Source organism: Amblyomma maculatum, chromosome 5, assembly GCF_055883805.1.
Source record: "Amblyomma maculatum isolate TAMU_Amacu chromosome 5, ASM5588380v1, whole genome shotgun sequence".
Lineage (NCBI taxonomy): Eukaryota > Metazoa > Arthropoda > Arachnida > Ixodida > Ixodidae > Amblyomma > Amblyomma maculatum.
Genome location: NC_139348.1, coordinates 50,482,794 through 50,554,882, shown reverse-complemented (window position 1 = coordinate 50,554,882; position 72,089 = coordinate 50,482,794). Strand labels below are relative to the sequence as shown.

General features: G+C 44.0%; 1 protein-coding gene and 2 pseudogenes across 1 annotated transcript; all 3 read right to left on the bottom strand.

The window, feature by feature from the left end:
- Positions 1-26,223: 26,223 nt before the first annotated feature.
- On the bottom strand, positions 26,224-47,513 carry LOC146188280 (uncharacterized; annotated as a pseudogene).
- A 96-nt stretch (positions 47,514-47,609) lies between these two features.
- LOC146188279 (uncharacterized) lies at positions 47,610-49,381 on the bottom strand. The gene is made up of 3 exons (XM_084605018.1): positions 48,757-49,381; positions 48,041-48,156; positions 47,610-47,681 (listed from the first exon to the last, which is right to left on the bottom strand). The coding sequence occupies exons 1-3, from the start codon at positions 49,085-49,087 to the stop codon at positions 47,610-47,612; spliced, it is 519 nt and encodes a 172-aa protein (XP_084461144.1). The 5' UTR covers positions 49,088-49,381.
- A 2,002-nt stretch (positions 49,382-51,383) lies between these two features.
- On the bottom strand, positions 51,384-55,815 carry LOC146188278 (uncharacterized; annotated as a pseudogene).
- Between the last annotated feature and the right edge of the window lie 16,274 nt (positions 55,816-72,089).

Genomic DNA, 72,089 nt, shown 5'->3' with positions numbered 1-72,089 from the left:
AGAGGTTTTCCGGGCGTCAGAATGAATTTGATCGTGGCGTGCTTCCACGATGCCGGTCAGGTTCCTTCCCTCCAATGTTGGTGTAGTATGCTATGAGTTGCGAGAGTGACGTATCGTTGCGGTTTCGAAGGAGTTTATATGTAGTTATGTAATTTAGTCACTCCCGGGTGCGGTGCTACGAGTGATGTGGGTGAGGGTGGCCCGTACTTCTGCACTGGTTACGTCTTCATCCAGTCTCGGGTTAGTTGAGGGAGTTTCTTGTTGTGCCGTTCGATACAAAACTAGCCTTTGGACCACAGAATAATCAACTGAAGGCCCGTGCGCAAAAAGGAGCAAAGATGCAAATATCCTTACGATTTTGTCCCACAAGACATGGAGTGCCGATAGAGTATGTTTACTCCGACTATAGCGGTCGATAACCTTTAAAAGAACGGTTAATTACCTAGGGTTCGCGGCGCCGTTCAGGCGCTGGTCCCGCGAGGCCACTTGATGCCATGCATCCGGTTTTCCGTGGATTGGATAAAACACGACTGCTCTCGGCGAGCGAAAAAAGAAGACTCCCCCTGTTTATTCGTTCCTCTCGGGTACATGATACGAACAGTAAACACGCCTGAATCCTGCTGGCTGTGGCACGCAGCACACATAGAGGGGGTCCCAGCACAGAATTTATCTAATGTGTATAGTTAAGCCCGAAAATCCAGCTGTGGACCATGTATATCATTCTGGCTTAAGAATTGCTTTGGGCGCATGCAGAACATCGGTAATAGAGGGCGCATACGGGGAATGCTATGAACCATTTTTGAAATCACGAAAACGTTACTCAACATTGACATACGCATAAAAGGTATTTTCGCTCTCGGATCACTCATGGAAACCTATCTTTGAACACAAACGTATGATCACTCCCTTCCGGAACAAGGCAAACCGTATACCAACCATAAGAACTAGGCTAAACTAGATAGGAAGGTAACATGAAATTGATGTTCCTCTAAACGCGTGTTTTTTGTACGAAAAGGACGTTGCTGGATGGATGAAAACATCTCTTCAATGTAATTTTATACTTGCGAAATACAATAAGAGCTTCGCGTCGTCAACAATAATCCAAAGCGAATTAATGGAAGTGAAAAATAATACACTCATTTAGCAAATTTCTACGGAGACCACTCCAAAACACATCACCGCGGTAGAGCAGCTGCCGTACAGAAAGGTTCAGCGGGCTATGTCATCACCATTAAACAAAAGGAAGTGTGTACAAGGCCAAGCTGTACGGTATGTTAAAGACGCTACAAAAGATGAGTAATGAATACAATAAAAAAACCGTAGTTTATAAATTGTTGAAGTGCTATGACATCAATTAGATCGATGTCAAGAAACAAAACCCTTTCAGTGTATGTAATTCAAAAAATTCATCAGCTTGCGATGCGCGGTTCTACTGTGCACTTTTGCTGGGTTCCAAGTCCTGTAGGTATTGTAGGAAACGAGCTTGCTGCTCCACAACAGGAAACGCCGCCGTGAGCAACGTGCGCAAAACGAAAATTCTCTATCAAGACTAAACAATCAATTAAACTTCTGCTGACGTCTAAATTGCACCTCTAATCGAACCGCCAACGAGATAACAAACTGAATTTAGTCAGACACCAATAAAAGAACGGAATGATTGCCATCAAAACATCGTTTTATGAGTGATACACCCGTGACTACGAATTGGGAGCACACATCTTACGCACAAGTACTTGCTTTAAGAACACAGCCAGCGCAATGTGACAACTGTAGTTGCCTAATTTCAGTGCCCATGTTCAGCTTACGTGTCCATTTTATCAGTACATCGTCGCTGCCATTTTAGAAGCTTTTGCGAAAATCATGCAGCATTTCATCCTTCACTTTTAATACGAGATGTTCCCATTGTGCCATTCGACGGCGTCGTGTACTATTTGCATAACATCGGAATTTTAAAGAGTATATATTGTTTTCATCCTTCGATGTTACAATAATTTGCAACCTGGCACCGAGCGGGATCGCGTCGTAACCAAGCACGGTAGGAGGAAACTCCTCGCTTTCTTGCTCGTGCCAAATCAATGCTATTAGCTTCGATTCACATTTTACAATAAAACGAAGACAAGCTAGTTGGTACTTATGTACTAAAAGGAAGGTAATAGGAAGGGAACAGAGACTATCAACAGCTGGCTTCCTATTCTAAGGAGACGGCCGCTATCTACCGCCGCTTCTGAACGGCCATCGATCGTGAGCGACTGGCCGGTGACCGCTGCTGGCAGTGAGCCGGAAGGCAGGCGATGTAAAGGAAAACACACCTCTCCCCGTTTTCGTGCGCTTCTCTTTTTTGATTTCCTTCACCCCGTACGTGGCAGAGACACTCCTCGCTGTGATGCGGTTGCTGTGAGTGTTGCCGTACGTAATTGCTCGAGGTCAATAAAGTCAGCTACTAAACTTAGCTGAACTAAAGCCCGGTAGACAACGTTTAAGGCGGTTCGAACACACAAAGCCCGAGGCCGGGGGTAGTGCGACAATATTCATATTTTTGAGATAGGATGCAGATATAGAAAAACAGAAGTAGGAGTTGAGGCACTTTGACGAGCGTCCCTTCTGAAGCCCAGTTTGAGCGCGGTATCCTGCTGTATCTGCGGTAGCCAGGTATCTGGTACTCCTGCTGAATGCTACCCTGGTGTGCAATAGTTGTCGGTATTTCACTGAAGCTCGCTGGTAGCTACATATTTCCCTACTTAGTCACATGGTTAGCTGCTTTACATCGCGTCTACCGGCTGCTTTGTCAGCTCAGAAAAATGTGTTTACCCTTTCTGCTCTGTTTTTCTTCGGCGATTTATCTGCCACTCTGCCAGCAAGCTTATGACTCTTCGATTGGGCCCACAGTTTCAGCATGCTTCAGGTTGGTGGCATTGAAGTCAGTAAGTAACCATACAAATGATCTAACTCAAATTATACCTGGCAAGTGACGCAGTGGTTAGGGCGCTCGGCTACTGTGCCCAAGGATGTGGGATCGAATCCAGGCCTCGGCGGTCGTTTGTGCGATGTCAGCGCACGTTAAAGAGCCCCAGGTTGCCGCAATTTCTGGAGCTCTCCGTTAGGGCATCGCCATAGACTGACTCGCTTTTAAAAGTTGAGCCTCACAAGCAAAACCAATCATATTATTATATTAAAAAAGACTGCCACCAAAAATTGTCACCTATGCGACATCGCACGCAATGCCGCACCCGAAAGAGTATCTGGGTTGACGATGATAATTCCAAGGAACTCGGTTTTCCTCAAACTAGACGTAAACCAGTGGCTGCCTTAACAACAGGTTAACTAGTGACAGTTGAAGTCACTTGCTCCAGGCTGTATGCAATCATACAGGAAAACATTGTCTTCAAGCACGAAAAGTTTCACTGAGCACGGGCAATTTTATTTCACTGTTGCGTTCGCCGTCACTTTGAGTTAACGTAGGTATCTACCAGTGCTGTTTGAATTTATTTCAATTTTCTGGCTTTATGATGTTTGCACAGGAGAATGTCTGCTATGCAGTAGATTTCAATTCTTGCTCTCCTAGGCCTCTGAAGAGCAATATGCCGTGAAAAACATCCTTTCTACCTTTCCATATGAAGCAGGTAATGGACAAAAAGATTTCTGCGACCTGGCTTAGTACTGGCAATCTGCAGGCAAGTTTCGTCACAGATATGTCATTCTGAACTTCGCATGTGTGGTTCAGTTCAGTTCAGTTCAGGCGTTCAGTCGTGTCCGACTCTTCGTGACCCTATGAACCATGTCACGCCACGCTTTCCGGTCTCTCACTATCTTCTTAACATCACATAGCTTCATCTGCAATGCCTCGAGAATGCCATCTAACCATCGCGTTCGCTGCCTACCCCTTCTCCGGCGACCCTCAACCTTTCCCAACATCAAATCTTTCTCCAGCGACTCCTCTGTTCTCATCAGATGCCCAAAGTAGCTGAGCTTTAACTTTAGAATTTGACCCTCCAATGAGCAGTCAGGGTTTATGGTCGACAATATCGACTGATTTGATCTTCTGGCAGTCCAAGGAACTCTTAAGAGTCTTCGCCAGCACCACAATTCAAACGCGTCAATTCTTCGGCGGTCAGCCTTTTTCACAGTCCAACTCTCGCAACCATACATCACAACTGGAAAGACCATAGCACGGGTTATACGGATCTTGGTTGGCAGACTAATGTCTCTGCTTTTTACTAGGCGGTCAAGGCTAACCATTGCTCTCTTTCCGAGAAGCAGGCGTCTCCTAATTTCATGGCTGCAGTCTCCTTCCGAGGTAATCTTGGCGCCCAAGAACAGAAAATGTGTGGTGGTTCCCCTTTTTGCCGTCTTGTTGCAGGTTCCTGAAGATACCACTGGGTGTGTTCTGACGTGGTCATCTGCGCGCAAGAAAGCATAATTCGTTTACTAATGAAAAATGAACGCATCTAAAAACAATAACACACAGGTAGCGCGCCAGTATGAGTTAAGTTAGCGGGCTTCGCACAGCAGCGAGATTCCGAGGGGACGACCAAGGTCAAGGGGCAGTTTGACGCGGGCAGATTTATGACGGTCGCGCGGGCGACCGCTTCTCGAAAGTGAGCCCAGAACACATGGCAGCGGGCGACGCCGCCGGCTCTCTCCGATCCGTGCCGCGAGGGAGGCAGAACAGTGCAGTTAGAGCGCACAGCATAAGCGCGTGGTTATGGGTTCGGCGCTAACTGCGGTGTCTCCCGGTTCGAGTGGAGAGGGCGCGGAGGCCATAAATCCCGAAACGCGTCGTAACACGGGCCTGGAGAGCCGCTGTTGACATGTCTTCCCGGGAAGACGCCTGCGTGTCCCTGTGAATCCACCGCCCGCGCGCAACCGGCCAAGGGCAGGGATCGGAATGTGTTGGCCTGAGGTTTGCGCGTGTGTGTTTTTATGTATTTTCGGAAGTGTAACCGTCGACGCCGTTGAGTTTTGCGACTGCTTGGCGCCTCGTGCGTGGGAGGATTGTGGAGAGGAAAAAGTTGCAGATGTATGTGTTTGTGTGCGCAACCACTCGCCGCTTAGTGCGTGCTTTGTGTGTGTTTTATTTGACATGCGTAGGAGAGGGTATATGTGGCACAATGATTGGCCAGCCCATTTTAAAGGACTGCATGTTATTGGCCACAGAGTGGCGTACGTTGATTGGTCAACGGACAAAACTAGAATTTTGGGTAACGCTAAGAAAGCGAGTGTTGGACAGTTGGGTTTGGAGGAGAGTTGGGCTCGGACGTGAGTGGAGGGCAGACGGGTTGTTCGAGAGGGAGGCTAGGCTGACGGAGATCTCAAGGGACTCCGGCCTAAAGTGTAGCAGGAGGCCAAGGCCTGATCCTGCTAGCCTCTGACCTCAGATCGTTCACCAGTCGCAGTTAGCCCTCTACGTTTGATGTCGCATCCGACGACATTTGTGTAAATACGCCAATTGTAAAAAGTGTAAATAAACGTGTACAGTCCGAGAAGAGAAGTCGTCATCCCCGCACCGCAATGTGTCACTGAGCCTCGGACGCAGCGGTGGTCACCAACACCACTCGGTACGAGCGAAGGCAGCAGAAGAAACAGCAAGAACACCTGCTGTACAGGGAAGCCCATCAGTCCCCAAGCCTTCGCACCGTTGAGTTTAACTGGCGCAGTCGAGACAGGATCGGCCCAGCGACTTTCTGCGGAGTGGCGCGAGATCGACGACGCCTCGGACTGATGTACACGGAGGGTGGCACACTACATCGGTGAGCCAAGGCTGACCAAGAAGAAGTTTGAAGTCGAGGTGCCCCGTGAATCGACGCTACCGCCTAGAGAGGCAGCTACGGGGAGCGACTCCAGCGAGGCTGCGCAGATCCGGCGTAGCAGAAAGGGCACCGAGACTGACTTTTCGAGTGGCGATGACCGATGCTGAGCCTGATGTGCTGATGGTGTCCAGGCGTTCGACGGACCGAAAGCAGTGACCGCACGGCAACCCAGTGCGACGGACTGACACTAGCTGTATACAGGTGGGTCCTTGTCCTGTTTTCTCCGGGTTCACCATGGTCGTAACTCGATCAGAGAGCCAAAAGTCTACGGACAGCTCTGATGGCGTGGGGCAGAGCTCCGGCGCAACAGCTTCCGATGAGCGGGGGCAGACCTTGAGCAGTACCATTACTGGCGATCATGATCAAAGTTCTAGTAGTGCGTCGGTAACCGCGGATCTTGACAGAGGTCTAACGTCAGGAGGGAACAACGCAGCTGCCAGACTGCGAGAAAAGGAGCTGGAGATTGAAGCTCTGAGACTCCAGGTGGAGTTAGAGAGACTAAAGAATCAAGGCGGGCGAGGCGCTCGATCTGGATTGGGTCGATATGCAAAAGATTTACGCGCTATTCTCGCGCCAATGCCAGAGAAAGACGAGTTGGCCCCCGCATGGTTTCGAAGCGCGGAAAGTATGCTTCAAAGTTGCGAGATTCCCGAGGAGGTACGCGGCTCGATAATTGTCCCATTCTTAAACGAGAAAAGCCGCATGCTGATAGCAAATAAGGCAGTAAGCGGAAGGCAGTCCTACGAGGAAGTGCGTGATTATATTCTGGGTGAGTTAAAGCTCACACCTGAGGAATATAAGCGTAGGTTCTATGCTTGTCGGAAAGGCGGCGAAACATGGGGACAGTTTGTCACGAAACTAGAAGGGTTGCTTGATTACTACCTGCGTAGTAGAGACATAACAAGCTTGGAAGATCTGCGGGCGCTACTGATTGCAGATCGCGTCAAACAGCTAATGGAGGATGACATGCGCACGTATGTCTTACAGCATGAGACAGGGGAATGGCTAAAACCTGAGGATGTTGCCAAGTTAGCACAGGGATACGAGGAAAGCAGAGCTTCCAAACGCCCAAATTCTCGGAAGGTTGCTGAAGCGAGTAAGGTTGATTCACACAGTTGGCGGGACCCCGTAGGAAAAGGAAGGTTCCATGGGATCGATCGGAAGCCGTCTTCTAGGTGCTTCACCTGCGGTGAGATGGGTCACTACCAATGGCAGTGCAACCAAACGAGGCCTAAAGCAATAATGGGTGGGCAACGCGCCAAGGGCTCCGCACCGGAAAAGCTGACTGCCAGAGCTGCATGTGATGTGTACGAGTGCGCGGCAACGCCGACAGACACCGTTTCTACGTCGAAATTAACTTGGGTTGAGCTCACGTCTGCGGGGCGCCCATTTACGGCTTGTTTGGACTCAGGTGCTGACATTACCATCCTGAGAAGGAATGTCATCCCGGCTGAGGCAGACATTCAGGGTGCAGGCAAGGTTCGCCTTAAAGGAGCATTTGGTAAGACAGTTCCAGCTGATTTGATGTATGTCCCACTGAGCCTGTCCGCTAATGACGAGGGCGTAGCCCCTCAGCTTATGACACTGTGCGCAGTAACGGACCATTTAACGGAAGGGATAGATGCGCTTCTAACCCCAGATGCGTTTGATGAGCTGAGGAAAGTGCGGAGACAAGCCACTGAGCTAGCCGTGCGCATTGTGCAGGCAGAAGAAGCCGCCCGTGAAGCGGTTGAGGAGAGCGTGCGTCCTAGAGAGGTAGCCGAAGACCAGGCGATAGAAAGCGGCCCTACGGGTGTTCAGGACGGAGCAGTTGCAGCAGAATCGTCGGTGCCGAACGGCGAGCAATGCGCTGACACGTTCGCGAAAGAGCAGAGAGAAGATGCGTCATTAGAAAGCTCATGGGCACAGGGACGCGATGGAACGCATGGCATGATGATTGAAGGAGGACTCTTGTTTCACAAAGATGACATGAATGGCAGGCAGTGCAAACAACTGGTCCTACCCGAGATGCGTCGAAGGGAAGTGTTGATACTAGCACACGATAAAGCGTGCGGCGGGCATTTTTCAGAGAAAAAGACAAAGCAACGTATTCGCAGTGCCTTCTTTTGGCCAACAATGTCTGCAGATGTGAGAAAGCATTGCCAGTCGTGTCACACGTGTCAGACTTTCGCTAACAGGAAGGTGACGGACCGAGTTCCGATAACCCCGTTGACACGGCCGCAGCAGCCATTTCAGGTTGTCTACCTTGACTGCATAGGGCCTATTGAGCCGGCTTCTACGCGCAGTGTGTTGCTAAAAAGGATGGCACAGTAAGAATGTGCATTGACTACCGTCGCTTGAACGCTGTCACTGAAGCGGATAGCTTCCCGATGGGAAAAACCAGTGAGCTGCTTTACGAGGTAGCCAGGGCCCGATACATATCCATTCTAGATATGACGAGAGGTTACTGGCAAATCGCGATTGAACCAGGCTCTCAGAAGCATACCGCATTTGCGACCACCAGTGGTCTTTACGCGTGGAGAGTGATGCCGTACGGACTTCGTAACTCGGCGGCAACGTTTCAGAGGATCATGAACGAGATCCTGCGAAAGCACCGAGACTATTCGTGCGCCTACATAGATGATGTAGCCGTCTACTCTGAGACTTGGGAGCTACATATGCAGCACCTGGAAGCGGTTCTTGCCATGATAGCATCGGTGGGGCTAACGATTAACCCGGAAAAATGCCGCTTAGCTCAGCCTAAAGTCAGGTACCTTGGGCATGTGGTCGGATCTGGCACACACTCCCCAGATCCAGAGAGAGTGAGTGCTGTAGCAGAGCTTAAGAGTCCCTCAACGAAAAGGGAACTACGTAGCGCTTTGGGCCTCTTCAACTACTACCGGGAGTACATACCATCTTACTCCGAAGTTGTACGCCCTCTGACCGATCTCACGAACCGACGCGTGCCGAACAATCTTCCATGGAGCTCAGAGGCTGAAAGAGCCTTTAACAATGTAAAGGTTGCGTTGAAGGCAATTCCGACATTAGGTAAGGCGTTCGTGCTAACTACTGATGCCTCGGAAAAAGGGGTAGGTGCATGTCTGAGTCAGGAGCTGGATGGTTCTGAGAAACCTATCGCCTTCCTCAGTAAAAAGCTAACGCCGCAACAGGCGAAGTGGTCTGCTATCGAGCGTGAGGCCTTTGCAATTGTGTGGGCGCTGAGCCGCCTTGACACATGGCTTTTCGGTGCTAAGATCAAAGTGGTCACGGACCATAATCCGCTGACTTATCTGACCCAGTCCACACCCTCCAGTGCGCGCCTAACTCGATGGGTTCTAGCGCTGCAAAAATATTATCTGGAGTTTTCGCACATCAAAGGATCGCTTAACCGGTGTGCCGATGCTCTGTCTAGGCTAGAGAGTGGTATCTAGAGTGGACGGCTCAGGTCGCCGCTCATCGGGGTGTTGGAAGTTGTAACAAGCCCCGTTGGCTTGTTGAGTATGGGGAAGATTGCGGTGATTGTGCTATTCACCTAATATTGGTGGGTGAAATTACCATGGTGGACCAAGGAACGTACAGGGCAGGGTCCTGCCTGCACTTGAGCGTTGAATAAGGACTGTTAGTTTGTCTGTGTGTATCAGTATCTGGCACTCCTATGTTCTGTGTATCATGTGGTTTACACGTGTTACCTTGTATTGTTTTGCGTTTGATTATGCAGTGTTTATTGCTTGATTTGGTGTTATGTATGCCAAGCTGTGTTGCCTTGTATGGCGTATGGTTTAGTTGCCGTTTGCGAACGTGCACGCGGAGATTGTCGTTCAGGGCGCGCGCGCCTCTGTACGGAGCGTTGCACGATTGTTTGCATAGCTGCGTTTGTTTGTTTTGTTTGGTGTACGCCACACCACAATGCCCCCCCCCCCCCCCTCCTTCCCCCGTTAGGGGAGTTTTATGTTGAGCGTACAGCAAGTGTACGCGCAACATTCTCGATGGGGAGGAGTTAAGTTAGCGGGCTTCGCACAGCAGCGAGATTCCGAGGGGGCGACCAAGGTCAAGGGGCAGTTTGACGCGGGCAGATTTATGACGGTCGCGCGGGCGACCGCTTATCGAAAGTGAGCCCAGAACACATGGCAGCGGGCGACGCCGCCGGCTCTCTCCGATCCGTGCCGCGAGGGAAGCAGAACAGTGCAGTTAGAGCGCACAGCATAAGCGCGTGGTTATGGGTTCGGCGCTAACTGCGGTGTCTCCCGGTTCGAGTGGAGAGGGCGCGGAGGCCATAAATCCCGAAACGCGGCGTAACACGGGCCTGGGGAGCCGCTGTTGACATGTCTTCCCGGGAAGACGCCTGTGTGTCCCTGTGAATCCACCGCCCGCGCGCAACCGGCCAAGGGCAGGGATCGGAATGTGTTGGCCTGAGGTTTGCGCGTGTGTGTTTTTATGTATTTTCGGAAGTGTAACCGTCGACGCCGTTGAGTTTTGCGACTGCTTGGCGCCTCGTGCGTGGGAGGATTGTGGAGAGGAAAAAGTTGCAGATGTATGTGTTTGTGTGCGCAACCACTCGCCGCTTAGTGCGTGCTTTGTGTGTGTTTTATTTGACATGCGTAGGAGAGGGTATATGTGGCACAATGATTGGCCAGCCCATTTTAAAGGACTGCATGTTATTGGCCACAGAGTGGCGTACGTTGATTGGTCAACGGACAAAACTGGAATTTTGGGTAACGCTAAGAAAGCGAGTGTTGGACAGTTGGGTTTGGAGGAGAGTTGGGCTCGGACGTGAGTGGAGGGCAGACGGGTTGTTCGAGAGGGAGGCTAGGCTGACGGAGATCTCAAGGGACTCCGGCCTAAAGTGTAGCAGGAGGCCAAGGCCTGATCCTGCTAGCCTCTGACCTCAGATCGTTCACCAGTCGCAGTTAGCCCTCTACGTTTGATGTCGCATCCGACGACATTTGTGTAAATACGCCAATTGTAAAAAGTGTAAATAAACGTGTACAGTCCGAGAAGAGAAGTCGTCATCCCCGCACCGCAATGTGTCACTGAGCCATGGACGCAGCGGTGGTCACCAACACCACTCGGTACGAGCGAAGGCAGCAGAAGAAACAGCAAGAACACCTGCTGTACAGGGAAGCCCATCAGTCCCCAAGCCTTCGCACCGTTGAGTTTAACTGTATGGGTCGCAAAAGTCGCACGAATAATATAATCCCCCACGCGCGCGCGCGTGTGTGTTATGTATAACTTTCGAGATTTTCACTAAAATAAAACAAGCAGTGGGGCGTGTAAGAAACTGACTAGAGGAATGCACAATATTTGAATCCGCCTTCTCTTTTCCTCCACGAGCCTTCTAGCCACAATGTATGAGCAGCGGGCCAGACATTAAGGACATATCGCTGCAGGTTGGACTGCTTTAACTCGGTTTTGGGACACAGCGTGGAAGCTGCTATATATAGAGGCTCTACGAATGCAGGACCAAATATGTCATGCATGTGTCAGAAGGTGCTTTGTTAGGCTCATAAAGGGCCTGTCCTCTTTCGTCTGGATGCTTTTGCAGGTTGAAAAAGTAAAAGAAACAAAAAAGAACATTAAAGGAGCATTATGCATAGCACCCGGGTACAATTACTAAACGTCTTCGGAGACTAATATAATCGGTATAAGTGGCAGGTGTTTGGCATTCATCTGTGACGAGCGGGACAAGTGATGACGTCACGCCGCTTCCTTGAAGAACGTCAGTGGCCCCTTGAAGAACGTCAGTGGCTTCCCCCAGTGGTTTCAGATATTCCCGAGACAATTTGGTTCCTTTCTGTAGTGCGAGGGCTCACAAACACATTTGTTTGTCTCGTCATTTCTGTGCTGCACAGTCTCTACAATTGCAGTGAATATCCTCAGGTTTGCTAAAAACACATGTTCAAATAAGTGCACACCTATATTAGAACCACGGTCTGTATAAAAGTATTATTTTAACTTGCCTCTTACAGGCGCTCTGCAGCGTGAATGAACGAATTCCACTGTGTGACAGAGGACATCACCAGATTGTTTTTGCATTTTTTGTTCCGCGCGGCTGTTCAAAAGGGCGACCGCTTACAAGTCTACTATGGTGGCGATGCCTTTCACACCGTGCAAGGCATCACTGTAAAAACGTAATGCGGTATTTATATCGTGATTAGAAGTGTATGCGAAAACAGGACAGGTACTCCAATTTTTAAGCGGGCGCCGGAACCAGCATCAAACTCGCTATCGCTTTCGTCGCTAGAGCTTGCGTTGTCTTCCTCTTGGTACGCGGCTCTATTTTTCTGCAAAACACACTTCGATTCCGCTGTTTCATTGTGTAGAATGCGCACCTTGATAGCGTCGATTATATTAGCGGCGTTGTCAGCCATAACATAGCCAACCTTTCCTTGGTTCATAGCGGTAGCCTTTAACTCTTATCCAACTTTTTTCTCAATTTTCTCACCTGCATTCAATTGTAAAAGCAACCAGAGCAGCCAACGTAGGTTGGAAGTTACATTTAATCATAGTGACGCGGCAAGGCTGCCTGGAGCTCGAGCGAGGAAGACGAAGAACGCCGGGGTCACTAGACCGCTAAAACGTCCGGTAATGCAGTCCGGCTGCGTGACGGTGCTACAAGAGTGATTGGAAATGAAAATTAGTCCAAATCTTTCAAAGGGGACGTCCTCGGCGCTAACCGATGGCAATCCGAGCAACAAGAATCATCGGTAGTGTCGGGTGGCTGGGGCGAACGAGCGGCTAACGGGCGTTGTAGGGCTTCATTTGTGCGACGTGTACCACTTCGGAGGTTGGCCGTCGAGACCGCCCTCTCATACGGATTGGGCTCCACACCCAAACTCGTTGTCCGAGCTCGTAACTTGCATTTCTGTGGCGTAGATTATACCGGTGAGCGTCTTTTGCTTGCTGGCGACGGACACACTGTCGAGCAAGTTGGCAGGTGGCCTCGGCAAGCACAACGAATTCATCAGAACTGATTACTGTTTGATTAGCACTATCAGGAAGCAGAGTTGTGTCCAGCATAGTCATGGCTTCGCGGCCGTGGACTAAACGAAACGTAGTGAATGTTTCGTTTCTTGCAGCGCAGTATTATACGCGAAGGTGACATAGGGAGGTTTCGATGGCCCTCGTCGACATACATTGAAAGCATATCAGCGATTGTCTTATTAAGCCGAATTCGGTGAGTCCATTTGTTTGCGGGTGATAAGCTGTTGTTCTTCGGTGACTTGTGCCACTGAGGCGCATAACCTCCTGTATAAGTGCAGAGGTGAAAGCGGTTCTTCTGCCAGTTATAGCGAATGCGGGCGCACCGTGACGAAGCACAATGCTCTGCGTAAAAAAGGTCGCTATTTCAGCATCTGTTCCACGCGGAAGAGCTTTAATTTCACAGTATCAGTTGAAAATAGTCTGACGGCGCTTGGACTTGTGCAACCGCAAGCAGGTTTACCAATCCCGATAGTTGTGTTGCACATAAAAGTTCATTCACTCTATTAAGTTTGTTTATAACGTTCCAAACAATATTTATCAACTACTACAAACATATTTACGGTAGCATACACACAACCACTTTTATCCTTTTATGCTACAAATAGAAAGACGTCTATTATTTTTGTTTCATTTTTCTAAAAAATTTCTTATCGAAGGCAGGCAGTCACCACGTCGCGCTCATAAAATCCTCTTATTCATGCACTATGGGCCATACATGCACGAGCGCCGGCAACACATAGCATACGTGCTGAAGACGAAAGAAACATACTGCTTGCAAGACATCCCCGACTATATCAGCCGCAATGTTGTTGGTCATCTGTATTTCTTGCATAGCGCGTAAACGAGCGTAATACTCGTGTATGGCACAACCGCCATGTCGATCCGACGGCCGAGATTACCGGGAACGCTGGGTCATTCAGCTAATTTCGAATCACTGCATATGCAGACCTGCGCGTACATAGGTAATTTTCCGAAAAGAAAGATTAGCATGGCACATACGCAAGACAGAGACAGCCAGCGTACTTCCTTCGTTCGTATTGTATTGAGTTCCGTATTCATCTGTTGTATAACATTCTGCCACGCAAACTAGTAAACCGCGTGAAGGTCGATGTTTTCGATAAATGATTTATCACCTGAACATGCGCTCATTATCTGGGCGAAGTGCGAAGCAATGGATCACCGAGCAGAGCATAGGCGGGCATTGGGACTCGCCAAACGTGCGAAGCCTGTCTGCTGCACTGGCCACCACGGTAAAAACAACGCAAGTTTCTGCCTCAGCCGACTGCCAGATTTCTCCGATTCGGGAAAATGCAGTCAATACACATGTTAAATTACCTACCAAAAAAAAAGAAGCCCGCAGAGCGTCACAAGGATGTTTCTGCTAGCGTTTTAACTAGCTGTTACTGCAGGACACATATCCAGGACAGTAATACGAAGCGCCATTGTACGTATTTAGAATCTTCCATGTTCTCGTTTTTTTCTTTTTTTTTTCACCCAGTTCAAACTAGGCTCCCATTGAAAGCGGCATCGGCACATTCGCCAAAACAAATGGTTCCGTTCGTTTGATATGAATGTCAGTCCGTCTTCTCCAGACTGAGTGCAATCAGTTAGCGCGATTCATTTGCTGAATTCCAATCAAAACTCGCTATATACCAGGCATGTGCATAGCCCTCGAGCCGATAGCACCATTTCGAAAACAAACCACGTGGTGTGCCGTACAATTTCTGTTTTTATCTGCTTCACTGCTCTAGCGATCCGCACCAACACTTCTTTCATTTTTTATAAAAATAGAGGAGGCATTGTCTCCAAAAAGGCTACGTGAGCTCGTCCTATGTATGCATGCTCATCACACTACTTGAAAGAAACTTACCTTATTTACTCGATCCTAAGCACCCGCCCACAAATTATTTTTAACGCTTGAGCTATGTTCACCATGACATAAAGAGCGAGAGCAAAACTATTTATTAGTAACCTCCTTGGTCACAAGGCGGCAGCCGACTAGTTCTCTTGCACTTCCGATATGGTCACCCATGTCTAGCAGTTCAATTCTCTCGTTCAAGGGGCCGCTTACTCCCTTCATAAGCTGTACCAACTGCTTGAGGAACACGCCAACTGATTCCCTATCTGGAATAGGTAAGAAAAGGTAATTTCCCAGGCTAGGAATCACACTCCAAAAATTTACTTTCACACGCGTGGTTCGTGCGTCGTATTTCGCCACCGAGCAGCAGTAAATGCATCATATACATTAATGTAGTCGTTAAACGCTGCACATCAATAAACCAATAGCTGAGCAGAGTTTTTACTTTGTATACGTTTTGCGTGTTCACGTAAAAAGAAAAAAGAATTTTAGAAAAGGCGAGAGCACAAAGTAAGACCTTTAAGTAATACCCTTCGTGGGTCTTTAAGGTAATAAAATGAAATGAAATGCAATATGTAACTCCTCCACTTCTTACTGAACGCTGCGACCATTCTGTGAGCAAAAACAAAGTGAGGGACCAGGACGGGCATGATGGCTTGGAGCAAAAAAATGCCAAGACGGGAGAAGTAGCAGCTAGTCTTCTGGCACACACGCGCGCGCGCTTTCTCCGGTGCTCTCGATCACAATGTGCTGTCTAGCGCTCACGTTTTGTGAATCAAGAGTGTAAAGAGGAGACATATTCGTCGAATTGAGGCCGCTAGCTAGCCGACAGCACGCCGTGGCCCTTCGTAGAGCAGTCTGCCTTAATTACTTCCTAGTGCAATTTTTTTATTTTTTCTTTGTTTTATATGTTTGCATTTTCTTGATATACTTTTCTTTGTTTGCCCACTCCTGCCAAAGCCTCATCGAGGCTGCAGTATGCTCAAATAAAATAAATAAATAACCCGCTGTGCATACCGAGTTGCCTCGGTTACGCAAAATCGGCTGTAATTTGTACTTGAAACATGATATCCGCATCACATTTCGAAATCGCTATGCATGAGGAATAAACATGTATGAAATCACATGATCAATATATACTGTTTCGAGTTGCATAATTATAGCGCCGGGTATTACGCAGTGCACCATTAGCGCGTCTGCAAGAGCTGCACGGAGATTCGAAACAAAGGAAAAACAATACTAGCACGCTGCAAATCCAATAAAGCATCAGTCTAAGAAAAAAGGACTAAAGGGGGTAGAGAGGTTAGTCGTTTTGGGAACCAACTGGTTTGCCACAACTGCAATGGGATAAACGCTTAATCTCCAAAGGATGAACTGTAGGAGGAGGAACGGTTGCTCCTTGCAACTGCTCCCCAAGAGACTAACATTTGACCTTTTTTTTTTTTTTGTTTGTTTTACTGGCACGCTTCGTACTGATGACACTGGTAGCCCGGGCAAAAAAAAAGGCCGCAGATAAAAAGTAAAAGCTAGAAAGTAACGAAGCACCTCAAGTGCATTAAAAAAGCTAAAATGTATGAAGAAACCAAAACTAGGAGATAAAAATGTCTGCACTAGAGCTCTTCGAACTCGGTACGTCATACTTAGTAGCTTGCTACGCTAACCACTCGGTCACGCCGAGAATTTTTTTTTTTCAGCATGGTATTTATGACATGTCTTTAGATTAAGCATAGAGCTATATACACTATATACAAAGAATCACCCTGTAGGTGAAAAGTCCAATTGAAGCATATGACACAGCACCACACCGCTAGAATAAGACTTAGCACAACTTCACTAAAACGGTGGCAAGGAAAGACAACACATCAACAATGGCAGCCAATCCGGTTGATAGTCATTATCTTTGTAACTGTCTCTAAGCTGGTGCACCGTCTGGCCAAAATGAGTAGCGGGGAGACGAGAGGCTCAAAATTCCGATCCAACATACGCGTTTTCCACAGGCTGTGCAGTCCAAGGAGGAAAATCATGTCATAGGGTTTGTGGTCATGTTCGATGGGCATCAGGTAACGCACCCTTTGGGAGTACAAAATAAAGTCTTACTTCAATGTTCTTTGCAGAATGTCCCAAAATAATATTGCATCTTTGCAGGCAATGGAACAGTGTTCGATTGTTTTTGGTGTATCACATAACCGACAATTAACAGAAGAAACAGATATTTTGTTTTTGTGAAGTTGCACTTTAACTGGCAAAACTTCGGCATGAAGTTTATAGAAAAACGTTTTAGTAGAAGGCAAGATTGGCATTTTGCGCACCCTTTTTAAAACATCATGCCCCATACAGTTCGAATAGAGTGAACGATATAAAGGAGGCGGGAGCAACATAGATATCATTTCTTTGTGTACATTTTTCCTTGAAACAGACGATAAGCATTTTGCTCACCCTTTTTAAAACATCATGCCCCATACAGTTCGCATAGAGTGAACGATATAAAGGAGGCGGGAGCAACATAGATATCAATTCTCTGTGTACATTTTTCCTTGAAACAGAGAATAAGCATTTTGCGCACCCTTTTTAAAACATCATGCCCCATACAGTTAGAATAGAGTGAACGATATAAAGGAGGCGGGAGCAACATAGATATCATTTCTTTGTGTACATTTTTCCTTGAAACAGACGATAAGCATTTTGCGCACCCTTTTTAAAACATCATGCCCCATACAGTTCGCATAGAGTGAACGATATAAAGGAGGCGGGAGCAACATAGATATCAATTCTCTGTGTACATTTTTCCTTGAAACAGAGAATAAGCATTTTGCGCACCCTTTTTAAAACATCATGCCCCATACAGTTCGAATAGAGTGAACGATATAAAGGAGGCGGGAGCAACATAGATATAAATTCTTTGTGTACATTTTTCCTTGAAACAGAGAATAAGCATTTTGCGCACCCTTTTTAAAACATCATGCCCCATACAGTTCGAATAGAGTGAACGATATAAAGGAGGCGGGAGTAACATAGATATCAATTCTTTGTGTACATTTTTCCTTGAAACAGAGAATAAGCATTTTGCGCACCCTTTTTAAAACATCATGCCCCATACAGTTCGAATAGAGTGAACGATATAAAGGAGGCAGGAGCAACATAGATATCAATTCTTTGTGTACATTTTTCCTTGAAACAGAGAATAAGCATTTTGCGCACCCTTTTTAAAACATCATGCCCCATACAGTTCGATTAGAGTGAACGATATAAAGGAGGCGGGAGCAACATAGATATAAATTCTTTGTGTACATTTTTCCTTGAAACAGAGAATAAGCATTTTGCGCACCCTTTTTAAAACATCATGCCCCATACAGTTCGCATAGAGTGAACGATATAAAGGAGGCGGGAGCAACATAGATATCAATTCTTTGTGTACATTTTTCCTTGAAACAGACAATAAGCATTTTGCGCGCCCTTTTTAAAACATCGTGCCCCGTACAGTTTGAATAGAGTGAACGATATAAAGGAGGCGGGAGCAACATAAATATCAATTCTTTGTGTACATTTTTCCTTCGAACAGAGAATAAGCATTTTGCGCACCATTTTTAAAACACCATGTCCCGTACAGTTCGAATAGAGTGAACGATATAAAGGAGGCGGGAGCAACATAGATATCAATTCTTTGTGTACATTTTTCCTTGAAGCAGAGAATAAGCATTTTGCGCACCCTTTTTAAAACATCGTGCCCCGTACAGTTTGAATAGAGTGAACGATATAAAGGAGGCGGGAGCAACATAAATATCAATTCTTTGTGTACATTTTTCCTTGAAACAGAGGATAAGCATTTCGCGCACCCTTTTTAAAACATCATGCCCCATACAGTTCGCATAGAGTGAACGATATAAAGGAGGCGGGAGCAACATAGATATCAATTCTTTGTGTACATTTTTCCTTGAAACAGACAATAAGCATTTTGCGCGCCCTTTTTAAAACATCATGCCCCATACAGTTCGAATAGAGTGAACGATATAAAGGAGGCGGGAGCAACATAGATATCAATTCTTTGTGTACATTTTTCCTTGAAACAGGGAATAAGCATTTTGCACACCCTTTTTAAAACATCATGCCCCATACAGTTCGAATAAAGTGAACGATATAAGGGAGGCGGGAGCAACATAGATATCAATTCTTTGTGTACATTTTTCCTTGAAACAGAGAATAAGCATTTTGCGCACCCTTTTTAAAACATCATGCCCCATACAGTTCGATTAGAGTGAACGATATAAAGGAGGCGGGAGCAACATAGATATAAATTCTTTGTGTACATTTTTCCTTGAAACAGAGAATAAGCATTTTGCGCACCCTTTTTAAAACATCATGCCCCATACAGTTCGAATAGAGTGAACGATATAAAGGAGGCGGGAGTAACATAGATATCAATTCTTTGTGTACATTTTTCCTTGAAACAGAGAATAAGCATTTTGCGCACCCTTTTTAAAACATCATGCCCCATACAGTTCGAATAGAGTGAACGATATAAAGGAGGCAGGAGCAACATAGATATCAATTCTTTGTGTACATTTTTCCTTGAAACAGAGAATAAGCATTTTGCGCACCCTTTTTAAAACATCATGCCCCATACAGTTCGATTAGAGTGAACGATATAAAGGAGGCGGGAGCAACATAGATATAAATTCTTTGTGTACATTTTTCCTTGAAACAGAGAATAAGCATTTTGCGCACCCTTTTTAAAACATCATGCCCCATACAGTTCGAATAGAGTGAACGATATAAAGGAGGCGGGAGTAACATAGATATCAATTCTTTGTGTACATTATTCCTTGAAACAGAGAATAAGCATTTTGCGCACCCTTTTTAAAACATCATGTCCCATACAGTTCAAATAGAGTGAACGATATAAAGGAGGCAGGAGCAACATAGATATCAATTCTTTGTGTACATTTTTCCTTCGAACAGAGAATAAGCATATCGCGCACCCTTTTTAAAACATCATGCCCCATACAGTTCGAATAGAGTGAAAGATATAAAGGAGGCGGGAGCAACATAGATATCATTTCTTTGTGTACATTTTTCCTTCAAACAGAGATTAAGCATTTTGCGCACCCTTTTTAAAACATCATGCCCTATACAGTTAGAATAGAGTGAACGATATAAAGGAGGCGGGAACAACATAGATATCAATTCTTTGTGTGTATTTTTCCTTGAAACAGAATAAGTGCTACTTAGAGAAGCGAACTGCCAGAAAACGCACTGAATCGTAAACTTCTTTCATAAAACCAAATAATAATGGCCGATCGGTAAAATTGGAAGAGACCATTAAGGTTGGAAGAAGGTTTACAAGGTTTGCAGGAATGCTGTGGCTATTGGATGGTAGGAGTTGAGTTCCCCTTCAGGTGGCGAGGTGAGGAAATACTTGATGATATCGATGTGGTTAATAAATTGAAGATTCGGACTCGCAACAATCAAGGTTACTTGATGGCACTACGGAAAGATTACAATTTATTTACTCATAAATAAAACAAGAAGACACAAGCAAGGAGAAAACTATTTACATGACTTAGCCGTTGGTCGGATGAAATAAGCCCTGGTTTAATCCAGAGCGCTTACTTTTAAGCCATATGTTTCCGCCCTTGGCGGGGACAGCAACCAATAACCAATAAGGCAACTTTTCTCAGCAAAGACTGGGGAAAGGATACTAACTCATCACACTACTTGAAAGAAACTTACCTTATTTACTCGATCCTAAGCACCCGATCACAAATTATTTTTAACGCTTGAGCTACGTTCACCATGACATAAAGAGCGAGAGCAAAACTATTAATTAGTAACCTCCTTGGTCACAAGGCGGCAGCCGACTAGTTCTCTTGCACTTCCGAACTGGTCCCCTTCTCCATCAGTTCAATTCTCTCGTTCAAGGGGTCGCTTACTCCCTTCATACGCTGTGCCAACTGCTTGAGGAACACGCCAATTGTTTCCCTACCTTGGAATAGGTAAGAAAAGGTAATTTCCCAGGCTAGAAATCACACTCCAAAAATTTATACTTTCGCACGCGCGGCTCGCGTGTCGTATTTCGCCACCGAGTAGCAGTAAATGCATCATATACATTACTGTAGTCATTAAACGCTGCACATAAATAAACCAAAAGGTGAACAGAGTTTTTACTTTGCATACGTTTTGTGTGTTCAACGAAAAAGAAAAAAAAATGGTAGGAAAGGCGAGAGCACAAAGTAAGACCGTTAAGTAATACCCTTCGCGGGTCTTTTAGGTAATAAAATGATATGAAATGCAAAGTAACTCTTCCACTTCTTATTGAATGCTGCGACCATTCCGTGAGCAAAAACAAAGTGAGGGACCAGGACGGGCATGATGGCTTGGAGCAAAAAAATCCCAAGACGGGGGAAGTAGCAGCTAGTATTCTGGCACACGCGTGCGCGCGCTTTCTCCGGTGCTCTCGATCACAATGTGCTGACTAGCGCTCACCTGTTGGAAATCAAGAGTGTAAAGAGGAGAGACATTCGTCGAATTGAGGCCGCTAGCTAGCCGACAGCACGCCATGGCCCTTCGTAGTGCAGTTTGCCTTAATTGCTTCCTAGTGCAATTTTTATTTTTCTTTGTTTTATATGTTTTATTTTCTTGATACACTTTTCTTTGCCCAATCCTGCCATAGCCTTATCTAGGCTGCAGTATGCTCAAATAAAATAAATAAATAACCCGCTGTGCATACCGAGTTGCCTCGGTTGCGCAAAATCGGCTGTGATTTGTATCTGAAACATAATATCTGCATCACATTTCGAAATCGCCATGCATGAGGAATAAACATGTATGAAATCACATGATCAATATATACTGTTCCGAGTTGCATAAAAATAGCGCCGGGTATTGCGCAGTGCACCATTAGCGCGTCTTATACAAATGTAAGAGCTGCACGGAGACTCGGAACAAAGGAAAAACAATATAAGCACGCTGCAAATCTAATAAAGCATCAATCTAAGAAAAAAGGACTAAAGTGGGTAGAGAGGTTAGTCGTTTTGGGAACCAACTGGTTTGCCACAACTGCAATGGGATAAACACTTAGTCTCCAAAGGATGAACTGTAGGAGGAGGAACGGTTGCTCCTTGCAACTGCTCCCCAAGAGACTAACATGTGACCTTTTTTTTTTTTTTTTTAACTGGCACGCTTCGTACTGATGACACTGGTGGCCCGGGCAAAAAAAAGGCCGCAGATAAAAAGTGAAAGCTAGAAAGTAACGAAGCACCTCAAGTACATTAAAATAAGCTAAAATGTGTGAAGAAACCAAAACTAGCGCTCTTCGAACTCGTTACCTCATACTTAGTAGCTTGCTACGCTAGCCACTCGGTCACGCCTTGAGATATATACATTATTTACAAAGTAATCAGCCTGTAGGTGAAAAGTCCAATTGAAGCCTATAACAAAGCACCACACCGCTAGAATACGACTTAGCACAACTTCACTAAAACGGTGGCAAGGAAAGACAACACATCAACAATGGCAGCCAATCCGGTTGATAGTCGTTATCTTTGTAATTGTCTCTAAGCTGGTGCACCATCTGGCCAAAATAAGTAGCGGGGGAGAAGAGAGGCTCAAAATTCCGATCCAACATACGCGTTTTACACAGGCTGTGCAGTCGAAGAAGGAAATTCATGTCATAGGGTTTGTGGTCATGTTCGATGGGCATCAAGTAACGCACACTGTGGGAACTCAAAATAAAGTCTTACTTCAATGTTCTTTGCAGAAAGTCCCAAAATAATATTTCATCTTCGCAGGCAATGAAATAGTGTTCGATTGTTTTTGGTGTATCACATAACCGATTACCAGAAGAAACAACGATATTTTTTTGTGAAGTTACACTTTAACTGGCAAAACTTCGGCAGGAAGTTTATAGAAAAACGTTTTAGTAGAAGGCGAGATTGGCATTTCGCGCACCCTTTTTAAAACATCATGCCCCATATAGTTCGAATAGAGTGAACGATATAAAGGAGGCGGGAACAACATAGATATCAATTCATTGTGTACATTTTTCCTTGAAACGGAGAATAAGTGCTACTAAGAGAAGCGAACTGCCAGAAAACGCACTGAATCGTAAGCTTCTTTCATAAAACCAAATAATAATGGCCGATCGGTAAAATTGGAAGAGACCACTAAGTTTGGTAGAAGGTTCACAAGGTTAGTTTGCAGGGATGCTCTGGTAATTGGATGGTAGGAGTTGAGTTTCCCCTTCAGGTAGCGAGGTGAGGAAACACTTGACGCTATCGATGGTGTTAATAAATTGAAGATTCGGGCTCGCAACAATCACGTTATTTGATGGCACGACGGAAAGATTAACTATTTATTTACTCTTAAATAAAACGAGAAGACACAAGTGAGGAAAAAATTATTTACATGACTTACCCGTTGGTCGGACGAAATCAGCCCTGGTTTAATCCAGAGCGCTTACTTTTAAGCCATATGTCTTCGCCCTTAGCGGGGACAGCAACCAATAACCAATAAGGCAACTTTTTTCACCAATCAAAGACTGGGGAAAGGAAATTAACTAACAACACTTGGGAAAGGAGAGGTCCCACACAAACATATGAACAGCTCTGTCGTCAACACATTCCAAACCTCTGCCTTCCCTTGTTTTCTTTCGCACATGTACATGCGGGAACAAAGTTTGCCGCGTGAACAACAGCTTAAGTTCTTTATAAAAAACACAGAAAGCTGTCACTAGGGGTAAAACGCCACCTGAAAACTCCCTATTGAGCAAGCGCTTCTTCTGAGCACGTGGGGCTCAATGACCCATTGCGTCTCATGGCGCGCTGGTCAGGCACCGCACACCTGCTACCCCACATGAGCAGAGGGAAAGACGTGTACATAGCAATACTAGAATGCGTACAAAAGAAAACCTCCACTAGTCCCCAATATGACATTCAACACTGAACACTGCCCTAAGGGAAGGAGCACTGCGCCGGCCACAATAGAGCTGCCACGGCTCCTCCTTCATGCGCCTGTGGTTCCTCCAATTTAGTAACCCTTCGACCGGGGACAGGTGCACATCATAACGTATCTACCTCGGGTCGTAGGCTCTGTGCGAGCAACCGAATGGCCCGAAAGTGCACCGAACTTCACAGTAGGTATTACGGAAAAAAGAAGAAACGAGAAACTAACTGTCTGACATAGAGATGTGTCAAACCTAGTCCGCCAGCAGAAACAGGCCTAAATAAGTTATCGCGCCGCATAGGCTTAAAACCGGACGACCATGTGTACGTCTCAAAAATTCGGTGAAAACTTTGGATGTAATTCCTCGCGCAATGGGTTACCTGTAAAACATAATACATTTTTGTAGCCCGAAACATGTTACATGCCTGTTCTTGGCCAAAAAGGGATAGGCGGTGAGAAACAAAAGTCTGAGCATAGCTTTGGAGAGAAAAGAGACATAAAAAACGACCAGATAAGACTGACGATGCCAAATTAGCCAGCCATGTTGGGAAACTGACAGAAGCACTCCCCACAATAAGCAATGAGCATGATGAATGCGACTTTTTAGCTCTATCTGTGGCAAAAAGACTAAAAAGGCTACCAGCGGCAGAACAAACCCGCATGCAAATAAGGATCCTGGAACGGTTCCAGGACCTGCCCCAATAAAAGGTGGGCATATTGATATGCATTCCCACATATGAGTAAATGAGTTTTGCTTGAACATTTAACTGACTTTTTATCTGATGCACAGAATATGAAAAAAAGCACGAATAGCTGCTTTGTTTCTGAGAAAAAAATCACGTATCTCTAGTGCATGTAGTACAATGGCAGCACTAATATGGCTAAAAACATAACAGATGTTTCAAGAAACATAAATGCATTGAAATCCCTAGGCAAGCTTGCAAGAACGCCATGATACAAAACAACTGGCGATGCAAGTAACATGCTAAATACGTGTACACAGTTCAAGTAGCCAGCCCCAGTGTGCCCTTAACAGATAACTTTAATGATGCTATGGAGCAATGCTAATTTCCAAGAATAATTTCCTCTTTTTTTGTAATAGATACGGCATGAAAACAAAGAGCATACTTTCAGTCAATGAATCCCGATTGGATGGCAATTCTCACCCTGCCCATCTTTTTCATGCGGAGCATTTATTGCTTTTTTTAAGTCATGCATGCATGCAAACTTCATCAACCCAAAGCTTTTCTGACCTGCTCAAAAATTTGGCCCTAATATGCTCATGGATTCCTGCTACTTCACTTCCTGTCAGCTTATTGCAATAGAAACACAATATTCAAATGGCAAGGAAATACCCTTGTTATGATCAGGTTTGTGAAAAAGGAAAGATACATGAAGATTCAAGCACTTAAGCCTGACAGGAGCTTGTTACCTGGTTTAGAGAAAAGCCATAGCCTGTCAGCTTTGCTTGCTGTACACGAAGCTATCGAACATTTTTGTCACAGAGAAATAGGTACTGCACATAGGGAACCTGCACTGTATAGGAAGCACTGCAATTGTCCTGAAGCGCGACTCAAAAATGCTGCTGTTAGCCATTTGGTTCGCGATAAACGACCGAGCATGATCAGCAGCATTATAAATACGCGTATGACAGATAACGTCCTTGCCCAGACCTCTGGATCTAGTGCAGGTATCTGACACACGCCACGCACAGCTTCTACAGAGCGTGCATTATTATCCTGCAAGCTCGTGCAGGTGGCGTGAAAATGCCCTAAAAAGCTAAAAAGTCGCCTGGGAACTATTTGCTCTTCTGGCTAGGATATGTGTTCCGGCGTGGCGATCGACACAGCAAGCTTCATTGCATGTTGCCTATGGCAGAAAAAGAAAGATATGCGGGCTCTTTTCTCCACATCAGTACGCATAATGCGACTGATCATAAGGTGTTCAAGAGCCTCACGTGAAATGATATGTGCTTGGTGTGCAGTCTGCTGTGGATGCTCAAATTTTCACTAGAACCTCCAGCTTTTCCCCTTACTGCTGGCTCCAGTTGGTGTTGTCTGCTGTTAGCAATAATGCAACAAGAAATCATTGTAGTAAACAGATTTTGCTATAGGAAACAGCGCCATGGCTGTTATCTGTTGTGTGGTAATACTTTGTAACCAGAACAAAGTGGGCTCGACTATACTACCACAACTGAGTTCCCAATTAGCAAAGCCTGTAAGTAGAAGGCACAAGTTATAGTGCATCTTTATATGCATGTTACCTTTGTTAGCACGCATGAGGCTACTCGTTTGGCACTCGTCTCAATGCAGCATCCATCGAGACTTCTGGTTGTTGTCACTGCCAGGAGACTTCGCCAACAGCGCTGTAGAAGTAGACAGCAAACAAATCTCTGGCTGCAACGGCATCAGAATGGTGTTTTCTGGCATGTGTTGGAGCAAGTGAGAGGTACCGAGGCTGCGATCCACCCCCCAATGCCCCTTGGATGTGTTCCCAAATGCGTCCTCTCTGTCTGTGAACGTGTGCGCTCGAGGATATCTCACAGTTAGGAAGTTGTGCAAGACACAAGCGGCGTTGACAACATAGTCAGCATTCTCGGGGCGCAGTGGTATAGTCCACAATAGTACTCGCCACCTTGCCGCAGTTATGCTGAAAGCATTCTCAGCACACCTTCTGAAAAAGAGAAGACCAATTCAGCTCATAGTAAAGTGAAAAACTTACCATGGTTCAGCAAACATATATTTAAATGCATGCAGACAGGGGTATGCGGATACAGTCAAGGGAATATGATGCTATGAAAATGCATTTATTGGAATTTCTGGCTCAAAGAAGCTTTTGACGGTATGCTTCCTCCCCCACCCTCCAGCGAACTTCCTGAATTCAATGTAGGGCGGAAGCGGGTATCTGTATTTTCTTAGAAAAGCAAACCTCTGTACGTGTGTGTATTATTATTTGTTTGCGCTCTTGAGTGTTTTGTGTTCATGTCACTGAGTGGTGAACAGCATTACAGCCCACAGAACACACTGAAGCATTCGTGGGCTATGTCAGGAAACATTTTTGTTTGGCTGTACATGTGTGCGGAAACGAAAGGCATGAAGGAAAAGAACATTCGAGTTGAGTACAGGACATTTAAAATAGATAAATGGATTCCGCTGCTTTCCGTCGCGGGTATAGGGCACCGCAGCATCGCAGGGTGGCGCTGCAGGTGCCACTGAAAAGCGCCCTCTCCGGCTGCCTGTACAGAATTGGTCCGGGAGGCCACTCACCCCTCCCATTGAAAAGCTGCGCGAGAGGCGCGATTGCTCGTGGAACATACCAGTTTAGTCTGCACGTGTTGGCCTGCTCGCAAATATTTTTTGCTCAGTCGCATGCTTCTTCCTTCGCGGTTGTGTGCTGACGGTCTCAAGGCAAGAAAAATGTACAGGCTAAGATGTGCAATCAAGGAAATAGCAGACACTGAAAACTTCTTTCGGAGCGCCAACTTGAAGAAAGAATATCTAATAGATCATGCTCACGCGGTGGAACAGATTATCGATGAATACGCCGTTAAAGCGACGGCGAAATGTGTAACGCAAGTAAATGACAAAACCATTTACGACGTGGAATTTGAGGTAAATACCTTTTTTTTGGCATGGTTGTGTTGGCAAAATGTTTTTTAATATATGGCTGAGGAGTTTGCTGCCCGTAACTTTGTCGACCAAATAGTCAGTTTTGTTATGTATTTCCTTTATTAAAAATTGAACAAAGTTTTTCTGTACTTAAGGTACTTAATGTGATATACGAGGCTGAAGAGATAAATGAAAGCACACTTGAAAAGCACGTACGAGCCGTTTACTGTTAGCAGAAAAATATGTTCGTTTGGTTAATTACTACTGAATACGTAAGTGACTGGTACATATATTTTAATGCCGATAAGCTCCTACGCGGGTCACAAAATTTATTTCTAGTCATAGATCATATGCGAACCTCACTCGTGTGCGAGCAAATATTGCCAATTTTTTAATACTTTCTTTCGGAAATTGCATTCAGCCATGACTCTGTGTATATTTTAGAAACTAGATGTGGGTCTCTACAAAGGACGAGATATTTTTGCTTTCAGCTTTCGTGGTCATGCCCACTAAAGAAAGAGCTCACAATAATAAGTGGCAAATGCTCTTGTAAGGCCGCCATTCAAGGTCAATGCAAACATGGTGCTGCTGTGTGCTTCTTCATAAACAATTATGAGGAGCATTCCTGCACAAATCAGCCTCAGGAATGGTGAAAGCCGAAAAGCAAGAAGCGGAAGCTCTCGGCAGACCTTATGAAAGTGCTTCCAAGTGTGCAGATGCGGTTGGTTTCAACTGTTTTTCTTTTTTGTTGTTGTTATAACCGCATTTATGTCAAATCTGAGATAGAAAAGCATTACTATGATAGTATCTTTATTAGCTTGCTTCTAACCTGTAAGCACCATAATTAATGTCATTTTGTATTGCTTCGTAAAGCAGGTCAAAATCCCATCTGCCGGGATGTCAAACCTGCGTGTCGCACCATCCTGCTGCAATACCCAGATGTTGTATGCCCATTGAAAGAAATAGTAGAGCTGTCGACACTTCACGAAGACGAAATAATTTGCAAAGAGGTCCTCAACGATGTTGTGAACAGAGCTTCATAATCTATTGAAAAAGAACATTTGGATATACTGCTGTCACCGATGTCGTCGAGACCTATTTATCACCATCTCGAAGTCCTTGAAGATGAGAATACGCAGGCAAAGGACTTCGTGTCAGAACTGAGTGCCGATCAGGCACGAAAATATTGATCCACTATACCTGCCCATGAAAATGTTGCAGACCTGGCTATTCTTACGCAAGGACAGGCGAACTGTGCACAGTATTTCGGATTTAACTGATCGTTTTTATCTCCAGTCCGGCTAGGTGCGGTCAGCCACGGCCTGTCTCGAGGGAGAGCGCAGTTCTCTTCTCTTACGGCCTCGTCAATAGGGTCTGTGTCCACCGCCCGCCGCGCCTCGGTGGGTAGCCATCGCCCCACTGCTGCGTTTCTGCTACCGCCGTTCACGCGCAAGGGAAACGCGCGCTCGCTCTTCGCTCCGCCCGCATCATTTGCAACGGGTCCTGACATTTCACCCCTTATGGTTTATACAAAGACGCCATATTCAGCGTCTAAGATTTATCTTGTACGAGGAATAAAATACAGTCGATAATCCGCACGCGCGCGCCTTCGTCAGGTCGACCGCGCAGTGTCGAATGAAGCTTCGGGCACACTTCAACACTTTTTGCTTCCAAAATTTTATACGCAATAAAAAAAAATGTACCAGGCTATGCAGTGTGGCTTTGAAAGCTGTAAGTTGGTTTAGGGCGACCTGACGCGAGTGCATGGCAAACTGATGGGTGAAGATTTTGTCAACCGCTGCCGTTCTCGTTCAGAGCAAAAGAGGACCAGCGAAAATTCATGTCACGTCTCAGATCCAGAGTAAGGAACGAAAATTTAAGCAGCACAGCAGAAATAATTTTTTGCCGTCGACTCAAGGTGCCTTGATTTTGCTCTCAGATGAAACATCTGTCTTGACCGCATCGCGCCACTCTCTACGGGAGCGCGCGGCCGAAGAAATACCACGTGACCGCTGAGTAGGGACCGAAACAGCCGGTAGGTGCCGGCAAAACTCACCCTCAGAGGTGCTTATCGCCGGAGATTCTAACATGAACAGGTGCAAGCGAGATATCTTGGAACATGTACGGGGTGATAAGAGAGTGTTGGTTGGAGCCTTCCCAGGGAGAACAATGAGGGCTGTGCTAAAAGAGTAAAAATAGGCTGTAGAATTCCGCAGAGCGCAGTATGGTAATAGTAGCCGCGGGTCTAAACGATGTCCTAAATGGGGACGCTGCAGGAGTGGTGGAAAGTTTAGCTAAGGGAGTTGACGAGATCAGGGAGATAGCACAGCAGACGCAGATAGTTGTATGCACAGTGCCAGAGGTGCTAGGATTGAACGGAAAGATGGAAAAGGACGTGGTGACAGTTAATCAGGACATCAGAAAGTTAAGCCTGGAGAAGCGTTTAGAAGTGGTTGAGGTAAACAGGGAGGTACATAAAGCAGGTTTTGGTAGGGCTTTTCAGCGAGATGGCATTCATTTTAACAGAAGGGTCGGAGCAGAGATCGGCTGGCGCTTGGCAGGCAGGGTTGTAGCTTTTTTAGGGGGTCCGCGATGACTCCGTGCACAGAGGTAGTTAAAAGTGAAGCAGAAGAAAGTGTAATAATGGAGGCTGAGCCCCCAAAAATGGCAAAGAGTAGGCCGAGAAAGAAAAGTACAAAAAAGAAATTTAACACTAGGATCAGCTACATAAACATGCAAGGAGGTAGAAAAAGAGCGAAATGGCTAGAGATAGAACAGCAGTTGAAGGATGACAAAATAGGCGTGTACGCTCTTTGCGAGACTCATCTCAGGGATCTAGAAGATATATAGAAGGCTACGTCTGGGAAGGGTGCAACAGAACGAGAACGGAAAGAAAGGGTGGAGGGGTAGGTATGTTAATACACCAGGGAACAAATTGGCAAAGAATTAAATCATCTTGTAAAGAACATATCTGGGTTTCAGGAACCATTGCCGGCATAAGGACATGGCTAGGGGTAGTTTATTTAGGAACAGGACATCAATGCAGGCAAGAAAACAGAGATCTTGTTAAATGTCTCAGTGACGATATAAGCCAGTTTGGATACGGGGCCAATATTATTCTGCTGGGGGACATGAACGGCCACATCGACGATCTGGATGGATACACGGATTGTAACGGGAAGCTGATGCTAGACTTCTGCGAGCGACACGATCTAGTTATAGTAAATAGAGAAACAAAATGTGACGGCCAAATCACGTGGGAATTCCGCAACAGGCAGACGACCATTGACTATTGTCTAATGTCGCAGGAAATTTATAGCAAGGTCACAAAAATGAAATAGACGAAGAAGGGGAGCGTAGTCTGGGAAGTGATCATAAACGTATTAGCCTGCAGATGGGGCCCTTGATGAAAAGAGAAATGGAACTTAGACAAAACGTAAACGCAAAATTAAACGACGATCAAATATCACAGATAGCAGCAGACATAGAGGAAGCAATAGAGAAAAGCCCAGTGGAAGACTGAGATTATGAACAGGTAGAACTACTCATAAGGAGTAAAATTCAGGAGGTTAAAGTAGCAAACCGCTGGAATGGAAAGAGGAAGCCACGGAGCTGGTGGAATAAGGAAATCAGGGAAGCTATTGAACAACGACGGGCTGCTTCAAGGGAACACCGAATGGCAAAGAAAGCACAGGCTTCTCAGGAGGAAATCGACCAAAAATGGGAATCATATCGACAAAAGAAACTTCAAGTGCAGGCCCTCGTCCAAAGTAAAATAAGACAGTCCACCGATCGCTGGATAGCTGATATACACGATGCCTCTAGAGGCGGAGCAAGAAAATTCTGGAGCCATATAAGCTGGCTAGGGAAGAAGAATCAAAGAAAGCAAGATCGGATTCAAGATAACGAGGGAAATTGTTTAAAGGGAGACAACGCAGTGAACCACATTACATCAGTTATAGCCAAGTCATTTAAGAACGACGATAGGGTAATCTCCGCAAATCAGGAAGCAAGACAAGGTAGCAGAATACAAAGCACCTTAGAACTGACCAATCTAAACTGGAAAAAGGCAGAAAAAAATATTCTTAAAAACACATCTACATGAGTAGATGGAATTCCGATCAAGCTGATTAATGAACTCGGTCCAAAAAGTAAGGAAACGTTGTTAAAAGCTTTGGAAACAGTCATAACGAATAAGCAAATTCCGGACAGCTGGCGGCAGAGTAAAATGAATTTGATTTATAAAGGGAAAGGAGAAAGGATGCACATAAAATCCTACAGGCCGATTACCATAACATCTGTAATATACAGGTTATCCATGCAGGCGGTGAAATTAAAGGTGCAAGCATGGGTTGAAAGTAACAAGATACTCGGAGAACTTCAGAACGGCTTTAGAAATGGTAGGCGCTTAGATGATAGCCTGTTCGTGCTTACCCAATGCATCGAAATATCTAGAGTGGAAAATAGACCTTTGTATTTGACCTTCCTGGACATAAACGGGGCGTACGACAACGTAAGCAGGGAACTCCTGTGGAACATATTAAAAGAAGAAGGTATCGGTTATGAGATAATAGAGTTCCTACAGGAAATATACCGGGATAACAAAGTAGAAATTACGTGGGAAGGGATAAGAAGTACGGAGGATGTCAAAGTATGCAAAGGATTAAGACAAGGCTGTCCTCTATCACCGGTGCTGTTCATGCTTTATATGATAAACCTGGAACGGAGGATACAAGACAGTAACCTAGGTTTTAACCTGTCATATAGTTTAGGTGGAAAGGCGGTAGAGCAGCGACTCCCCGGTTTGATGTATGCAGACGATATTGTGCTGCTAGGTGAGAGTCTGGAAGAATTGCAAACTCTAGTTAAGTATTGCGGAGACGAAGGGGACGCTCTAGGCTTCAGTTTCAGCGCAGTTAAGTCGGGTCTAATGATTTTCAACGGTTCAACTGATCAGGGTCTTAAAATACAAGGCCTTGAAATACCTAGAGTAGCAGAATATAAATATTTGGGGGTATGGGTAAACGAAGGATTGGCATACAATGGAAAGCGTGAGCAATCACTTAAGGCCAAAGGGCGAAGGAATGCCGGGATGATGAAGCATAAGGCATTGTGGGGATACAATAGGTATGAGGTACTGAGGGGTATTTGGAAAGAAATTATGTGGCCCGGACTTACTTTCGGAAATGCGGTTTTGTGCCTAAAATCAGAGGTACAGTCGACATTAGAAACAAATCAGAGATCCGTTGGACGATTAGCACTAGGTGCCCACGGCAAAACTACAAATGAGGCGGTACAGGGAGATATGGGCTGGGCATCTTTCGAAGTACGGGAAGCTCAGAGTAAAATATTATATGAGGAATGCCAGAGGAAATTGGACAGTAACAGATGGGCAGCTAAGGTATTTAAATACCTGTACCTAAAAAGCGTTGGCTCACAATGGAGGAAAAGAACTAGGAAACTAACTAGTAAGTATGCTAGTAACAAGGGCGGAGAAATAAAGAGCGTTAAGCAACAGGTGAAAAACACAGAAAAACACAGAATTGGATAAATTCGATGAAAAAAAAAAAAAACAGAGTGTGGAATTATACCGAAAGTGGAAAGTGCAGATCAGGAAGGAAGATTTCTTTGATAACTCAAGAGGCAGTGCCCTACTTTTTGAAGCTAGATCAGGGTGCCTTAGAACGCGAAGCTACAAAAAAAAGTTTAACAATGGAGATGACGCATGTGCTGTATGTGGAAACTCCAGTGAAACAATTGACCATATTATACTCGAATGCAATGGTATCCATCCGGAAGTTGATGCAGGCGCAATCACTGTTCCTGAAGCTCTGGGGTTTAGAGATAACAGTGGCCGGGTGAATAAACCGGCGGTGGAAACTAGCAAAAAACAGCTGGAAGATTGGTGGCTTAAAGGCAGAGAAGTGAAATAATGTTAGTAATGTAGCACCAAAATTTAATAAATAGAATGATGGATTAGTTAACCATTCTAAATCAATAATTAAGATATATGGAGAAAAATGAGCATGATAGCTACTGCTACCACCCCGTTTCAAAGGGGACGCTCCTATATTCCATCCATCCAGAGCAGCGTTTCACGCGCTTCGGCTGTGCCTGCAAGCGAGCGTCACGGAGTTCCGCGGAAGATTTTGTGGAACCATTGTTTCTCACGAGCGTTAGCTGCGGCAAGATAAAAGCGTGGGCCAGTGAAATGAGAGTGGTAGTGTCGGAGGTAAAAGCTCCGGGGACATCCTCGAAGCAGCCGTCGTCGTCCTTTCAACGGACGCGGTTGCGTTTCTTTAGTTTGTGTGCGATAGTAGCCTAGTTGGAGCAGACTGCCAGTCTCCCTTCGTGGACGTTCAGTGCAATTAAAACTTCACCGAATATGCATGCTCGGCGTTTCCCCCTTCCGTTTCTCATCATACGCGTAAGAAGCTTGTGAACACAAACTGTAGTGATGAGTCTTTTGAAAGGGCGAGATTGTCAACTTTAATGCATGCAATATTTGTGGAAAAAAAATTTCTCAGTGAGCTGAGATGCGAGTCATGCAGTTATAACAAATGATTCCGAAAGCATGTGTTTAAAAAAAAGCGCCAGTGGTGTTTTATTGCGTCATCACAAAAAGTGGGCGCTACACTTTGAGTACTTTTCGCGAGCAAGGCTTTTTGTTCAACATTTTTCTTTTCGCATTCCGCTCAGTCAGCTGGCCAGTGAAGTTGGTGAGAAATGGCCTCATAAACGTTTGGCATATGAGCTTCACAAGCCTCATTCTGTGGGCCGTACTGTCATCCATGCAGCATTGAAATATTGGGTTCTTTGCAGCTGACTGTAGCACGACAGCTGTGAACCGTTTTAGTGGCTGCGGTCCTTTCGCGAGCTCTGAAGCTACCCTAGAAGCTGCGTTCTCTAGGATGGTAATGAAACCCACAAAAGCAATGGTAGGGTAGGAGAGCCCTCCTCTATCGATGCCGGCTATCAGGGCAGTTGTCGTCGAAACTGATGAAGGAGCTCGCAGCTTGTCAATGCAGCCAGTGCACTCAACATTATCTTGTATAGCTCTTACAAGAAAGCCAAATACTGCGAAATACTGAAAGCACTCGGACTCCAGCCATGAAAGCCTGCAAAGTTAAAAAAAAAATGCATGACTACGCCTCATGGAAACTTCAACACAGCTTTCATTGCAATATATATTTACAAAACAAAGAAAATAGTTTCAAAATGATAAACGAGAATCACTTTTTACTGCTTTCCACATGGGCTTCACGTGCCAGATAAGACTTCTAAAAATTATTGAACACTTTACCAACCACTGCATACCTCTCATCCTCTGCATTGTAGAATGGCATCCTCCAGGCATTCCTGCTCACTATGTGGAACGTGGTACTCTTGACATTGTGGAGAGCAAACCATTTTTACACAGTCTCCATAAATTCTACAGTGGGCAGGCATTTATCGAATCCAGGAGCACCAAGGCGATGCCCATGCTGCTGAAGGAACGTGAGGACCGATGTGACCTCAAAGAAAAAAAAATACTTTAAGCATCTATAATGACTTTGACCCAAGGCCTAATCTCAAGATACCATTGCATATATTTAAGTGGCACAAGTGATTTATATCTTGCACAAGGTCCATAAGAGTGTGGCAACCATTTATTAAGGGTGGAGCTATATAATGTTCACAAGAACAAAAAAAATTGATCAATGCACACCTTACCTGCGGTGAGAAAATGTCGACGGCTCTACTGACATTCATTTTCTCAAAATTTCTGGGCCACACATGTTTTCTTGTCAGGCATCGTACCAGCCTGAAAGCACCTTGCCGTTCTTGTATCTCATACAGTGACCTACAAAAAAGTAAAGTGTTAGCAAATTGCAAAAAATGTTCAAAAACAATAGAGTTTTGTGCAAACTTAAATAATCTGGAAGGATCAGTTTTCCTTTGTTTGTGAAGATCCTCTTTGTATCCAGAAACTGTGACCTGATGTTCTTCAAGATATGGCAGAAGTCAAATTACAGATATAACTGCCGACTTGAATCAAGAGGGGGCCTACAAGAGATGTTTAAAAAACAGCAGTTAATCTTCAAGATGCAATTAATGCTTTCTTTATACACATCTACCGGAACTCAAGTACAACACAGTATGTAGTCCACAAATATTAACAGTAACACATGCATTACATGGAATGTTAAATAACCACACTCATGTGATGACAGGTCGGATAGGGCCATTTGACAAACTTGAAAAAAATTTGCAATTGGCTTCATGGTTTTCTGCAACGAGTCGTACCACTTGAAATCCTGCATCTTCTACTGCTGCCATTACTCTGAGAGCAAGAATTTCAAGCTGCTCACCAGTTAAGGCCTTGGTAAAATAATACCAGACTGGTAGCCTGCAAAAAAAAAAAAGCAGTTGCCAGAAATTTGCTACCGTTTGTTCCTTCGAGGTGTTAAAGCCCTCAGACCAATTACCTACCAACCTAAGAACACAGCTGATAGATAGTTTTATATACCTGTAATGAGTGGCCAGCCCAACAAACACAAAACAAAGAAGGTGCGTCGCCAATTCATCTTGCAGGCCAAAGTCTGCTTCCACGCCTCCCAAGTCAACCAGGTCTTGAACAGCATCTGAAAGCTTGTGATACGTGGTGGCTTGCTTCAGCGACATTTCATCCATAACCAGTGAACCACACCGTGCCTGCAGAGATTAACAAATAAACTTAGCTAACCCTTTCAGGCACTAGTACAAATCTTTTACCTCTTCAGAGTGCTGTCTTGCTTCCATATGAAGCCGCTGTTTGATAAGAGATGACACAACTTCTCTTGTGCACGCGCCTATGTACCGCTTCAACGTTGATCTGCAAGGCAGCTTCAGCACACCGGTCTCTCTGAGGAGTTCGTAGCACGATGGTGATTTAGCATGCCAAAGCACACAGTTGCGTATGGTCTCCTCACGCCAGCGGCCCTTTGCCACACTCAAAAAAGCCAGCTGTTCTTGTATAAATAGGGCTTTTTCGTCACTTTGTTTCACTTTCTCCTGGAAGTGTTCAAAATTTGTTAAGATCGAGTTTCATGACAAACGCTAAGTATAATCAATGTGATAATGGATACCATACCTGAAAGACTACAAAGTTCGTTTTTTTTTCAACACTGCCTCTGTTCGTTTCTTCTCTTTTTTCAGCAAGAAAACCTCCTCTAGCATCCTCACATTTTTTTTGCAAGCCTTCCACATGTTCTCGATAGAGTTGCAACCTGCCTAAAAAGCTTAGCAATTCTTGTAACTGCTAACCTAGTTTGTGGGCAACGTGCTTTGCACAATGGAGCTGGCTTAAAACCATTTGCTAGTGGCTCTTCTGGAAGAAGTACCACAGCAGGAAGCGAAGGAGGCACAGAGCAGGCTTGTTGCGTGGGCTCCGATGAAAGTGGTGGTAGCTCCAACTCAGCTTGTGGCGAAGGTGTTACAGGATCAGAGCTACCAGGCTCTTGAATAGGCAGCGGCTCACTGGTCCCATCAGGTGTGGTCGATTCTTGAGCGCCTGCTTCGGCATCGGGTTCGCCAACTCCAGACTTGTCAGTCACTGATTGAGGCATACACCCGCTCTGCCTGCAATATAGTCATCATGCGAATTTTGTTACATAAATTCAGACACCAATTTAGTTAAGCATAGAATTTAAAACCAGCATGCATTACCTATGTTTTAATAAGGTTACTACAAAAATGGTGGAAAAGAATGGATTTTACCTGTTTTTCTTCGCACGTGAAACTGGAGCAGCACTCTTTCGTTTTAGTGGGCGCCGCAGTTGTTTTCGTGACGGTTGCAGATAGGCCGGGAATTGTGGAAAAATTGTCGGTACGGCATCGGTCTTTAATCTCCGTAACTTCAGGCCTTCTTTGTAGTCCTCCAGCTTAAAATGCAGGCTACACACTCTGCTCCTGTCACTTGGAATCCAGGGCTGTTTCCCTGGCCCTGAAAAGCAAGGAGTGCCATAACAGAAATGTTATTTCCGGACATCACTGAACGCAACGTCAACTCGACTATTACAGCATCAGCTGATGATCGCAGCCCTTTCCTTCTAAACTCATCTCGCTATCACAACTGACGCCGTCACCCGGAATGCTCGAGTAAGGCGACCTTATAAGCATGTTTAAAAGCTGGTGAAGATTCATAGCTTACGTTCCGTTTGCCGCGAGATGTTTCTGAGCCACGGATTGCGTACTTCTGTTACAGGGAACTCGTGGAAGGAGGTCCCTGCCGAGGTTCGCCCGCTCGACTTGCAGAGCGGCACGCAGCAGTAGACCATAATGATGCCGCAAACGCATAGCATCCGCCGCCCCCCACAGGCACACGGCACGTCAAAACTGCCTCCGGTTAAGTTATTGACTGCCTGCTAAAAAGAACTCGCCGGCATCGAGCTTAGCGGCAGCTTCAGCACGTTATTGACGACCCACACGTGGTAAATCTTCGCGCTCCGTAGCCAGTTGCCGTCTCGTCGATTTCGTCGTGGGGGTGAGTTACAGCGCCACTCTGAACGGCGGCGGTTTAGAGAACTAAAAAAACACCACAAGCAAACCTTCGGTGCTGAGGAGGCGGCGCACGCGCAGGTCGCCCATTATACAGTAGGTCGTGGTCTTGACAATGTAGTAAAAAGTATCGCTAGCTCTATTCGGTCCTCGCATCTAGAATGTCGTTCCCTTCCGCACAGTAGCCTATACTTTCCCGAAGAGAGCCTCAATGGGGTCGCTATATGGCTTTAAATGTGTCTTCAGTGAGCGTGTTTCTCTTTAACCGCTTTAGAAGTTTCTTGCATACTTTCGATATAGCAGGTGAACTCATTTGTAGGCCACTGCATCGAGTATCACCTGCGTCATTTATTGGCCTCTTTTTACCACTTCGAGCACAAATGGTCTCACATTATTAAATCATTTTTTATTGTTTTCATAATAAGCCTAATATCACGTAATAATTTTATTAAAGCAACGTTTTTTGCAAAATTAAAGTAACGTTTATAATGCAACACATTTGCGAATATATGAACTATAATAACATTTAAAACTCAACCCTACAACGCTTATTTTGACTATTATACTAATACTTAAGCATTTTGCAGTTTACACTACATTTTTATGAAATTATTTTCATCTTCGGTGCTACCTGGATGGTTTCGAATCTACTGCTGAAAGACGGTTTTGCAGTTGCAGGTGAGATGCTGTCATGTTAGCCTTGAAGAAGATTCGATGTGATCACTGCTCATTCGTTTTTTTTTTGTATTCCTATTCTTGTAGAGGCATGGGAAAATTCGTATTAAAATGGACAAAAGCAGCTACCATACTGCAATGTATGCCATATGCTTGTCGAACGTTTGCTGAGCGATAGTGTTTTTTATATAAAGACTCCGTTCACGTATAACCCGTGCTATGGTCTTTCCAGTTGTGATGTATGGATGCGAGAGTTGGACTGTGAAAAAGGCTGACCGCCGAAGAATTGAAGCGTTTGAATTGTGGTGCTGGCGAAGACTCTTAAGAGTTCCTTGGACTGCCAGAAGATCAAATCAGTCGATATTGTCGACCATAAACCCTGACTGCTCATTGGAGGGTCAAATTCTAAAGTTAAAGCTCAGCTACTTTGGTCATCTGATGAGAAGAGAGGAGTCGCTGGAGAAAGATTTGATGTTGGGAAAGGTTGAGGTTCGCCGGAGAAGGGGTAGGCAGCGAACGCGATGGTTAGATGGCATTCTCGAGGCATTGCAGATGAAGCTATGTGATGTTAAGAAGATAGTGAGAGACCGGAAAGCGTGGCGTGACATGGTCCATGGGACACGAAGAGTCGGACACGACTGAACGCCCGAACTGAACTGAACTGTTCACGTGTGTAGTACGTTGACGACATGCCGCTGCAGCATCTACCTTCTGTGTTCTTTCATTTCGGGGCTGCACTAACCCCCGAAACCCGCGAGCGACAGCGCGAAACAAGGCAAAAGCCGCCCGCCGCCGCTGAAGCAGACGCGAAGCGAACAGTGAGCAGGTCGCGCCTCTTACGGCGGTGGAGAGCGTAACTCAAGGAGAAACGTTCCCATTGTTCCCGCGGCGATTGAGAAGGCCGTAAGAAAGAGCGGGCGCTCACCCTCGAAGATGATGATAAACTCTTTACTTACTCCCAAAGAAGGCGAACCAGCCGAAAGACTGGTTGCACTGCTTAAGGGCCTGTCACACTAGCGCGACACGGCACCGACGCAGACCCGACAACGACACCTACAGTCGGCCAACTCGTCGGCCGACCGTGTCTGCGGCCGACCAAGCTGTCACACTAGGCCGACGACGACACCAACACGACCGAAAACCAAATGTCTTCCCAGTGTGACAGGCTTTGAGGCCGGGGACACCGACAAAACCAGTCTGCCGACTGTCGGTGGCCGAGTCTTCGTGAAATCGGCCGCTGATCAAAAATATGCCGAAGGCAAGATCCAGTTCCAACATTTTGAATCTGTTGCGGCACTCATAAAATACTAAATTATCGTGACAGCCGCATTGACATCGCGTCAACATTGCTCCGCTCTCCATGCCTACCTTGCGTGAGGCCTGCGAAAGCGTGCACTTGATCACAACACTTCGGGTGTGCGATGTCGGCGGCTCTATTTTCAACGCAGACGGAGGCGGAGCTGATCTCCCTTGTAGAAGAACGCCATATAATATGGGATATCAGAGATAAACATTATCACCGCCGGGAGCTCAAAGAAGCGGCATACGCTGAGATATGCGAGATGCTGGGAGGCCAATACACAGGTATGTACGAAAACTTTGCGCTGAGATCCGGCGTTCATTTCGGGTGCGGTATCTGATGCTGTGATGTCTGTTTTTTTATTTTTTCCTCTACCCACACCCTATAATTTAGCACTGCTTGTCTGGTTGCTGTGGCGTCGGGACGAGCCGACCGTCAATTGCATTAATTGACTGGGCGCCGTGCGTACGAGAAGCCAAACACAAGTCGCCAACTTTATCGCTGTCTCCCAATACCCACTGCGCATTTTCTTACTTTTCAGTTGCCCAAGTGCGCTCGCGCTTCGCGAATTTGCGGACCCAGTTTATGCGCGAAAGGCGGAAAATCAAAGCCAGCTCCGGTGCCAGCCCGGACGACATATATGAACCGAGGTGGGCACACTACAAGAGGCTGCTCTTTTTATCAAGCTCCTGTACCTCACAGCCCAGTATGTCCACGTTGGACACGCAGGAAGAGGAGGAGGTATGTTGTATTCATCACTTGCTAGCCGGGGGCCATGCAAGCGTCATTTATAAATGTAGTTTGTCTGGTCCCTTCATTGAAAGCTGCAGTTTATGTTTATAACATTCAGCTAATTTTTCAGGTATCTATGAAAATCCCATATCACTGAAGCTGATTTTTGTGAAGCAGATAATGAAATCTGGCTTGCTTTTTTGAAAAGAAAAAAAAAATGATAATCTTTTCTTCTGTCAAACTGCCTTGAAAGAAGTAGTAGTGGTCGACACAGACTATGTGAACTCAAATTTGCTCTGGGCCACAATACACTTTTCATATGCTGATATGGTTTTACCCCTTCAAAGCAGTATTTTTATATGCGTGGCTCCAATTGTGACCATTTTTTTAGAGACTAAGCTTCCCTATGGATTTTAACCGAGAACTATTTCCAGACAGTGGACTTGGTGCAAATATACAGCGGTTATTTAACATGTCACATAAATATAGCCACCAAACAAAACATTGACTTCCTCAACGAAATATTTCCATTGAATTTTGAGAGCCGGACACCAGTACAAAATCCCGTATGATGACTGTTTTGTGGTTTCTTTCTTTTCTGTGCCGTGTTGCCATGTTGACTGGCGTTACCATTTGTCATATGGCATGAACAGTTGCTTTTTCTGCTGCTTTGCTATATTGTAACATTGGCAAAAAGACGTGTGAAAGCCACAGAGCCAGTAACACAAAGAGCTGGTGTTGACGAAGTCCAGGGACGTACAGTCCGAGCACGAGAAGAAACTCTGTTGTCTTCTACTTGTCTTCCTTGTCTTCATCAGACTGGCATAAATATTAGCGCTTTAAACTGTACGTCGTTATTTCAAAAGTAATGAATAGCACAATACCATAGTTGCAGCTGCCCGCCAATGTGCATTAAAACAGATATTTGCCATAAACGTTTTTTTCTTAATCTTTTTTTTTCATAATTACTTCACGCTGAAAATACTGAAATGGACAAGAGTTTTTCTCCCTGCTGTCGACATTCAGTGAGACAAGGTTACTTGAAACCGTATACACAGATGACATTCTTTATGGACCGTTTAGCTTGAGAACCAAAGTAGATATAAATGAAGCACAACTGCTTTGCCTGATGTCACTTTACATGTGGTGTAAAAAACTGTAGGTAATTTATGGAACTGTAGTGGTAATTTATGGAAGATTTGCAAAACATTCAGTTGAATAACAAAAATGTTTATTATTTAATGTTATTTCTCAAAACAAGTGTCAAAACATGTATTTCTTAATATGAGCAGAAGCTTATTCAACATATTGATAGTTGCTTATGGCATTATGCCATATAACATTCATCATATGATAAGCAGTCAGCATATGCATTGACAGCCTGCACTGGTGTTTCCACCTGTGTTCAGTGGCACAGAAGTTTTTCAATTTTTTTTTTTATTCATGCTGTGTAGCTGTTCAAAGCCCTTGCACTGTGCTTTGCATTTTCATGTCTCATTGAAGCTAGCAGAAAGTATCACTTTGTTTATTGCAATTATGGCTTGCACACTTCTTATTCACAAACGAGCAAGTTAATGGGCGTACCAACAACAGGTTTGTACCTTGCATTATGATGTAGCTAACTTTATTAATGAAAGAAATACTCTGGATGCTTTTAGGTTGGTCACACAGATAATATACAGTAGGGCCTCCATCACAAAGCATTAACAAAAGACAGAAAAGGACTGATATGCTTGAGTTATTCGAAGGAAACAAGCAAAAGAAATTGGGCGCCAAAAACAAAAAAGAGCGCATAATGCCCCCGAATGCACTCTTTGCGATGCCAAAAAGGCCGACCTAACTCATATCTTACACATGTGCCCTAAGCTCCAATCCAAAGCCGAATGGCTATTATCTAACCCACTACAATGGGAGGCTGCGGTGGCCAGCTCCGAACTTGTGGTACAACTGCGGGCGGTGAGCTGGGCTTTGGAAGTCGCCGAATGACACGGTCTGACGGCCACATCACGAAGCCAACCGAAAGAAGCCCATTGATCATTTGACAAATGTCTTTTTTTTCTCTCTCTCTTTACGGAAATAAAGTTTTCACCACCATCCACCTTATGAGCCGAGTATAATTTAGGCCTGCACATTTTGATTTCTATACTTCTGTTATAAATTAACCCCATTTTTTTCCTTTCCATGTTGTCAGTAAAGGTGTTTGCTTTATCACCAATAATTTTGAAGTGCAATTGGTTGACATGTTCTTTTCTTGCATACTGCAGTAATACAGAAACTAATAACATCCATCACAACATTCATCTTGTAGCTCATTGTCTGAACAGGTTGCATTATTGCAGATCATTTTTTTCCTGGCATCATTTAGTTTTCCAAAACCGTGTCCGCAGTATTCACCGCAACATTTCAACGAGTGACTATGACCTTTTGCTCATAAGCCAAAGAGTGCAGAATTAAGTTCTGGTCTTAGCAGCTGCATGTTGATGAAGGCAACACATGAATTGCCCGCGTACTGTGCAAAGCCAGTACAGTGTAGGCCCAGGTAGTCAGTTATTTAGAAGCTGTACACTACACTATTTCTCATACTCTGTGTGCAGTTTTGGGTTTTGAGAAATACTGTACGGGATAAAATAATGACTAAATCTTAGCAGAAGTGAGGTTTCAGCTGTGGTCTCATACATTAAATAAAAAACACAGTGAAAAACAGTTCAGCCTGTGTTGCTTTGTCTCAAGCTTTTGTGTCCTTTATTTCAGGATATTGAACGCCAATACTGCAATCAAGCAAAGGATCAAGCAGGGTTTCGGAAACGGTACTCTACTATCGATCATATCCATACCATCAATCAGGTGATAGAAAAATGCGCGGAATATAACCAGCCCTTATACATAGCATTCATTGATTACGAAAAAGCATTTGACTCAGTTGAAACCTCGGCGGTGATGCAGGCATTGCGAAATCAGGGGGAAGAGGAGCCGTACGTGAAAGTACTGGAAGATATATATAGTAGCTGCACAGCAACCATAGTTCTGCATAAAGAAAGTAACAAAATTCCCATAAATAAAAGGTGTTAGGCAAGGAGGCACAATCTCCCCAGTACTATTCACAGCTTGTTTAGAGGAAGTATTCAGAGACTTGGAATGGGAGCAGTTAGGGATAAGGGTAGATGGAGAATACTTCAGTAATCTGCGATTTGCTGATGACATTGCCTTGCTAAGCAACTCGGGGGATGAACTGCAAATAATGATTGATGACCTAGACAGAAAAAGTGGAAAGGTAGGCTTGAAAATCAGTATGCAGAAGACTAAGGTAATGTTCAACAGCCTCGGGAAGGAACAGCAGTTTACATTAGGTAGCGAAATACTGGAAATAGTAGGCGAATATGTCTACTTAGGACAGGTAGTAACCGCAGATCCGGACCACGAAAAGGAAATAACAAGAAGAATACGATTGGGATGGAGCGCATTTGGCAAGCACTCGCAGATTATGACTAGCAGCTTACCGGTATCGCTCAAGAGGAAAGTATACAACAGTTGCATCTTGCCTGTACTCACCTATGGGGCTGAAACGTGGAGGCTAACCAAGAGAGTCCTACTTAAGTTGAGGACTACCCAGAGGGCTATGGAACGAAAATGGTAGGGGTAACATTAAGAGATAGAAAGCGTGCAGAGTGGGTCAGAGAAATAACTCAAGTTACCGACATTCTAGTAGAAATTAAGAAGAAGAAATGGACATGGACAGGACATGTAGTGCGAAGAGAGGACAACCGATGGTCGCTGAGGGTAACAAACTGGATTCCAAGGGAAGGAAAGCGTAGCAGGGGGCGGCAGAAAGTTAGGTGGGCGGATGAGATTAAGAAGTTCGCAGGGGTCAAGTGGATGCAGCTAGCACAGAACCGGGTTAAGTGGAGAAATATGGGAGAGGCCTTCGCCCTGCAGTGGGTATAATCAGGCTGATGATGATGATTGAACGCCAGTGTGACATCTGGAATTCTGGAGCTCTTGTTCCGGAAGCCAGTCACGAGGTGGAAGATTTGCCACCAATGTGTGCTGAGTCGTCGGCTGTGACCGCATCAAGACCTGCTCAAATGAGGAAGGCCTATGATGAAGAAAAAGAGCAGAAAAAAGTTCTGCTGACGTCGGCGGTTGAAACTTTGCAGAGGAGTCAGCAACGTCTCGCAGCTGCCGATGAGTGCGATGCATTTGGCAGCATGATTGCCCATGCTCTGCGGCAAATACCGGCAGGACCAGAGCGCCAATTGGCAATGTTAAATGCCCATCAGGCTATTGTTAAAGTAGGCCTATCGAAGCATGCTACAGCAGTGGAGTACCTTGATGTAATTGACATGCAAGATTAAATGCATCTTTCTACTTACCTGGAGACAAGTCTCCATTGCCAACTGACTTGGCCTTCATTGCAGAAATAGTGCTTAAACTGTTCTCTGACTTCTCGAGCACTTCTGCTTGAGTTCCCACCAGTCTTTGGCAGGGGCTGCATGGCACCACAAGGGCCGGCTTGATCTCTCCACGTTCCTTGGCGGATATGACCTGCATGTGAGCAGGCAACGTGCAGCAGCAGCATGAAGCATGTGTTTTAGCACATGAACCCAACAAAACCTTGTCATGGCTAAGATCCTTCCACATCCAATTCTTTTGCAAGAGCTGACAGTGCATGATTTATTTTGAGGTATCCAGCTTAAAAATATCCTTACAATACCTCATAACTGAACCATGTACTTTCCTGTTTTAGTTGAAGATTACAGATCAGCATCCACCAGTAAAAAAAAAAAATTGTGGCACTGCTGAAAACTAAAAAAACACCGGTTTCTGGTATGTTCGTGCTATCCTATGACTTACTCTTGACATAAAGCTTCCCATTTCCCTTCCCTTCAGAGTACAGAGAGTGGCTACCAAGCATTCAAAAAGCAAGAAGTCAGGGAAGGGGGGGGGGGGGGTTCCAGAGGTTACACCCTGCTGGCTGCCTAAACACTTGCTAGCATCTCCAGTTATCAATAAGTCAGATTCTCCCCCAGGCCTGTTTTCTCACCGCAAGGACTAGTTCCCAGACAATACTCCCACATTCATTCTAGAATAGTAGTAGGAGAGCTGCTAGATGAATTCAGTAGGTACAAAAAGTTTGGCACATGAAAGAGTTACCACCAGTACACAGTGTGCGTTGCTGTCTAGCCTTCTTTGTTTTGGAAACTGCATGTGACTGGCCAGTATATTATCCCAAGTATTTTGACGTTTTCCTACGTCATGCACTAATGCTGAGCGAGTACTCTCAAAATTTCATGCTTTGAATACAAAGATGCACGACAGTCTGTCTAGGTATGCTTGTGTCTATTACAATAAGCTCCAATAGCAGTTACTCCAAAGTCAGCAAATTGTCTTCGTTATGTAAAGCTGCATGCTTTGAGAATTACTTTTCACCAATAATTGTCATGTTTTACAGTTTTGCACCATGAAACTAGTTTAAAACCACTGATTTCAAGAAAGCATATAAATTTTGAAAAATATCCAACAAATTTTCGAAAAACTTCAGAAAGTATATGGCATACACATAATCGCTATTGAAAAGCACTGAACCCAGCTTATCCTGTTATAAGGTGGTGTAGTGGCGCGTCGAAGAGAGAAGTATTCTCTATTTTGAATGAAAGCGTCACCCTCCTATCTTTATCAATGTTATATGATGGGCAGAAATGTACATTGTTCCTGTTGTAGGAAAACTTCTACCAGGCAACATGGACAAAAAGGTTGTGCGGTTGTGCCTCATAACTATGGGCAGGCCAGTCTGCAAAAAACTAATAGTGAAGGGGAAAATGTTTAGGAAAAGGACAGCAACTTTGTGATTAAGATCCCTGGACCGCCCGGTGCATTATCCGCGTAGCCAATGGCTGAATTTCACCATTGCACTTGCAAAACGATAAAGTGCTCCCTTTGATGACATCTGGCCCTGTGCATGCTCCAGCAAGCAGTACTCCAAGCAGATGGCTGCGTTAAGCCAGGTCATCAGCGACCTGTATGTTTATGCAGCCTAGGAGTGCAAAACTTTAAGGCAGACATTTTAAAATATTCACAGCACTAAAAAAAAAACTAAGGGTCAAAACATCGGTGTTGTTTCAAGACAGACAGACCAAGGTTTCTGCAAATATTACAAGGTAGAAGAAACTGGCATCTTGCCTGTAAGGACATCTTCAACGTCAAGGCTCTCAGGTGGCGTATACAGCTGCCTAGATGTCCTCTTCGACCGCAGGAAATTGTGCAAGGCTACAGTTGCTAGCACAAGCTGCATGGCCTTGATAGGCTTATGCCTCATTGGCGCGCGATATATCTGCCAGCAGCTGGCAAGAATGCCGAAGGCGTTCTCGGAGGTACGTCTGGCACGATATAGCCTGTAATGAATAGGTTCGAGCATGAGGACAAATGTAAAACAAATGAGCCCTCATAGCTGCTTTATGTGTTCGTGACTGAGCAGTAAATGCTCTCGTAAAGTGCATAACATTCCAGGGCAATGCTGAAAGCATGGTTTAACTTCACTATAAGACAGTCTGAATGAAAGAAAATGAGCTATAATGCAAACTAAGTAAGTTGAAACACCACTGTGCCTAAACTGCATCCAAAAACTGGGAAATCAGCTACCTGAGGGTAAATTCAGTTAATGTGCAACCTGCTCCCTTGCCCTCATCATCCTGAGCTCAAGACACAAACATAGCTCCCACCACCAAAAAGCTTGTTGCCATGAAACTAATAATTTTTTACACTAATTTCAGAAGTAACTGCAAAGGCTGAAAAAAAACGAACAGTTGAAAACAGTGAAATAATTTTTTATTAATATTACGTAGACCATACCTGTAGTTAAATATCCTTTTGCCTTGCTGCAGCTCAGCAACAGGATAAGGCCGCATAAGGTACGGCTTCAGGCCAAATCCTTCATCCCCCACTATTACATAGGGTGCAGTGCTGTTTGAGTTGGGCAGGTGATCTGGAGGTGGAAGGCATGTTGGGTCTGACTCGATTCGCAACCGCAGCTTTCCTTCGGTCCAGACCCCACTGTCATTTAGGCGTCCGTTTTTGTCAACGTCAACAAATATGAAGTCGAGGTCAGCATCCACAAGTGCCATGAGAACTATACTAAATGTTCCCTTGTAGTTTCGATAGGCAGCTCCACTTCTGGCGGGTGGAGCGACAACAACATGCTTCCCGTCGAGCGCCCCCAATCAGTGTCGAAATTGCCACATTTCTTCAAACCCTTTCGCAATTACTTGCCATTCTTCATGACTCTCGGGTGTCTGTAAGAAAAAAAGTGCAATATTGTTAGATACTGTGCTCAACTATATTAGTACCGGTGCACAATTTCAGTGTAAAAATACTGTGGTGTAAGTCTCCATGATAACTTTTTTCAGTGTACTAGTTCATAGATAATATATGCACACATTTTGTTACTGCTAATCAAGGAACCTTAGCAAAATATGTATGCTTATATGAGCTTTTCTAGTGACGCACATATTTTTGTGCGGCAGTTTTGACCAGACTTGTACACCTGTGGACCGGGTCCAACATTACCTAAACTACAGGCAACACATTAAACTATTGATATGCATCATTGATTACATGTGAACTGCAGAAAATGGCAGTGACAGATACACACCTTCAGCACCTTTGGCTTCAAAACTTTGTACACTGCTTTGCACACTTCAAACACTATTCCATCAATAGTGTTGTGGGCTACATAAAAGGCGAACTGGAGCGACATTTCGCTGTTTCCTGAAAAAGAAAATGTGGGCATTAGTGTACTCTGGTCACCTGCATTTCCTCTAGCGATAAGATATGTGGATTTTAATACGTGGCATGTACAAAAAAAAATCCTGAAAGCCAGCTTGAAACCCACACCTGATAATGATTAAATATAAACTGCCCTTGTAGAAAAGTAGCATGCAATGCCTGCACTGTAGACATTAGGTGTGAATACTGGCAGGTAGACGGTGATATATATATATATATGTCTGCTCGTCGGCGGCACGTACCGCGCCAGCGTTTGTTTTGTTTATGTAATCGGAACTCGTATTTCCCGAGTGAGGTCCGGTGACGTGCTCCGTAGACGGTTGAGTGCTCGCCGAGCGCCAATGCGCTTATAAACAGTAATTTTCATCTCTGCCTTCATTTGCTTGAACACATCGCGACCGCACACAAGAAATGCAGCAAGCGATATGCTGAAATCATGTATTCGACTAAACTAAGAGTTTAGTTAAAAAGACGGAAAAGGCAACAAACTTCGCCGCCCACGCAGTCCCACCCATGAAGCTGTGCTGCTTTTACAGTGTGTCCGATGCCAAAAAATGTACCTGAGGCGCCATGCACGCTCACCTGTTGCAAGGTACCGGAGAGTGATCGCGAGCCTCTCTCCAGCCTGGATCGCTTCACGAAATGGTGTATCCTGCTTCGTGATAAGCGGCGAAACTGCACTCAGCAGGGACTCAAACGTAGCCGTGTCCATTCTTATCCAACGGCGGTAGTTTTCGCCATCTTCGAGGGCTAGCTCCCGCATAAGGTTCTCGTATGCGCCCTGTTGCTTCCTGCGCTGTAGCCATGGCGACACCCAGGAAGTACGCGGCTTCTTTGCCGGTGGCTCGTCGAGTAGCTCTAGAACTACTAAAGCTGCGGTAGCAGCAGCCGCCGCCGATTCAATGGCTTCCATATTCGCGGAGAGCGGAGTCTGTGGCCGGTGCCGAGCAGCGCAATGACAAAGTGAGAAAGAAAATCTCGGAACTAACACTGTAGTGCGCCCCGCTCGTGATATCGCGAGAATAGCGAGAACGAGAGGGCGTGAAGTCGGCGAGAGGTTTTCGAGGGCTGTCTGGCTAGTGCGACATGGGAGTTTGCAGACCGTCGGCCGACAGCCGTCTTGCGACCGACACGAGGAGGACGCCGACAATCGGCCGACTGTTTCCGTCGGCGCAGTGTGACATAGACGCAGACATCAGGAAGACGCTCTGTTGGCAGACCAAATCGGCCTCGTGTCGCGCTAGTGTGACAGGCCCTTTAGAGAAGGTCAGCAGGGTTCCCTTGTGGCTCTGCGGCCTCCAATGCGCGCAAAATGAGCTGGCGCTGTTGGGCGAGCTTGGTGGTAAGCAGTAGGGACTCCCACGCATCCACTGTAGCTGTATTGTCTGCGTTGTGTCGTATACATGTCCACACCATGTGAATGAATGTGGCCGGTTGTGAGCAGTGTTTGCAGCTAGGTGCAATAAGATTTGGGAAAATTTTACTCTATAGCCACGGGTTTAGAAAGGTTCCTATTTGTATTTTGCGCCAATGAACGGCCTCGCGCCGGGATAGTTCCCGGTGTGCAGGGGGGTGTAGACACCGTTTGAGCCGATAATGAGACCGGCCGTCGGTCAGCATGGCTAATATTTTTTGCATTTTGCAGATGACATGAGGAGAAGAAGCTCCGGATGAGCAGTTCTAAGGCGCACACAGTCGCCACAAAAAAAAAGTGACGAAGGACTCCAAAAGGCCGCAAAGCAGTTATCCAAATCTTCATCATATTCAAGTGTAGCAATGCGCTGCGGTTCGTTTCCTGACACAAGTATTTGCTAAAAAAAAGAAAGGAAATTGCAGCACTGAATCTAATGTGGAGATGAAAGTTTTAATATGTAACGAATTATCATTTACAGGCACGAAGACAGAAGCTGAAGCTCGGCAGAGCTTGGAAAGAAATCCTGAGACACATATTTTCCAGGTAAATATTTTCCTTCCTTTGCTGTTAGATAGTAAGTGTGCTCTTGGTAGATATTGTTCCTTTTTTTTAGATTTAATGTCTGCTGCCATCTTTAATTTTCCAGACCGGGCTAGTGGTGCGTCCCCAGCAACCCTGGCTCTGCTGCAGTCCTGACGGTCTAATCAGAGTGGGGGAAGAGACCGTTCTCATTGAAATAAATGTACATTTAAAATTAAGGATGCATCATTTATAAATTATGAAGACCGTATTTGCTATCTCCCCTATCTCACATTTATCAACGACATCATCACACTAAAAAAAAACACCAATATAACAAACAAATACTAGTGGCTATGTATGTGCTAAATGTGCAAAAAGCCATACTCTATGTTTATTCACCAAATCAATCGGTGAGTGTGAGTGTATTAAGAGATGAATTGTTTCTATGGGAGGTTATTCCAAAGATGGAGCGCTTTTACTTCAAGTTCTTTATTGCAGCGCGGTTTTGAACAGTTTTTATTCGCTAAGAAAGGAAATCTATAAATTCTTGCTTTTTCAGGATGTATTGTTTAGTTTTGAATACAAGTGTTAAATCATAGTGTGAATATTTGAATATTTTGTGTATAATATATGCATATTCTTTTGTGTATAATGTGTGCATAGTTTTACTAATTAGTATTATATTCTTGAGCATGCGTTTTAAAATGAATAAAAATTTATCATTTGCAAAAAATGGGCCATGACTCAATAAAAATATACGAGCATTTGCATTTTGTTCTATGAGGACATGGTCTGTTCTTAAATGTCATTAATATTGTACTGCAAAATTACGAGCAAGCAGCACATCCCCCCCCTCTCTTCCTCCTCTCACGCGCCGAAATTACAGGAAAGATTGCAGAGAAACTTTTCCCACCTGAAAAAAAAATAAAAGCTGGCTTAGAAGTGTGCGCGTCTTCTCGCTACTTCGCTGCTGTACAGTGATCGGCACGTCATTTAAATATGCTGCTGATTGTTTTATTTCACTTCGGTGCCGGCTCCAGCCTAGGAGCGGCCGTCTGGTTTTTGGCTCGCGCGCCCGGATGCGCCTGCCTTTGGGCATGTGCGCATCGGGCGAGTCGGCGCCGTACGTGTGCCGTTTTTATTTGCGATACTTTTGAGAGTTGAAATTGAACTGCTTTTTGGACTGGGTGGATCATGAAGTGTGGGGTGCTCTAAGTGAGGTGCGCGCTAAGGGCAAGTTTCGGCGACATACTCCAGTAATCTTTATACACTTTTATTTTCTGAGTGTTGCCATCTTTTGAACAGGACGCCGTTGAACATTGTCAGACCAAACCGGTTTTTTTATTATAGGTGGCTGCATGTTATCCAGATCCGCACACACAAAAAGTACTTTGCTCATCTGGAGGACCAAGCTGAGAGGCACTCTGTTGGACAGGATTTTGTAAATTTTTAGCCTCAGGATCACTCGTTCGACATGAATGCGCACTGACCTAATCTTGTAAGTTTTGCCCATGTCCTCCGCAGACAACTGACCTTCGGTCGAAATAAATGGTGGGATGAGAAGAACTGCACCTTTGACTTCTACACCTGCCCTAATGCAATGGAATCCTTTGTCACTTAGCACCAGATCTCCGGGCTCAATTAGCTCCAAAAACCTATAGACCTGCGTGATGAAGAAGTCTGTTTGTCTCCCTCCATATACTTCCGACACGAATGAAATCATTCCATTGAGAATAATTCCTACAAGAAATTTGACAATGTGCCTCCCTTGTGGTTAGAGTATAGTACATGCTGACAGTTTGGGTTTGATGGCATCTCTGTCCGGATTTCAGAGCAGTGTATGATAAAAGTGCAATTAGGCTAATTTACTTTAAATGCAGGCGGCATGGACATCCGAATGACCTCTCTTCAAGGGACATAGACCCAATCTCGTAGCACCACACCTAAAATATCAAGCGTTTTCTTGAAAACAGCTGATGCAGTCCTTTCATCGACTCCGAATATAATTGCCAAGGCACTGTATGTTAGCCCAAGCCGAAGGTTAGCCAAGAACAGGCACAACTTGTCCTCCCATGTTACATCTGAGTTTTTGTATGTTGAAGCAGGCAGTAAGTTCAACAACAGGCTGAACACTGGCAATGTCACCCCGCAAAGGTCTTTCAGCGCTTCCCGGTCATCCTGCAGTGATGCGAAGCCTTGAAAACCCCATCTTCTCTGCCGACTTCCAACTGTGCTAGTGACCTTCATGAGTAAGAATGAAAATACGAATTAGAGACGTCAAGACCAGATAATTCGTTGGAATAAAATATATTAGCAATTCCTATCAATTTTGAAAAATTCGTTTCTGTAGAACTGCAGACGAAACTTGCAAATAAAAAGATAAGCTCCATATGAGTAGTACCTTATCAGTCTGCTCGATATGAGTGACCTGAGTGGATGCTTCTGTACAATTTGTCATTGACAAAAAAATATTCAGTTTTCCACTCCTTGAAGGTTCTGTTTGGCATGCCTGAAAAATAAATCATGTATTTTCAACAGGTGCTTCTTGGTATTCGAAATACTCCGAAACTAAATCTAAGTAAAACATAGATCGCAGTGACAACTCGAATGCATTTAATGGGTTTACATCTGTTCATTTCAAAAGAAGAGCAGGTGCTTAGACGTCAGTTTTTGTTATTGGCAAAAGATCTGTACAATGAGGTTGCAGCTCACCAGTTTCACTTCTTGTCACCCCACAATCCTCTAGCAAATCACTGCAGTCCCTTTTATGCTGATATTGCTGAATGTTTCTTGGGTCAGTGGTGTTGGCATTTCGTCTGACATACTTGCAGGCGACTGCTGCTTTGTTGCGCTACGTAGTTTAGAATTGGCCTGATTTAGTCCTCTTTGCCACCTGCATTGGAGAAGAAATACCTTGAATAACAACAAAATATTATTGCCAGGCGTATATGCCCAGGCATTTATATTGTAGGCAGCATATATTTGTCATGCACAGCTTTCTGGCATTATAATGAATCACAACTTCTGCCATAATGCATGCACCACAGCCACATAAAATATTTCAGTCGCTTCTCATACCTTTGTGTCCCTTCTTGGCTCGGGGCTTTCTTCCTGTACTTAGACGGAAAAATACTTGGAATGTATGATGGGTGATCCTGTATGTCGCTTTTGCAGTTGTTCACAAAGTGAGTGCTGCCAACTCTAGCCGCCGCTGTTGGAACCCACGGTGTTCCATCGGGGCTATATCAAGACAGTAAATAATTATATTAAAGTAGCATACAACATTCAGTATTTAATAATTTGTTTTCACACTAAACGCTTTAACGTTTATAAGTAAATACGATTAGTAAGCGTGAACACCATGCCAATTACTACTACATTTACATGCAGTAAAACAGGCTTAAATACTGAGCTGGTCCTCGCAAGTCGGAACACTGTGGCGGTCTCTAACCTTGCTTGGTATGCGTCTGCATAAGAAATATGTTGATATCAGTCCCCCCAAAATAATTATTGCATTACCAGACACGCGGAGGGCTTACTGGCCAAAAAAAAATGTCAACCATTAGCGCGAGCTCGACTGCTAAAGGTACGGAATTACAATGAACACTGCTCAGAAATAACATTACATTTCCAACATACCAAGTTTGCTTAGCAAGAAATAAAAAAGAATCCCTTGACTCTGCGCACAGCATTTATCCAGGCTTGCTGTCTCTTTTTCATACTATTTCACCTTCAGCTCTCGGCCCCTGGTGTTCACGAAACTATTGTGAGACCCCAGGAAACAACAATAACTTTCTCCCCTCTTCGAGCGCCGCGAAATTACAGCCATGGCTGAAAGGTAAAATACTATGCTCTCCTGTGCAGCCGCGAGCACGACCGCATGTGCGCACTACGAAAGGACAGGTGAGAGCGTCGCGAGCAGCGCACGTACCAGTCGAGACTGGGAGGTTCAATGCGCTCCTCCGGCGACGGCCCCGACCAGTAGTTCAGAAATGACCGCCAGGGGAGAGACGGCGCTAGTGTAGTGGGAGCAAACTTCATGTGCGCTCTCCTATTGCTCTGGTACCTGACCAAAGCACTGTGTGTGTGTGTGTGTGTGTGCGTGCGTGTGTGTGTATGTGTGTGTGTGTCACACCCAGAGGCTCGCCAGTGATCATCACTGTGGACATATGGCTTATTAGCAAGAAAATGACAGCGCATCGTAAATGTATCCTGTTTACCCATGGACTTACGAGAAATCATATCTAAAAATGCAGTTAAAACAAAGATAAAAGATGCACTACATTAAAAGGAAATGAAAACGCGGATGCTACATTTTTGTCGTACCTTGTTATGGCTGTCATTTTCTTTTTTTTTCTTTTATGGAGCTTACTAGGGACGGATTTGGAAACTAGAAAACAGAGTGGGTAATTAATACAAAATAGATTTATCCATAAATATGTGCTACCCGTGCAGTATGCAAAACAAAGGTTAAACGCGCGTACAATATTTTAGACTGTTCTAATAGTCAGTGAACGAAATGTATGCAAGGAATGAAGCGCTTAAAAGGCCAGCAAATGAATTTGAAACATCAAACAAAACGTGAGCATACAAGCCAACGATCCCCATGTGGTTGAAAGTAGTTTGCCCATGGTATATTTCAGTTCCGGTAAAAATGATCAGTGAGTAAAATATTTTTGTTTTGACAGTAATGGTCGTGCTTGAAACAGTATTCTGACAGTATTTGACAGTTGTGACAGTAATTTCTGTTGGCGCGGCATCCTAACTTGCCCAGAACATTTTTTTTAAAGAATTTTGTGCTTGTCAACCCTTAGCAAAAAGAAGTACGTTTGGAATACACAGCGGCATATTTTTTACGCATTTTAAATGTAATTTGTATTCACGAATGTGCTCAAAATATGTCTGAAATATATTCATCAAATTCCTTGCTGAATATTCAAAATGTATTTTTAAAATGTGTCAAAAATATCGTATCTGAAAGTACATTTCGAGTATAGTTCAAATAGGTGAAAAAATATGAAGGCATTTTTTACATACTTAAAATGAATTACATATGTACTTTTGCAAATATGAAATAAATTTGTCTGAAGTACACTTCAGGTATAGTAAATGGGTGGCCCTTGAAGATATATTTGCAGCACCCTTCAAGCATCCTTAGAAAAACCATGCTTAAAATCATATTTGGGGCAGCATCTTGAAAATGAATTTAAAATGTACTTTTGTAAATGTGAAAGCAATGTGCCTAAAGTATACTTCAATTATGAAAATGGATAGTCCTTGAAAATATATTTGAAGCACACTTCAAGCTGCCCTCAAAGATCAGTGCTCAAAATCATATTTGGGGTAGCATATTGGCAATGAACTAAAAATGTATTTCTGCAAATGTGTATTTAATTTGTCAAAAGTACAATTTTAATAAACGGACACTGGGGACTAAATTTAATGATCATTAAACCTTGTGCAAATAAAAATGCATTGTAATGATGTGGATGACAGCTCGTGCGGACTGGCCACACGTGCGCATCCGAACAGTGAGGCCGTTAGCTGGAACGGTCAGGTTACGTGGCCGCGTGAGACTGGCATTTGGCAACGCATCATGATACCCTGCCAGCCGCCAGCCCGTATGTTATCTGACGCAAGCGCTCAGCGCTCCAAGCCACATGCAGGCGACGCACGCTGCTGTCCCACACCTCGCTGCCAGCCATTGGCATTAAACAATGCCGTTCATGTAGGATGCTCTTTTTGTTTTATTGTTTTCCTGTCATTTTCATTGCCGTCCGTGGGTCCACTACATTGCCATGTGTGTTCAAGCTGTCTCTGGCTCCTGGTGGACCTGGGGCCACTAACAATATCACAGACATTACACTACCTATTACCGCGCGAGCTTTTTTAAACACATAAAACAGTGCTTCGAATAGTGTGCAGAACCTATATTCATTGCTCAACCCTTAATTCGTTCTGTGGATTTTTTCAAAGGTAATAAAAATATTTTTTTTTGCATGTGAAACAAAGCTACTTTCACAGAAAGAGTGCTCAACAGTTTCTGAAATTTTAATCCAGCAGAAAAATTGACACACACATAGGTGCTATTGCACTGTATGGTGTCAAGCAAAAGACATAATGTTGCATTTCAAGAAGAGAGCTTTGTCGGGCTGGTTGGTTCATGTTGAATGGAAGGAAGGAAAAACTCAAACGGACGGGACGTGTAGGAAGGCGAGACAGACACATGAGCTACTCATGTGCCTGTCTCGCCTTCCTACGTCCGGTCCGTTTGAGCTGTTCCTTCCTTCCATTCAATGTTGCATTTACCCACAAGCTCCTGTTCCAAGAAACTGCCAAAAAGTTCTTGCACAAAGTGAGACCGAGCAGGTCGGGCTTGCATAAAATAACTATTTTGCACTTTTTACTCATTCTGGAACACACTTTTTTTCCAACTTTTGCATGGTTTTAAATATTGATAATGTCAAACTGAGCTACATTCATCAAACTGACCATCTTTCCCAATATTTTTTCATTTAAAAGGGATTTCTTGCGACTGTGGGTCTTAATCTCTGGCCATTAATGAGCTGGTGGCCAAGCAGCGCTCAATTAAGATGTGGGCTAAGGAGGCTGCGGCCCAGGATCTTATCCCCGAAGGTAGGAGGAGAGGGCCAATTTATTCTAACCTGCTTCATATATAGGACAGCAAATAACGTAACTTATGAGCAACAGGTATGAAGAGGAAAACTAAGAATGAGATGGGGTCCCTGCTTAATCCGACTGATTTGTGTAGCAACAGGGGAGACCCTGTCGAGCTGCAAAAGCAGGGATTCCCCACCATTCTCAGAGGCCCCTTTCATGTGAGGTGATCTGCACCTGCTTATATCTTCAAAGAAGTTTTAATAGTTTCCTCTCCATCCTGTGACATATATTATGTTGAGGCATGCAAAAGGAAAGAAAAATAAAGAGCCTCTGCCCTTGCCACAAAGTATAACGGGCTTCCATCCTGTGACAGTCGACTACATGAAAAAAAATGTAATTGAAAGAACTGATGCAAGTAATTTTTTTTTACACCGCCACCTTCATCCCTATCACTATCGCCCTTCATCTCTCAAATAGTTCTGTCTGTTCTTTTCTGCTTCTTTAGGGGAGGAAAATGGGCTGTATCAGAGTGAGTGCCGGACTAGTCATGCCTGACTGTTAATGGCTTTGCTTCTGTTCTGTGTGGTGCCAAACTAATGCATCACTCTCGCACTAATCGCAATAATCACATCTTGTCCTTCTTAAGTTTAATATAGATAGAATAAAATGGGGCATATTGCAGAAGTGTAGGATAAAAGTGAGTAAGGACAAAAAAAAAAGGGGGTGGGGGTGTTTATGTAAGCGCTTTAGCCCACGGCTATTTTTTAAATCTGGAAAAGACATTAGAAAATTAGCGCTCAAAATCCAGTCAGGCTGAGCAAAATGTGGTTATTTTCATCATGGTAAATGAAAGCAGCTTTTCTTTATGCCCTCTAACTTTCCAAACAAGTGTTTGTTGCAATCTATAGTTATTCCTTTCTGTGCAAAAAAAAAAGAAAATCTCTTAGCTGGCATCTTTATTTTAATGAATCTGCAAAAAGCTATGAAGTTTCGAGCTCTAGACTGGCTGCTTCATCAAGTAGGCATGGCTGAAATCATATTTAAACAATGTGTTGAAACTTTACGGATATATGGAAGCACAAATCATGACTCATGTGTCCCTTTGTAACTTATGAGCTGCTCTCAGTGACGTATGTATCATTGTAGGACAATAATCACGAAGGTTGCAAGACATTCAAAAATTTATTACACATTTTAAACCAACAAAGAATGGTGACTGCACAAAGAAAATAATAGAATAAAAATACAACAGCCCCTGTTCTACAGAATGAAATTAGTGAGAATACGAGCCATCCATTAGAATCAGCAAGTGACACCCGAAGAGCAATGGAGTCAAAACAATAAGCTTAGCCCATTCACGAAGTCAGAGACAACCACGGCTTCATCTTGCGTTATGAGCCTTTGTTTTAGCCATTCTGTGTAGTTGCCTGTAACCCAGTTGTTTGAGCATCAAAAAAAAAATGTAACACACTGAAATCGAGTAGGACGTCGAAAGCTTTTGTGCACAGGTGGCAATTGATGGAGATGAGGACATCCAGTGCACAGTGCAAGAGTGTGTTGCAGTCTGCACATGGGGGGATCCACTGCAGTTATAGCTACAGCACTTCATACTTGCTTCCCATGAGTCATTCCTGGGTTTGAATCCACTATGTCCCCATTGTTTCTTTTTAGTGTGAAAGCACTACAAGCAGACACACAAGCATTAGACAATTTGGCTATGCCCTGAACCGCTGGATTAGTGCTAAATACATTCATGCTCACATAAGGCACAATAAAAGACACTAACTTCAAAGCATCCTGCCCATTCGTAGCTGACCATATTTGCCAAAAGCCTAGACAGTCAAAGCCTAAGAAGCTGATGCCCACCTGCCCCCTTTGCCCCATTACTGCTGCCATAATACTCAACAAATTGGAGGAAGCCGCTGGCTTGGTAATCGCGGAACAATTTTGTTATGAAGACGAAATCATCTACAATATTCTTACTGATATTGCCACCAACTGACCCTGCCACTCTGTCACTGACACAACAGCTCTAGCCAACTCTGGCACCGACCCTGCCCAGAACATGCAAGTTCCAACTGTCAACTTTCAGAATTGGCAAGCCTCGCTGCCTCAAGCATTCACAAGAGCAGTGAATGTTATATGACCTTGCTGGACTCCTTGTTTGTGACTTTTAATGGTGACAGAAAGCCATTAATGAATAGATGTCAAGATGATCATAAGTATACCCAACAGCTTGCCATTTCAGATCACTTGCCCCCCTCTCTCCCGTTTATATCACCCTTTCAAAACATGATGCTCCAAGCCTTCATTACCATTTCAAAAGCTGATCAGAGTGGAAGCAAGTGCTTATATAGTGCAGTTTGGCAAGCAACTTTTTCTTATAAAGGCAAGATCTTGTCAATGTGCCTGAGTAAGCCAGCAGCGAGGAATTCACTTCACCAAAGACAAGATATCTGGAACGTGCCCACTCCCATTAACTGACAAAGATATATTAGTAGCCGATTTAGGAGGAGGAACAACTTTTATTTCATTTATCTCTTTCTTCCCAAGTGGAGCCCTGTGTTCAGTGCTCCATGTGCCACCACTTTCCTCCAGGCCCGTCAGAATACAATTGTAAGAGGTGCAAAAGAAAAAAAAAATGAAAAATGCCAGAAAGTGAAAAAAAAACAAACAAACATAGAGACAAAAAATAATGGGAAAAAGAAGATGCACAGAGAACACATCCTTCACTACATCAGATTTAAACTGTACCCAAATACTCGCCAAGCAGGCAAAATTGGGAAAGGTGTATGAAAGGGTAAATGAAGCACAACTATAAATACATACCTCATAGAAGCCACATGACAGGAAAAAAAAACAAGCTTACTTGTAACAATGGCAAAAAACTTAGCAGGGAGAAGTAAAATGTACATATATATATATATGTATGTAAAAGAATTAGCAAAAATGACAAATGTAAAAGTAAAGGCAATAAAAAACTCAGTAAGCATCCATGACTGGAAAACTTCCAAAATGCATAAAGCTGCACAAGTGGAAACAAGGAGTGAAAGAGGAAACTGACACTTACTAAAGGTAAGGCCTATTGCACCAATACTGCAGGCTTCCGGAGCTCAAAAAAAAAGCCTCAGTGAATAACAGTGCACCACAGAGGAGTTATGAAATGTATCGACACAACTCGTGTAACTATTGTTAAAGCATCTAGCAGAGCTGGTTCAGTCTAAAGGAGTAAGTCAGGCCTGCACATCGCAGCACCTCCAGCAAAAAATAATAATAAAAAATAAAAAAATAATAATAATAAAAAGAAAGAAGTGGTATGCCCAAAGTAACTATTTGCCGACAAAGAAGCAGGAGCCCTCCTCTCTACAGAGCATGGTAGGGGGTTTGCAGGGGGTCTGACACCTTCCAATTACCTAGCTCAGTCTTCAAACCTCATTGGAGTGCAGATGATCTCTATCAGAGGTGAGATGGTCAACACCAGGCTATTTAGCTGAGTCAATTTGTTTCTTTTCTACCAAGGGCAGTCATACTCGCTTTCTAGCCACAGTTTGAGTAACTGTCACATGACACCAAAGCAGGCACAATGTTGGTAATCAGGGATGAAACCATCCACCACATCAAAACGAGGTCACGGCAGGTCTCTTGACTCTATTAATAAATAGGCACTTAAGGCGTGCCTTTTCTAGCCACTTCAATATGCTTCACAGCAGTCCTGCACACTGGAGCAGGATCTCAATATTCATACGAAGAGCCCCCAGGGTAGTAACACCAGCCACACCCATAAAAACCATTAAATTGTTTATAGTTTCTGACTGCTGAACGAATGGCATCCACTGAATACGCAGCTGCAAATACCCTTATTTGGACCTGTTCTCCATGTTTAACTAATGGAAATCCTAAGGAAAGCTTCTGTAGCTCCTTTGCAAAGGGTGTAAAAAGAGTGGTCATGTTTGGCTTTGAAAAACCAAAACAAATAGCAGGCATAAGCATGTTCTGCTTTCAGACTGCAAGGTCCAGCTCAAGAATATCACACTGAACTGGCCAGATGTCAAAAGTTAATTTTTAAAACACTTTAATTCTATCTGTATTCCACAATAGTGAAATATTGTGAGTTGAAAAATCAGCCGACATGCCTGGCATGTTCTATGCCATCCACTACGTCATCACACTTCCTCCTATTCTTTGCGGAAGCAACTTCAAGTTTTGCTGCCCAAGAATTCGTTGAAGCTGCTCTTTCAAAGGAATTACAAGGAAGGAAGAGCAAAAGGCTATGTCGATATCCCATTCACAGTTCTCGCTGTGAATCTCAATCTGAGCTGTACTACCCAAGTACCTGGTACAATCAAGACAATAGAAGTGGTTCTCAGCTTCAGGAATGTGCACACCCAAAGCTTTGAAAAGCAAGTATATTTCAATTTTTGGAGCTTTTCCTGGGTACTAGATGATATTCAGCAGGTCCAGCGGGTCTGTCATCCCCCTGGTCGCTGACTTTATGGCGCATCACATAGGACATGAGAAGGGCTGCAACTTGTGTCCTCTCATCAGCAACTTGCAAAGTACTTTGTTGAGCTCTGCAGTCAGCATCTTAAAATAAATGAGATATTCCACAAATATTAATTGGAGGAAAATGTTAGTTCACATGAAATTTTCCTACAGTCCACTTATACATAAGTGCCAAATAGCAGAGTCTAAATGATACAATGACAGGTGTATTTTACTGACAAACAGTGCGATATGGTTCCTTGCATGATAAATTCCATTTTTTTTACATTTGTTAGGGTCAGCATAAAGGTGAGCATGTACTGAACATGCAAGCCAGAGAAAGGTTATCTGCCCAAAATGCTTAACATTTGCACTTCATTCAAAACTTTTGGTGTCATGATGGAATTATCCTTTACAATTATATACACATAATAAACTCAATTTGGAACTACAATTAGTGTATACTGAAAGTTGCATCCTTCTAATTTATGTTATATATGGCATTTAAATCTTCAGCATTTCAGAAAAAAAGAAACATGCTAACTTGAGTACCTCAGTCTTCATCAGAACCTGAGCTGTCTGCATCATTTGGCACAGGATAAGGTACTGGCACTTCTTCCTGCTTTGATAAAAAAATGTTGTTAGTCCAGAGGAGAAAATCTTGCCTCACTCAATAAGAACTTCGCCCAGCTTTCCTTTCTGAAATTATTGAAGCTTAAAATATTTATATCATGGCAAGCTTCATGAACAGCACTGCACGCCACTTACAACTATTAAATGACAGTAGCATACTAATCAATGTTGCATGGCAGTTTCATTAGGCCAAGGAGGGGGAGCAGAAAAGTGGAGACAACAGATCCAATTCTTTAAAAAAAGAGAGGATGGCCACTACATGCAATTCATTTTTATAATCAGTTTATGAGGCTCGATAAACGTTTAAAGAGACAATAGCTATCCCTGCTAGTTTCCTATTTAACTAAAATTTGTTCAATTACTTTTTATATCTTCACATAAAGGCTGGTTCACATGCAGGCAATTGAGTGAACTCAGTGGTGAGCGGCATCGACACAGCAAAAAATTTCCAACAGGTTGGAACTGGAGAGCTCGAGCTGCCATGACAGCTCAAAATAAGTGTTTTTTAGTTACTCCGGCAGAAATCGCTGGAGTTTACACTTGCATGTAAAACAGGCTTAAGCGCTCATATGGCAATTATAATTTTAAAAGCAACTGTTATAACTGAAATTCATTGAAACGCCCACCTAAAGCCGTATATGTAAACACTTTGGATGTTAAGGGGTATCAATGGAAGGAAAAGGAGAAATGCTACATGGTGAACGCTGGAAGGCCAAGTTTGCTACATGGCCGCTTGCCAACTGCAAGCCAAAAAGTGTTCGTAATTTCAGTATCTGGAACGATATTCAGCCAGGAAGAGCACCTTTTTTAGTAGTCTTGGCGGCATTAGAGTTAAAATCAGCAATTCTCCAGAACTAAACATTTAAATATCTAAATGTACATTGGAAAAATGTAAATCTTAAGCGACTACATTGCCATAGGTCAAGCACCCATCTTTTATGTCTTTTATGATAACCTGAGTCTCCTAACATTGTGGCATCCTATGGCAGACACGAGTAATTGTGTGCAGCGGGGGGTAATTATGGCGTGCTCTTGTTGCAGCAAAAACATGAAGATGCACGTGGTAGCACTGACTGACCATGATTTTGCTTTTTCCAGAGCCACACATGGCTCCTCCTAATGGTCAAGCTAGATACGTACATAGATCTGATTCTGCTAAACAATATTTAAGTATATATTTAGCAATTTTTTGCTTCCACCTTGCGCAGCTGCTAAATTAGAGGAGAAAAGAGTAACTCAGGCCCCACCAACTTTGATGCATAGAAGGTGACAAAGCCCTGACTAAACCTTGAAGCATATTTTTGTTTATCCACTTCCCTCCAAAATCACAGTGACATACCTCTCTAAGTCACTGAACTGCTTTTTGCATAATTATCGCAGGCATTACTGATCACAGAATCTCACTCTTGGTAGCGCGAGTAACACTCAAGCTGAAAGAAAACTAAAAAACCTTCAGCGTGGTGCATATCAAAGTCACATCCTTGTTTATGCAACAATGTGACCAGGGCTTAAAGTGCTGTTTTGTGATATGGGTCAGGTATTAAAAGGTGGGAAAGAAAAAAATAAAAAGTATCTGAAGATCCACTGACTTTTCAGTAAATCCATACAACTATAGGTGTCATTGGCATTAAAATTATGATCTTAAAGTCATCAATAAAGCTTGACAGAAGCAAATTAACAGGCTTTAGTGAGTGACTTTATATTTATTGATGACCAACCTCAGATAGGGTGTCCCCTAAGCATGGTAAACACACTTGATAACACTGTGTATTTTGGAAACTGCAACTTTGTGACATTGGAAACCCTGTCCTCCTACAGGTGCTCTCATTTTTCAGCTTTTGTCAAGCCATTTCCTTGCTTTAGCAGCAACTCAGCCACTAATTCCTGTTTCTTGCCGACAGCCAACTGGCACTGAGGCTATCAGCGTTCAGAGCGATAAATGAATTTGAAACCTGCACGGTCCTTTCTCCATGAATATGAACATAATACTACGCTTTCATACATAGTCATCTTAATTACAGCATTACGACTTGGGATTTCATATATCCTTCACACGTGACATCACACCACTACAACACGTACAAAACCAAGCTTTACGTATATTTACACTCAGCCCATACCGTGCCAATATTCTCAAGTTTTTTCAGCAACTTAACATTCTTCCCATCTCTGCCTTACTCACGTATAACTTAGGCACTTTCACATATTGTTTTGTTAGTGACAAGAATCTTCTCTAGTTTATATATCGTCAAGATCTTACTGACCCCAATACCACTAGATTTTCATCAAGAAGTAATTTTCTCCTGCCAAGAGTGAGCACTAATTACCGTAGTTGGATTCACATCAGTCAAAGCATGAAATAACATACCCCCGGACATCAAATCAAGTCTTTTGCTACATTTGTTTAATGGCGCTCGTTTTGTTCTTCAATTGTTCAATCATTCAGTGCCACCAACTAATGAAATACTTCATACACACTTCATAAAAAGTTACTTTTAAAACTTTTTTTGCACATGTTCACTTGTTTGTATTAATATTTGAATAATGGATACTTGTATTTTCTTGTATTACTTTACGCTATGCTGCTGTTCTTCCTTTCATTTTTTTTATGATGTGATACTACTTGTCGTGTCTACGGTTACTTCTATGTGGGATATTCTATAATTTAAGAATGAATTTTTTTCCTTGCCTCTATAACATTTATTTGTTATAGAGGCAAGGGAGAAAAAATTATTATTGTTATAACATACTATATTTTTACTTTGTACATTTGCTGTTACCACTGCTCCCTTTCATAACTCGTTTTAATTAGCTGAGGAGGTCCCAGTACAGTACGTTTCACTATGGGACTCCTTTTGTATTTATTTATTATGTATGTAATGTTATCATATATGAAGTGCAATAAACTTGAAACTTGACAAAAAAATTGAAATCTTAGACCCTGGTTGCAGTTTTAGTTTGAATCTTTATACCTCAATCTTCTTTTTTTTTTCTACTTGCAGCACAATAGGTTACAAAAAAAAAACAAGCACGAGAGCTACTGTAACGTTTCCATAACAAATTCTGGGACAGGCCAAACTAAAATGTTACAATTTTACCTGCGCTGTTGCCGGCTGCTCCAGGAGACTGTCATGCACATCTGTGCCTACTGGCAAGCAATATCTTGTTTTGGCCTGATGTAAGAAAGGCAGGGTTATTGGTTATCACGTTTATCACTTTTTAGTGGCAGCTCTAATAGGACACCAAGTTTCTCAACAGAGGAATAAAAGGTATTTTGAAACATCTCAAAATAAAGACCATCAAGGAAAGAATGCAGTGTGAGATGTCATGTGTAAACTATGCTAACTGTGCTTAGCTTGAACTGTGCTGAAAATTAGATACCAGATTATAAATCGAGAAACTTCGTACTGTGCGAATATGAAGTTCCTTGTAGTGGGGGCAACTGAAACAAATATATAATTAAACACTGACAACTTTGTGCCATGAGCGTTCTCTTTCTCTGCCAAAAGCCTTTTTCATACCTGGCATCAATCCAGGGGCACCTCTCTATCCTTGTCTTCATCAATGCTCTGTGTAACCTGGTAACAAAGAGCATAGATGTTAAACAATAAATCAGCCGACTTTCATGAAACATCGGGCACACCGTTAACATACATTCAAGTAAAGCTTCGAATACAGAGCTCTATGCAACATGCTGAAGAGCATGTACCCCCACCCTTACACACACATACACACACACACACAGTGGCCATCCTACTATGGTATATATCTAATAATGTAAATAATATATCCTTGTTCATATGTTAACTGCATGGAACTAAAATAGTAGAGTTAGGGCAAGGGTGATGCATTAGTTTTTCAGCTCACAGAATCCAAGCACAAGCTATTTAACAATCAGACGTGGAGGTAATGCATAAAAGACTAGTTCTGGACTCACACTGATATGGCCTGTTTTCCTCCTCCAAAGCGGCAGAAAAACATTGGTGCAACTATTTGAGAGATGTAGATGTAGGGTAATTGTGATGGTGGTGGCAGAAAAATATTTTCCTCATTATCTCATTTATTGTGCAGTTCCCTTTTTTCAATGTTGTCTATCACCACAGGACTGTGAGATTCACAGTAAACCATTAAAATCACTTCTCCAGTCACTAAGCAAGTGCAGATCACCTCACAAAAAGGGACCTCCTAGAAATCCTGTTTTTGCATCTCGACAAGGTCTCTCAACAGCTAAACAAAAATTATGCGGGGACCCCGTCTCCTCGTTCTGGTTTTCTCTCTAAGTGCCTGTTGCTGGAAGTTCCATTATTTGTGATTGCATATATGATGCAGCTTAAAACAAAGTCCCCCCCCCTTCCCCCTCCCTCCTACTCTCATAGGTTGCAGCCCACTGGGAGCAGAGAGCTTATTTAAGATGACACTTAGTCTATGAAGGTGCTGTACGGAATACCGTGCCAATTACTGTAAAAGGTCAGTAAACATGGCGTCAGTGTAATGTCCAGCCCCCAGGCAGTGAGAGATTCAAAGTAGGAACATCCGAGATGTTTGGCGTACTTATAACTCCCCCCCCCCCCCCCGCCACTTTTTTTTTTTTTACGGGATCTCGACTGCGCACACACTTATGCAAATGAAACGCTCCTCAAAGACTGAGCTTTCTGACCCCAGAACAATTATTAGACTCGGCTCTATGTTTTCAAATAAAATGAATTAACACCATGATCTTCACTGGTTAGAGATTGAACAGCAAGCCCAGATTTGAGTAAAGTCTGTCCGCGCGTCTTTAGCCAACCGAGTTCGAACGTATATATTTACCTCTCCGGCCGCCTTGTACTACTGCAGAGTGATCGGTAGAACTGTCGTCGTCGTAGATCTCGCCAAACTGGGGGCGTCGAAGTCAGAAGTGTTCCACCGCTCGAAGAGGCATGAGAGGTCTCGGCAGCCATGTGCATTCTGAACCGCCGATTTTCCGTTTTTCTGTGCATGAGCACATATCTTGCTCAAGGTGGCGTTTGAACCTTAAAGGCATAGCGCGCGTCGTTCCACAGGTTCCACAGTCCCCCTTTTGTCACAGAACGCACATCGACGAATCAGTCCAATAAAATGTATCCAGAAATCGTCCTGCCTTTACAGCTAGGCCTAGGCCTTCCCTTGGCAAAGCGGTGTGTGTTTGTCGATTAACTCTAAGGGCCTATGGTTTGGTCGTTTGGTGCAAGTTTGGTGTGGTTGGTGTGGTGATTAAATAGATAACTGCCACATATCTGGCAAATAGTGTAGATCATGAACGTAAATGTACATACCACTGAAATTAAGTGGTACTATGCGCCACCTGCCTTTTGTATTTTGTGAAAACTACCTTGCAACAGTAGCCCTTAAGCCACAGAATCCTTGGCCTACATCGTTTTAATTCACTCGTTTTCATTCTCGGGATAAAAATTCAAACGCTGAAGAGCGTGAAAGACTGTCCGTTGAACATGCATGGGTACATGAGTGCAGCCGCGGTATCCAAGTTGAAACGGACGTTCAGGGCACAAGATTAATTCCCGGGTCACTCGAAATTGAATTTGGCTTTCTTGCAGTAACGCACTTGCACAATTGAACCGCTGAACGATTATGTTCTAATTGCCATAGTTTTTTCTTCAAGGACAATATGTATAGTTATTTGATACTGCCCATGGTAAATTGCATGGTCTAATTGTTTATAGAACTTAATTCCCAGTTGATATATCTGGCTGGCTTATAGAAATTTCTTGCAAAAAGGGTCTTGGGTTCGCGCTGCAAGCTTTCATGCTCTACGTGCTTCCAGCATTAACACACGCTCGACCCCATGACTAGAGCACTGCACCTGATTTTCCGGTCCGGGCCCGGTGCCCACCGTTTAAAGGCCGAGCCCAGCCCGGGCCCATAACTCCAAGTCCGGGACTGGCCCTGGCTCATGCACACATGAACCAGGCGCGTACCTGGCCCGCGTTTCCACTAGGCCCGCCCCAGGCCCGACAAAGTCTGCATGCGCAGACGCCTTAAAAATGTATTGCTTACCGCCAGTACATAAAAATAAGCCAAGATGAGACAAAAAAAAAGAAACTTACAGTAACAATATTCTCAACAGAGAATTAAGGGCAGTAGTATCTGTAGAAGCAAAGGTTTCGTCAAGAGAGTTTTGGGAAGACATTTTACTCCTCTGTCTACAATACGCTTTCTTTTATTCGGCGTCAAATAAATCACTGGACCAAATTCAGCGGCAGGTTTCCTTCATTTCCGAAAGAAGCTGTATACACAGAAAGCCCCGGCCCGCGGCCCGTTCCCATGCAGTGTTCTACCGACCCCCTGCCCCAATCCCGATCACGTATATAACACAAGCAAATATACGGGACGTCGTGTCAGACACGTATGGCGAGCTTAGTACGGATCACACATATGCTCTTTCACATATGTACTACAATCAGCTGAATACGGCAGCGACGATGCCTTGCGATGTGTTTGCTAACACGTTGAAATGGCCACAGAGCGTAGCGTGGCGGAACGTCCGTGGCCACGATGGCCACGATGCCGATCTTCTCTGTCTCTTACTCAAGTGATTAAGAGGGACTCACGTATACCACTTTCAGGACTAGATCATACCTCCTAAACCTCCTGCGTCCCTTTTGTTTTCCTGAATACATTCGAGGGGTGCACATACATCATGACTGATGTTTTGTGGTCGTGTGCGCCTCTCAGCTAGCAGTTCTAGTGAAATGATGCAGAGACAGCGAGAAAGCCGAATTGTTATCCTTTTGAACAATCGTCCTCATAACGCTGCGGACAAGTTCTTCGTTAACTTCCGGCCAAAAGGAGCAACTTGCAGTACGACTTGTCTGACGACGGCGACCGCTATCTGACAAAAAAATAAAAATAAAATAAGAATGGAGTTGATAATGAAATTGCTACGCCTTTGTATATGAAGCTGTACACATTATGGTGCGTTACAAAACCTAAGCAGACACAAAAGCAGATGCAGAAGGAGCTGTGTAAGAACATTGTGTGTGTCAATGTCAAGCAAGACAAAAATGTGTCGTGTAGGCTTATACAATTTGAAAAATAAATATATATATAAAAAAGTTGCTTGTATTACGGCCTCCGAGATCACCAAACGCGCGCGTTTGGTGATCTCGGAGGCCATGCTTGTATACATGGTAAAAAGATGTCATCAGTGAAAAAAAAAAATAAATGAGGAAAAATATTGTTAAAATAGAATAACAAGGGCTAGATTTAGGCTAAATGGTGTGAGTTACTACCAAAAGAAGAGACAGAAACATTATTTACTCCTTATAGGTGGCGGGTGCGACACACGTGCGATTAGGCCATTTTGGGATCCATTGGTGACATGTGACACCTTGTTCAGGTTCGCGCTGTTCCAATTTCCCGATGAGTCTTTTGCTGTAGAGTATGTTAATGTAATTCAGGGGCACGACGCAGTCGTCAAACGTAACTCAAAAACCTTGCCGACGTTCAGCGGCCCTTCACAGAAGGTCAATCGAATAAACGTTGCCTGGCCCGAGAGGATAAAAAACGGCGGGCAACTGGCTCATCAAAGCTGCTCGTCGCGCAAGCTGTCAAGTTCAGCCGTAAGTATATAGACTGTTATTGTATTTTTTGCAGATGTAGAACTGGCGCCCTTGCATTGAGCCAGATAGCGCTGCTATTTCGCTGTGGCGGTATGCATGCATGTTTATCAAGAAGGAGGAATAGACTTCGCGTATCTCCTCCACCCGCGTCTGGCGCTTCGCCTCGGATGCTGGCTGGTGCGCGTTGTTCTTCGGTCAGGTTGATCGCGCCCAGCTGGGTCTCAGGGTCAGAGCTGTGCAGGGTCTCCCAGGTTCTTTGGTTATTTATATTTACGGCCCTCCTTGGGGAGAAGGGGCATGCACGTAGTACTCAACATGTCGACAGTGCAGTAATTTTCTTTTCCCCAATGTTGGTATTAAGGGAGAAAAAAATACGATGTCACGCCACAGAAAGACTTTTGGCACATATCGCAGTGTCCGGATTTTGCAGTGACGTAAACAAGTGGAGCCATGGTTAAAATACTTTGTGCTTGTTTCTGTACTCTGAAGGGACAGAAGAGGAAAGTTTTGCGTCAAGAACTGGTCCTTGATACCAAAAACCGGCGTTATTGGGTTTTTCAGATGCCGTAATTTTTTTACCGGCGAATGTTTATCAATGTTTTTTGGTTAGAACCGGAAAGTACATTGCCTGCTTGTGCCGTCTGTTTTTTTTAACGATATTTACGGCCTAAGGGCATCAGTAGGGTATGAGATGAAGAATGAAGAAATGATTAAATTAATGGAAAAAGGTTGGGTGATTTTATGAAGTCAAGGAGTGAGCAATGATGTCCCTGCGTCCAGGTGATATACGAGGCAGGATTGTTTGCTGGTAGGCTAGCTATCGCCAAGTGCCGGATTCGTGTCAATTTCAGTGCTGGGCAGTCCCACAGCAAGTGGTGAATGTCTGCTTCAACATTTTTGTTCTTGCATATCGAACACCGTGGGTGGGGATATAAGTGTCCCCGCCCAGGGTGTTTGATATGTAAAAACAAATATGAACGTAGTCATTGCTTTTTCAGAGCAAGAGCTCAATTTTGAACTGTGCCATTTGTATGTTACGGCAAGTGATGTCATTCACAAGCTATAATATAGAGTGAAGCAAAGACGGGTATGAGAATGTCTGCTAATAGGTTTTCTTCTTCCTAGCTGTGCGCAGCAATCTGGAAATATTACTGAATGCAATGCTTGAGGAAGAGGAGGGATATGGTGATGCCCATCGACTGAAGACCAGCAAGGTTTCTGTCTTCTGTACCTTCCATTCGTGTGTTATAGGCCATAATGAGAAAATGTTTTGTATTGCTTTTTAGATTTCTGTAAAAATGTATTGTTTTCCTTCTTTGACAACAGCATAAAATGCTTACGTTTGCAATCTAATCCCTGAGACAGAGTCAGAAATTAAATAGATCTGCAGGCCATTAAGATATGTTTTAAGATCATCATGTAGCAACTTCCTTATTCGAGTTAGCAGTGTGCTGCAGAAGCCTGTTTGAGCCAGAAATCCTGTCAAATGGGGTTCGCGACCGCGAACCCCATGTGTATCGGCCAGCTCCACAGCATCTTGGAGCTGGTAGATTGTCAAATTATTCAGCAGAAAGCTTTTTATGTTATTCAGTAAGTCTGGCACACCAATTTCAGCGAGTTTAACATGCAGTACATTGGCAAAATAAACTATTTTTCTGAGCCTTAATGGGCAGCTTGGTGGCATCACCTGTTGCCTTAGTGTTGATGCTAAGCTTTCACTATTCTCTTAAGTACCACAGCTTGCTATTGAAAATAATGTTCAAATTGCATTCTTCATTATACCATTAGTCTCTTACATTCCTCCAGCACTCTTATTGATGAATGACTGCTGCTTGTTAAAAGCTAGGAATCAGTTCTAAATTCTTTGTGTTCAAGCAGTTAAACCTCATTTAAAAAAAAAAAATTATGGTGTTTCTTTTTTGTGTAATAGAAGCCAGGAAAACGAAAGGGGGAGACAGCATCTTAGGCTGGAATTGGATCAAAAGGTAAGCAACTACATGTTTTTGGCTATGTTGAAGTAGTTAGAAGGCTTATCTATGCATAACTCATATTGAATAAAAAATTGTCATTGGCAATTTAAATACACTTTTGCAATATTATGATCCTCCACATAAATAAGAGTTAAAATCAGTCAAAAATTTTTCATATTGTGTCTACTGGAGAAAGGAATGGCTTGTTTGCAATTTTAATGGCCTGGGAATGCAGCATCATATTATGCATGTACTTATCACACAGCCTCAGCTCTCTGTGTCAATTTCTACAGGTCATGTTACAGCTAATGATTACTTTTTTAAATGGGGAAGGATTTTCACGGTACAATTGAGTGTCACAATTAAAGGCCTGTGATCAATCATTACATGGTACTCTCTGGCACATTAAATGATTGGCATGGTGCATGTGCAGAATTAGACATATGATGAGGAATGTTTTTCAATGCCTGTCCCAGTCCTATCTGCCATCACTGCAAATTTGTGACTGCCTGCAACCCAGTATTGATTTCAAAGCTCTGGCTTGACTTAGAAAGGGGTCCATTCACAGCTGGTTCATTTATTGCTATGTCTTGAAGCCGGTTAACCATTGGAGGGCCTGTCTAAGAGTGCACTGTCTTAGCTCAGCGAAACTAACGATGAACGAACACGCAGCGC

Excerpts from the sequence above, each read along its gene's own strand:
- LOC146188279 (XM_084605018.1), bottom strand. The coding sequence starts at position 49,087 with ATGGAAGCCATTGAATCGGCGGCGGCTGCTGCTACCGCAGCTTTAGTA. Across the intron at positions 48,157-48,756 it reads TCTCCGGTACCTTGCAACAG|GAAACAGCGAAATGTCGCTC; the intron begins GTGAGCGTGCAT and ends TTTCTTTTTCAG. Across the intron at positions 47,682-48,040 it reads TGAAGCCAAAGGTGCTGAAG|ACACCCGAGAGTCATGAAGA; the intron begins GTGTGTATCTGT and ends TTTTTCTTACAG.